The following is a 72089-nucleotide window of genomic DNA, read 5'->3' on the forward strand; positions in this document are numbered from 1 at the left end:
AGTATGACTGATATAAATGTATGACCAGGAAGATCTTGCAGAAATGATGGTGTGTGATTCCAAAGCTAGTTCTTATGAGACACTGTAGTTTCCATGTGGCTTTCTCTCTTGGATCACTTGCTCCTGGTGTATGCCAGGTAATGAGGACACTGGTATAGTCTTGTGGATGTCTATGTGATGAGGATCTGAGGCTTCCTGCCCACTGCTAGTACCAACTTGCAATCCATGTGAGTGAGCCGTTCTTGGAAGTGGACGCCTTTGGATGACTACAGCCCTGGTTAGCATCTCATCCGCAACTTCATGAGAGAACCTATATCAGAACCACCTAGCTAATCCTCTCCTAAATTCTGATCCAAAGAAACTGTCTAAGATACAAAATGTTTATCACTATTTTAAACAGCTAAGTTTTAGAGTGATTATTTAGGCAACAATAGATAACTGACACAGATTTTAGTACTAGAAGTGAAGTGATGTTATAACAAAAACTGAAGTGTGGGAGTGGCTTTGGAACTGAGCAGTGGGTGGAAGCTGAAAAAAAAAAGGTAAGTGAAAATCTAAAGTGCCTTGAAGTGACTTTTGGTGGAACCTGCATGGCCTTAGAGGAGGCTGCTGGTGAGAGGTTAAATAAAACTAAGAAAAATGTAACTGAATACCAGACAAAGGGAATCTTTGTTATGTAGAGAGAGAACATAGCAATACCGCTGCCGGAAGTAACATGGAAAATAAAAAATGTACCTAATGAACTGGGTGATCTAGTGAAGGTCTCCACACAGGCAGGTGGATGGTGCCACCTGGTTTCTTCTTGCAGCTTATATTGAAACACAAGAGGAAAGACATAAGCTGGAGAAAGAATTTTTATACAGTAAGAAGCCAGGACTTGATGAAGCCAGCTGTAAAAATTTTTCCAGTCTCTCCAGGTAGGAAACAACACTAAAATTAAGATATGGCTTTTAGTAGAATATAAAATCCTGGGCACTGTCTGGAAAAAGTGCCAGGAAAAAGGTGAAGTCAAGGGTGTGGCTATAAAATCCTTTGCTAATACCTCAAAAGGATCTAAGAACAATAGAGCTTTCTAAGAAGCTTAAGGGTGCTCTTTCTCAACAGTCTTAGCTGAAGATCAAGATGAAAGGGTTATCATAAAGAAACCCTATGTGTGCATTTCTGTTTAATGGAATAAATCCCCCCAAAGAAAATTATACTGGAAGAAATATTGCTAGCTTGGATTGAAAGGGACAGAAACATATGAAAAGAAAGAAGCACTGGACCCACAAACTTACAGGCAGGAAGCAAGCAAACACAGGCAACTGTTCATTGAAAAGGTAGGGTAACTCAAAGGATGGCAACAGTAGCCCAGAAGGCAGAGCAATGAGAACTATTCCAGGAAAGGAGTAAGACTGAGTCAAGAAACTTTCCAATCAAGAAAATTCCAACTGGATTTCAGAGTTGGTATGGACAAGTGATCACTTTTACTCCACTTTTAAATGGGACTGTCTATAATGGTTTATGCTGTGTCTGTCCCACTACTGTATGTTGAATGTGTGGAGCAGATAACAGGTTAACAGGATCTGTACAATACCTATACTCAAGTAATCACACCTACACTTACATTAGTTTAGATGGCAAGATCCCAGACTTCCAGTAGATGCTATGAAGTATCCTTCATAGCATATCCTTCTCTTGTGACATCTTGAGAAGAGGTAAGTGTATTTTTTGGGGGGAGGGCGTGGTTAGATGTGAATCACGGAAGCCAGAGGGAAGAAGATGACCCCATTTCTGTTATCCTTGACCTTGTGTAGTCCCCTCACGCAAGCTGTATAATCCAGAGGCTATTACAGAAATGGTGGTGTGTGACTTTTGAGGCTAAGCCATAAAGCACATGGAAGCTTTCACCTGGCTCTTTCTCGGAACAGTTGCTCTGGGGGCAGCTAATGTCTGGTAGTGAAGAACTTAAGTTACCCTGTGGAGAAGTGCAGATGGCAAGGAACAAAGTCAACACCAACAGTCAGCACCAACTCAACATCCATGTGAGTGAGCCATTTGGGAAGCAAATTCTTCAACCCCAGTCAAGTCCTCAGATGACTGCAGCTCCAGCTGATGACTTGACTACAATCTCATGAGCCAGGACCATACACACAGTTAATTTGCTTCCAAATTCCTGACCCACAGAAACTGTGAGGTAATAAGCATGTATTGCTGTTGTAAGTCACTAACTTTTAGTGTAATTTGTTGTACAGCAATAAACAACTAAGTCAAGAGATTTAAGTACTTTAATAAGAGTAACAAAAGTAACCAATAGAAAGAATAAATACAGTGGAATAATGGTATTGGAAGTAAAGAGTGGGACTAATGATGTGTGTGTAAATGAACAAAACCCTCACCTGTCACATTATGGACTGATAATGTCTAAAATTAGTAAAGAAATAGTTGAGTAAAATTATTGTTTAGAAATTTGAAAATTTTTAAAAACTAAAGATAGAAATGATTCAGGCCTCTCACCTTCTGAGATGGCCCATACTCTCTGGAGTGTGTTTCTCTCTAAATAAAACCACTTCTTAACCTAAAAAAAAAGAAAAAAAAAGAAATGATTCAAAGTGGTTGCCTCTGGGACAGAGAATTGGGTTTTAAGCCAAATTCATGTTATATTTTGATTTTTCAAAAAAGAATATTGGGGAATTTTAAATACCTCAAAAATTAAATCTATCAATATAAATATATATGCTAACAAATATGTCTATGTCATATATTTTCACAGCTCATTTAAGAGATGCTTTAAACATTTAGCTTTGTTCTAAACATGAGAAAACTGAACAGGGATATGCCTCAGAATTCTTGTATTCAAATACACCAATATTGTTCTTTAATACTCTTGGGTAAAAATTTTAGAACTGATGTGTCATACTTTCCACACTGTAAAAGTTTGAATATTTTTACAGAAACATTTGTTTAACTAACTAGAAGTCTATCTTTGTGTTGTAACTTCAGGAAATGCAAATATTTGATACAAACTCATCTATTAAAAGCAAATGACTCAGGGACTTCCCTGGTGGCACAGTGGTTAAGAATCCACCTGCCAGGCTTCCCTGGTGGCGCAGCGGTTGAGAGTCTGCCTGCCAGTGCAGGGGACACGGGTTCGAACCCTGGTCTAGGAAGATCCCACATGCCGTGGAGCAACTGGGCCCGTGAGCCACAATTGCTGAGCCTGCGCGTCTGGAGCCTGTGCTCCACAGCAAGAGAGGCCGCGATGGTGAGAGGCCCGTGCATCGCGATGAAGAGAGGCCCCCGCTTGCCACAACTAGAGAAAGCCCTCGCACAGAAACGAAGACCCAACACAGCAAAAATAAATAAATAAATAAAATTAAGGATCCACCTGCCAATCCAGGGGGCATGGGTTCAAGCTCTGGTCCGGGAAGATCCCACAGGCCGCGGAGCAACTAAGCCCGTGTGCCACAACTACTGAGCCTGTGCTCTAGAGCCCCTGCTCCACAACAGGAGAAGCCACCGCAGTGAGAAGCCCACACACTGCAACAAAGAGTAGCCCCCCACTCACCACAACTAGAGAAAGCCCACACAGCAACGAAGAGCCAACACAGCCAAAAAATAAATAATAAAAAAAATTTTTTAAAAACCAAACCAAAACAAAACAGAAAAACAAAAAAACAAATGAATCAGTACTTTTCTTTCTCTGTCTGGCTTACTTCAATAAGCATAACACCCTCCAGGTATGTTTTCACTTATATGTGGAATCTAAAAATATAAAACAAATGAATGAATATCACAAAACAGAAACAGACTCATAGAGAACAAGCTAGTGGTTAGCAGTGGGGAGAGGAGCAGGGGGAGGGGCAAAATAAGGGAAGGGGATTAAAAGGTACAAACTAATGTGTATAAAATAAATAAGATACAAGGATGTAATATACAGCACAGAGAATATAGTCAACATTTTATAATAACTTTAAAAAGAGTATAAACTATAAAAATATTGAATCACTATGTTGTACACCTGAAACTAACATAATATTGTAAATAAAAAAAGCAGGACTTCCCTGGTGGCACAGTGGTTAAGAATCCGCCTGCCAATGCAGGGGACATGGGTTCAATCCCTGGTCCAGGAAGGTCCCACATGCTGCAGAGCAACTAAGCCCGTGCGCCACAACTACTGAGCCTGTGCTCTAGAGCCCGCAAGCCACAACTACTGAGCCTATGTGCCACAACTACCAAAGCCTGTGCACCCAGAGCCCATGCTCCGCAACAAGAGAAACCACTACAATGAGAAGCCCGCGCACCGCAACGAAGAGTGGCCTCCGCTCGCCGCAACTAGAGAAAGCCCGCGTGCAGCAACAGAGACCCAACACACCCAAAAATAAATAAATAAATAAATAAATAAATAAATAAATAAAGCAAATGACTCAGCTATGATCACAAAGTAAAATACAACTTTCCACAGTAAGCTCAAGAAATGTTTAAAACAAAGGGACTCAAAAATGTTGAGAATAAAAGAGTTAGCAAAGGCATACCATGCAACTAAAAGCAAAAAGCAGGAGTCATAATCTTAATAGCAAACCAAGTTATTTTCAGAGCCAAAAGCATTAAGTGAGACAAAGATACCATTTTTTTTTTTAAGTTTATGTATTTATTTATTTGGCTGCGTTGGGTCTTTTGTTGCTGTGCAGGGGCTTTCTCTAGTTGCGGTGAGCAGGGGCTACTCTTTTTTGTGGTACGTAGGCTTCTCATTGTGGTGGCTTCTTTTGTTGCAGAGCACTGGCTCTAGGTGCACGGGCTTCAGTAGTTGCAGCACGCGGGCTCAGAGTTGTGGCTCGTGGGCTCTACAGTGCCTGCTCAGTAGTTGTGGTGCACAGGCTTTGTTACTCCATGGCATGTAGGATCTTCCCGGACCAGGGCTCAAACCCATGTCCCCTGCATTGGCAGGTGGATTCGTAACCACGAATCTCATTCAACCAGGGAAGTCCAGACAAAGATACACTTTAATAATAAAATGCACAACCTAAAATAAAAATCCAACAGTTGTTAATGTATCAAATCATATAGCATCAAGATTCACAAAGAAACTTCACAGGAAATAAATAATACACATAATCAAAACTTTAAATCACTTTCTCAGCCTATGAATACTCAAGTGGTCAAACATTAGGTAATAGAATAAAGGCCCAAATAACAATGAGATGAGGTTATTCTTATTGTTATCTCTGTAATTTTCTCCTTGAAATAAGGAAAATATCTTCTTTTCAAGTACCCATGGAACGCCATAAATAATTGACAATAAATGCTGTGCCATTAGTTAAATCTTGATAAATTCCAAAAAGTAGACATGGTACAGACAACCATGATCACAGTACAATAAAACTAATAGTGAATGACAAAACTAGAAAAGAAAGAGAGAAACAAAACCAACAATAAGGAGGTGAAAACAAAAACAAAAACTTTCTTACCGAATTCATCTAAAACATTGTTCATACTTATGTTAATAAATAAGAAATAATGAAAATAAATGAAACATTTATTCAAGAGATTAGAAAAATCATAACAAAATAAATCTAAGGGCACAGAAACAAGGAAACCATAGAGATAAGAACAGAAAATGAGGGACTTTCCTGGTGGTGCAGTGGTTAAGAATCTGCCTGCCAATGCAGGGGACACAGGTTTGAGCCCTGGTCCGGGAAGATCCCACGTGCCATGGAGCAACTAAGCCCGTGCACCACAACTACTGAGCCTGCACTCTAGAGCCCGTGAGCCATAACTACTGAGCCCATGTGCCACAACTACTGAAGCCCATGTGCCTAGAGCCTGTGCTCCACAACAAGAGAAGCCACCAAAATGAGAAGCCCATGCACCACAATGAAGAGTAGCCCCCACTCGCTGCAACTAGAGAAAGCCCGCATGCAGCAATGAAGACCCAACACAGCCAAAAATAAATAAATAAATAAAAAGTTTTTAAAAACCTACTTAAAAAAAAAAAAGAACAGAAAATGAGTAGGAAACAGGAAAAAAATAGAACTAATAAATAAATCTAAACATTTGGTCGTTAAAAGATTAAATGATTATGTGATTAGCTAACTTAATCATGAAAAAATGAAAACTCATAAATTCAGAAGATAAGAAAGGATATTAGAGAAGTAACCATAGATCTAGAGGAAACTTAAATTATCATAAAAATCATGAGACTATTTTGCTGAACTCTATATAAATAAATTTGAGAACCTTGTTAAAAAACAAAGTTATATAAACATTAGAAAGGAAGAGAAAATCATGATTACATGAAGATGAGAAGATTATGTATCTGAAAACCCTAATATAAGCAACTGAAATTTTATTATACTTGATGCAAAAATCAGTGATTGGGGATAAAATTAATATACAAATGTCTGTAGTCTTCATATCTATAAATAACAAATTGAAATATAAAATGAAATAAACCACTCTATTTACAACAGCAACAAGAATAATCAAATATCTAGGAATCTTTTTAACAAAGAATAAGAGTATACCTTATTTATATTGTTATTATTTATTAATATCATTAAATTATTATTTTGGACACAAAAGAAGATGAACAATGTAATGACATACCACTGTCTTGATTAGGATTGTTGATATAAAATCATCATAAAAATATATTTTATCCCTAAATTAACCAATAAATTTTATGTGAAGCCAGTAAATATATAAATAAGATTTTTTTTTTTAACAAGAAAACAATTCATAGGTTTCTAAACATCACATGAAAAATAAATAAGGACTCTGAATAAGAATAGTGTCTGAGGACAAACTGTGCCAGATATTAAGATATAAAGCTACAAGTAATTTTTTTTTAACTTACATCTGCTTAGTTTTTTATTGAGTTAAGTATAAAGGCCCAGTTAATCAACTAATTAAATTCATCAAGGCAGGAAACTTGAACCATGTTACCAGGATTTAAAAAGTGGTTGGTCTTCCGAATAGCCAAAGCAGTCTTGAGGGAAAAAAATGGAGCTGGAGGAATTAGACTCCTTGGCTTCAGATTATACTACAAAGGTACAGTAATCAAGACAATATGGTACTGGCACAAAAACAGAAATATAGATCAAGGGAACAGGATAGAAAGACCAGAGATAAACCCAGGCAACTATGGTCAACTAATCTATGACAAAGGAGACAAGGATATACAATGGAGAAAAGACAGTCTCTTCAATAAGTGGTGCTGGGAAAACTGGACAGCTACATGTAAAAGAATGAAATTAGAACACTCCCTAACACCGTAAACAAATATAAACTCAAAATGGATTATAGACCTAAATGTAAGACTGAACACTATAAAGCTCTTAGAGGAAAACATAGGAAGAACACTTTTTGACATAAATCACAGCAAGATCTTTTTTGATCCACCTCCTAGAGTAATGGAAATAAAAACAAAAATAAACAAATGGGACCTAATGAAACTTAAAGCTTTTGCAAAACAAAGGAAACTACAAACAAGATGAAAAGACAACCCTCAGAATGGGAAAAATATTTGCAAACAAATCAACGGACAAAGGATTAATCTCCAAAATATATAAACAGCTCATTCAGCTCAATATTAAGAAAACAAACAGCCCAATCAAAAACTGGGCAGAAGACCTAAGTAGACATTTCTCCAAAGAAGACATACAGATGGCCAAAAAACACATGAAAATATGCTCAACATCACTAATTATTAAGGAAATGCAAATCAAAACTACAATGAGGTATCACCTCACTCCTGTTAGAATGGGCATCATGAGAACATCTACAAACAACAAATGCTGGAGAGGATATGGAGAAAAGGGAACCCTCTTGCACTGTGGGTGGGAATGTAAATTGATACAGCCAATATGGAGAACAGTATTGAGGTTCCTTAAAAACTAAAAATAGAATGACCATATGACCCAGCAATCCCACTACTGGGCGTATACCCAGAGAAAACCATAATTCAAAAAGACACATGTACCTCAATGTTCATTGCAGCACTATTTACAATAGCCAGGACACGGAAGCAACCTAAGTGTCCATCGACAGACGAATGGATAAAGAAGATGTGGTACTTATATACAATGAAATATTACTCAGCCATAAAAAGGAACGAAATTGGGTCATTTGTAGAGACGTGGATGGATCTAGAGACTGTCATACAGAGTGAAGTAAGTCAGAAAGAGAAAAACAAATATCATATATTAACGCATATATGTGGAACCTAAAAAAATGGTACAGATGAACCAGTTTGCAGAGCAGAAATAGAGACACAGATGTAGAGAACAAATGTATGGACACCAAGGGGGGAAAGTGGCAGGGGTTGAGGTGGTAGTGTGATGGATTGGGAGATTGGGATTGATGTATATACACTAATATGTATAAAATAGATAACTAATAAGAACCTGCTGTATAAAAAAATAAATAAAATAAAATTGAAAAATTCAAAAAAATAATAAAAATAAAAAGTGGTTGGTCTTTTAGTAGTTCTCTGGTAATTACCTGCGCACACACACATATATACAAATTGGCAGAGTACTCTGGATATAGAATTTCCCCCCATAATCTTATTTAATGTGCTGTTCACAATCTACAGTATTTTGAAAACTATATAAATTGGAATGACCAAATTAGAGATGTCTGATAAACTCATATAAAGTATTTGGGAACTTCAGCTCTAGTCCCGAAAAGATCAGTTTTAAATTATAAAAAAGGAAAATTCATATAATATATAAAATCACAACAGACTCAACAGACATCTTTGAAAACAAATCATATTGTAAGTCAATTTTCTACTTTTTCAAATATGGCCAGGAAAAAGAGAAGTACAAGTAGTAATGTCTGCATTTTTTAAAAAAAACTATTAACCGAGTGGACTGGGGAAGAAAAAAAAACTGTGTTGCTCTCCACGAATGTGCAGAATTTCAAAATGTGCCAGCACTGAAAAACTGCCTTGCATTGAGGTTTTCCAAGAGGTACAACGAGCCTGCCAAGAAAACATCTGGTCTGTACTAAGAGCTTGCTGTCTTCAGTGCAGGTCTTCATAATGTCACTCATGCTGCTCTTGCAAAAATCCCTTAATGTAAAAGAGTTTTCAGCACTCATAGGTGGGACTATGATTGATGGTGTGGGATTGAATCCATATGCACACTGAGTTTCATTTCACTGTCAAGAATTTGAACAAGCTGTTGCATGGATGGAAGGTGACCAGAGTCCAGCTTAGACCACACAGATACATCATTCAAAGTTATCTCAAATGCACCTGTTGACATATATTGGTTCTCAATCATGTTGCTCAAGAAGAAGACCATCATACATGCATAGACCTTATTTTCTTGGCCCCACTACCAGATGCTAGGAGCTTGCATGCCAAAGAAAGCAAAAGGATCCTTGCCAACAATTATTAAGCTTAATTAATAGGCTAGCTTGAAGACTGACAGGAAGTCTTGACTGAAGGCTAGGTTGAAGACTGATAGGAAAGATGCTATGTGTCTATATGTTGGTTGAGGGAGGTAATTCTCTCCTTCAATGTGGATGTCTGGGTACCACTGGATAATAACCCGCCTGTACTCCTCCAACACCCGCCTATAACCTCAGGAAACACAAATCTGGAACTTGAGCAGCGGCCCCGTGGCGTACTGCATCTTTAATCTCTTGCCAGGCAGGCCGCCCAGGTTGGCCGAGGCATCACTGCGGACCGGTCCACCACATACGCTGCCACCAGGAGAAGTAGCAGAACCCTCATCTTAAAGGAGCCAACCACTTCGGCTGCCCTCAGATGGAGACTGCAGCCAGCTCAAGGCAAAGCCGGAGCCGAGCTCAAAGCTACAACTAATTAAAATAGTGTTGTCTGGTGCATGAAAAGAGATGTCAGTAAAGAAAAAATAGACCCAATACGTATGTAACTTTAGTGTATATGCATGTATATGTGTGTTTAATACGTATAATACATATCTGATAAATTAACATTAAAATCATTGGAAAATAATTGAATTGTTTAACCTGGCAATGAAAAATTAATCGGTCGATCTAAGAAAGAATTGGAAAATTTTATTTGAGCCAAATTGGTGGATTATAACCTGGGAAGAGCATCTCAGAAAGCTCTGAGAACTGTTCCACCCATTAGAGTCAAGACACAGTTTATATAAGTTTTTTGAGACAGAGGGCTGTACATTAAACAACGTATTATTGACAGTTTACATAATCCAGACCTAAGCACCATCATGGTGGGTCATGTGACCCTTTACACGATCAGGAAGGAATGTTATCTTTTAAGGAGTTGTCTTGTTGATGTTACGAGAATGTTGTTGTTTATGGTTGAGCAGGTATTCCTGCCAATGGGGGAGGTTTGGGCAATGCATAATGCAGATGCCCAATGCACAGTAGGGGGAGAGGGAAAGCCAAAGGGCAGAGAAGAATTTTTATTTCTAAATTTTTCTTGTCTTGCCATAGATATGAATTTTATTTCACAATTCAGTGGTATTGGAACAGCTGAGTATCCATCTGGGAAAATAAATTGATCACTATTTCACACCTTAGAACAAAATACATTCCATATGGTTTAGAAATGTAAACATAAAACAAATTAAACCATAAAAATGCTAAGAGGAAATTTGGGAGTTTTTCTGTATATATTCTTGGAATTGGTAAGACATTTTTGAGTAATGCCTACAGAATCAAGGAGCCATTTTTAAAAAAAGAATTGAAAAATGCAATCATATCAGATTAAAGCATTTCTTTGTGGCAAGAAAACATCAAGACAAAAATCACACAGTTAATTTTCATAGCGTCATAAATCACTAGAGGAGAGTGTAGTGAATTATTAGTAAAGTGGGCAAAGATATGACCAGATAGTCACAGGTTAAGAAATATAAATGGTTTTAAAATTTATATAAAGGTGTTCAACCTTAGACTCAGTCATAAAAATAGAAATGCAACTAAAACTACATGAGGTGATTTAAAAAAAACAGTTTAATAAAAAAGGTGCCAGTGAGAGTGTGGGGGACTGACTCTTAGCTGCAGGTGTGAAGATGTATTGATACAATTGCCCTGGAGGGAAATTAGGCAAAACAATGTATCTTTCAGAATTAAAAACTGATATAAGCTTTAGCCCAGCAATACTTCTAAATTTTTATCCTACATATAAATTCTTACATGTGCAAAGTGATAAATGCACACAAATATTAATTATAACATTGTCTGTAATAACAAAATTTTAAAAACAAATTTAATAAGAGTTAAATTATGCTATATCGCTACATTGTTATACGCTGCTATTTCAAAAAGAAGTAACTTCATATGTTTATGTATTGATTTAGGAGGAACTCCTAAAAATATATTGTGAAATGATTACAGAACTGTGTGTATTTGTTACTACGTGAGGGTGAGGAATATATAGAATCACATGTTTGTAAATGCATTGACAATTTCTAGTAGGATCCTTAGGAACTAGTAACAGTAATTGCTTCTGCGTCGGGGAGCTGGGTTGCTGAAGGATAGAGGTAGTGTTACCCGAAAACTGGGTTCACCTCTTGGTGGGTGTTGAGCCAAAAGACACAACCAAGGCAAAGAGCTAGACAAGGAAGGATTTATTACTTGCAGCAAGTAAGGAGAACACAGGGGATCTTTCCCAAAGCAGTGTCTCCCCAAACAACAAAATAGGGGAAGTTTTATGCTAAGAGTACATGCATATTCATGAAGGGGCTTGAGCAGAGGAGAATTCAGCATAGACTTGGGGCAAAGGTCAACAGAGTCCAAGCTTTAGTTGATTGAAGTCATGAGGGTCAGAAAAGGTCAGCATCATCATTCCATCCTCCACCTGGGTGGGGGCCTTAGTTCCTGCAGAACTCAAAGATACATATCTCACTGTTATGTACATTCTTTGAGGAGGAACTAGGACTCTGTTTTACTGCTGGACTATTGTTTCTTGACTACTTTTCCTTTGTTCCTGCATTCCCTCACTTGCCTTAAGATCATTAATTACTGAGACCTGTTCAAGGGCAAGCATTGTGGCCAGGCTTTGATCACAAAATGGCTTAGACACAAAATGGCCTCTCTTATGTCAAGAAAGCCATGCCTGGTTCTCTTTTTTTGGGGACTACTTACCCTATCTACTTACAGTAAGAGGGAGACTGCCTTTGCACTGTATTTCTTTATGCACGGTTTACATTTTATACGTGTGCATAAATTAAGAATAAATAAAAATAATAATTTGCATGTAAATCAACGAAGTTGGAACTCTAACTCAAAAATAAACTCAAAATGGCTTAAAGACTTGAATATAAGACATGACACCATGAAACTCCTAGAAGAGAACATAGGCAAAAGATTCTCTGACATGTAGCAATGTTTTCTTAGGTCAGTCTCCCAAAGCAATAGAAATAAAAGCAAAAACAAACAAATAGGACCTAATCAAACTTACAAACTTTTGCACAGCAAAGCATAAACAAAATGAAAAGACAACATATGAACTAAGAGAAAATATTTGCAAACAATGCGACCAAAAAGGGATTAATTTCCAGAAAACACAAACAGCTCATACAACTCAATAACAAAAACAAACAAGCAAACAAAAAAACCCAACCCAATCAAAAAGTGGACAGAAGACCTAAATATACATTTCTCCAAAGAAGACATACAGATGGCCAACAGGCACATGAAAAGATGTTCAGCATCGCTAATTATTAGAGAAATGCAAATCAAAACTACAATGAGGTATCATCTCACACCAATCAGAATGGCCAATGGCAAAAGGTCTACAAATAATAAGAGAGGGTGTGGAGAAAATGGAACCCTACTACACTGTTGGTGGGAATGTAAATTGGTGCAGTCATGATGGAAAACAGTATGGGGGTGACTTAAAAAACTAAAAATAGAGTTACCATATGATCCAGCAATCCCACTCCTGGGCACATATCCAGAAAAGATGAAAACTCTAATTCAAAAAGATACATGCACCCAGATGTTTATCTTGGCAGTATTTAAAATAGCCAAGACATGGAAGCAACCTAAGTGTCCATCGACAGATGAATGGATAAAGAAGATGTGGTATATATATGTGTGTGTGTGTGTATATATATATATATATAATGGAATATTACTCAGCCACAAAAAAGAATGAAATAATGCCATTTGAAGCAACATGGATGGACGTAGAGATGATCATACTAAGTGAAGTAAGTCAGACAGCAAAAGATAAATATTATATGATATAACTTATATGTGGAATCTAAAAAATAGTACAAATGAACTTATTTATAAAAAGGACTCACAGACATAGAAAACAAACTATGGTTACCAGAGGGGAAGGAGGAGGGTGGGGGTAGGGATAAATTGGGAGTATGGGATTAACAGATGCACACTACCAAATGTGAAATGAATAAACAACAAGGATTTACTGTATAACACAGGGAAATATATTCAATGTCTTGTAATAAACTATAATGAAAAAGAGTGAAAGAAAAGGATAACAGAATTGCTTTGCTGTACACCTGAAACTAACACAATATTGTAAATCAACTATACTTCAATAAAAAATAAAATAATAATAATTCAACATTATCTAACCTGTATATTTGCCCCTGAAGAAGTAAGTCACGTCCATAAATGAGATGTTTGCATTGAAAATGATTAGGGATGGAAATTGGAACATGGAGATTGGTTCAAGATGGCAGAGTAGAAGGACATGCTCTCATTCTCTCTTTCGAGAACACCGGAATCACAACTAACTGCTGAACAATGATCGACAGGAAAACACTGGAACTCACCAAAAAAGATACGCCACATCCAAAGACAAAGGAGAATCGCAGTGAGATGGTAGGAGGGGCGCTATCACAATAAAATTAAATCCCATAACTGCTGGGTGGGTGACTCACAAACTGGAGAACACTTATACCACAGAAGTCCACCCACTGGAATGAAGGTTCTGAGTCACACATCAGGCTTCCCAACCTGGGGGCCTGGCAACAGGAGGAGGAAATCCTGGAGAATCAGACTTTGAAGGCTAGTGGGATTTGATTGCAGGACTTTGACAGGACTGGGGGAAACAGAGACTCCACTCTTGGAGGGCACACACAAAGTCGTGTGCACATCGGGACCCAGGGGAAGGAGCAGTGACCTCACAGGAGACTGAACCAGACCTACCTGCTAGTGTTGGAGGGACTCCTGCAGAGGCAGCGGGCAGCTGTGGCTCACCAAGGGACAAGGACACTGGCAACAGAAGTTCTGGGAAGTGCTGCTTGGCGTGAGCCCTCCCAGAGTCCACCATTAGCCCCACCAAAGAGCCCTGGTAGGCTCCAGTGTTGGGTCGCCTCAGGCCAAACAACCAACAGGGAGGGAACGCAGCCATGCCCATCAGCAGACAAGCAGATTAAAGTTTTACTGAGCTCTGCCCACCAGACCAACAGCCAGCTCTACCATCAACCAGTCCGTCCCATCAGGAAACTTCCACAAGCCTCTTAGATAGCCTCATCCACCAGAGGGCAGACAGCAGAAGCAAGAAGAACTACAATCCTGCAGCCTGTGGAACAAAAACTACATTCACAGAAAGATAGACAAGATGAAAAAGCAGAGGGCTATGTACCAGATGAAGGAACAAGATAAAACCCCAGAAAAACAAGTAAATGAAATGGAGATAGCCAATCTTCCAGAAAAAGAATTCAGAATAATGATAGTGAAGATGATCCAGGACCTCGGAAAAAGAATGGAGGCAAAGATCGAAAAGATGTAAGAAATGTATAACAAAGATCTGGAAGAATTAAAGAACAAACAAAGAGAGATGAACAATACAATAACTGAAATGAAAAATGCACTAGAAGGAATCAATAGCAGAATGACTGAGGCAGAAGAACGGATAAGTGACCTGGAAGACAGAATGGTGGAATTCACTATCACTGAACAGAATAAAGAAAAAAGAATGAAAAGAAATGAAGACAGCCTCAGAGACCTCTGGGAAAACATTAAACGCAACAACATTCGATTATAGGGGTCCCAGAAGGAGAAAAGAGAGAGAAAGGACCCAAGAAAATATTTGAAGAGATTACAATCAAAAACTTCCTTAACATGGGCAAGGAAAGAGCCACCCAAGTCCAGGAAACACACAGAGTCCCATACAGGGTAAACCCAAGGAGAAACATACCGAGACACATAGTAATCAAATTGGCAAAAGTTAAAGACAAAGAAAAATTATTGAAAGCAGAAAGGGAAAAATGACAAATAACATACAAGGGAACTCCCATAAGGTTAACAACTGATTTTTCAGCAGAAACTCTACAAGCCAGAAGGGAGTGACACGATATACTTAAAGTGATGAAAGGGAAGAACCTACAACCAAGATTACTCTACCCAGCAAGGATCTCACTCAGATTTGATGGAGAAATCAAAAGCTTTACAGACAAGCAAAAGCTATGAGAATTCAGCACCACCAAACCAGCTCTACAACAAATACTAAAGGAACTTCTCTAAGTGGGAAACATGAGAGAAGGAAAGGACCTACAAAAACAAACCCACCAAAATTAAGAAAATGGTAATAGGAACATACATAGCGATAATTACCTTAAACGTGAATGGATTAAATGCTCCAACCAAAAGACACAGGCTTTCTGAATGGATACAAAAACAAGACCCATCTATAGGCTGTCTACAAGAGACCCACTTCAGACCTGGGACACATACAGACTGAAAGTGAAGGTATGGAAAAAGATATTCCATGCAAATGGAAATCAAAAGAAAGCTGGAGTGGCAATACTCATATCAGATAAAATAGACTTTAAAATAAAAATGTTACAAGAGACAAGGAAGGACATTACATAATGATCAAGGGATCAATCCAAGAAGAAGATATAACAATTATAAATATATATGGACCCAACATAGGAGCACCTCAATATAAAAGAAAACTGCTAACAGCTCTAAAAGAGGAAATCGACAGTAACACAATAATAGTGGAGGACTTTAACATCTCACTTACACCAATGGACAGATCATCCAAACAGAAAATTAATAAGGAAACAGAAGCTTTAAATGACACAATAGACCAGATAGATTTAATTGATATTTATAGGACATTCCATCCAAAAACAGCAGATTACACTTTCTTCTCAAGTACGCACGGAACATTCTCCAGGGTAGACAATATCCTGGGTCACAAATCAAGCCTCAGTAAATTTAAGAAAATTGAAATCATACCAAGCATCTTTTCTGACCACAATGCTGTGAGATTAGAAATCAATTACAGCAAAAAAAAAGTAAAAACCACAAACACATGGAGGCTAAACAATACGTTACTAAATAACCAAGAGATCACTGAAGAAATCAAAGAGGAAATAAAAAAATACCTAGAGACAAATGACAATGAAAACACGACAATCCAAAACCTATGGGATGCAGCAAAAGCAGTTCTAAGAGGGAAGTTTATAGCTATACAAGCCTACATCAAGAAACAAGAAAAATCTCAAATAAACAACCTAACCTTACACCTAAAGGAACTAGAGAAAGAAAAACAAACAAAACCAAAAGTTAGCAGAAGGAAAGAAATCATAAAGATCAGAGCAGAAATAAATGAAATAGAAACCAAGAAACCAATAGCATAGATCAATGAAACTAAAAGCTTGTTCTTTGAGAAGATAAACAAAATTGATAAACCATTAGCCAGACTCATCAAGAAAAAGAGGGAGAGGACTCAAATCAATAAAATTAGAAATGAAAAAGGAGATGTTACAACAGACACTGCAGAAATACAAAGCATCCTAAGAGACTACTACAAGTAACTCTATGCCAATAAAATGGACAACCTGGAAGAAATGGACAAATTCTTAGAAAGGTATAACCTTCCAAGACTGAATCAGGAAGAAACAGAAAATATGAACAGACCAATCACAAGTCATGAAACTGAAACTGTGATTAAAAATCTTCCAACAAACAAAAGTCCAGGACCAGATGGCTTAACAGGCAAATTATATCAAACATTTAGAGAAGAGCTAACACCCATCCTTCTCAAATTCTTCCAAAATATTGCAGAGGAAGGAACACTCCCAAACTCATTCTATGAGGCCACCATCACCCTGATACCAAAACTAGACAAAGATACTACAAAAAAAGAAAATTACAGGCCAATATCACTAATGAATAGAGATGCAAAAATCCTCAACAAAATACTAGCAAAGAGAATCTAACAACACATTAAATGGATCATACATCATGATCAAGTGGGATTTATCCCAGATGCAAGGTTTCTTCAACATATGCACATCAATCAATGTGATACACCATATTAACAAATTGAAGAATAAAAACCATATGATCATCTCAATAGATGCAGAGAAAGCTTCTGACAAAATTCAACACCCATTTATGATAAAAATTCTCCAGAAAGTGAGCATAGATGGAACCTACTTCAACGTAATAAAGGCCATATATGAAACCCACAGCAAATATCATTCTCAATGGTGAAAAACTGAAACCATTTCCTCTAAGATCAGGAACAAGACAAGGATGTCCACTCTCACCACTATTATTCAACATAGTTTTGGAAGTACTAGCCACGGCCATCAGAGAGGAAAAAGAAATAAAAGGAATACAAATTGGAAAAGAAGAATTAAAACTGTTACTGTTTGCAGATGACATGATACTATACATAGAGAATCCTAAAGATGCCACCAGAAAACTATTAGAGCTAATGAATGAATCTGGTAAAGTTGCAGGATACAAAATTAATGCACAGAAATCTCTTGCATTCCTATACACTAATGATGAAAAATCTGAAAGAGAAATTAAGGACACAGTCCCATTTACCATTGCAACAAAAAGAATAAAATACCTAGGAATAAACCTACCGAGGGAGACAAAAGACCTGTATGCAGAAAACTATAAGACACTGATGAAAGAAATTAAAGATGATACCAACAGATGGAGAGATATACCATGCTCTTGGATTGGAAGAATCAATATTGTGAAAATGACTATACTACCCAAAGCAATCTACAGAGTCAATGCAATCCCTGTCAAATTACCGATGGAAGTTTTTACAGAACTAGAACAAAAAATCTTAAAATTTGTATAGAGACACAAAAGACCCCGAATAGCCAAAGCAGTCTTGAGGGGAAAAAAACGGAGCTGGAGGAATCAGACTCCTTGACTTCAGACTATACTACAAAGCTACAGTAATCAAGACAATATGGTACTGGCACAAAAACAGAAATATAGATCAATGGAACAGGATAGAAAGCCCAGAGATAAACCCACGCACATATGGTCAACTAATCTGTGACAAAGGAGGCCAGCCTATACAATGGAGAAAAAACAGTCTCTTCAATAAGTGATGCTGGGAAAACTGGACAGCTACATGTAAAAGAATGAAATTAGAACACTCCCTAACATCATACACAAAAATAAACTCAAAATGGATTAGAGACCTAAATGTAAGACCAGGCACTATAAAACTCTTAGAGGAAAATATAGGAAAAACACTCTTTGACATAATTCACAGCAAGATCTTTTTTGATCCACCTCCTAGAGTAATGGAAATAAAAACAAAAATAAACAAATGGGCCCTAATGAAACTTCAAAGCTTTTGCACAACAAAGGAAACCATAAACAAGATGAAAAGGCAACCCTCAGAATGGGAGAAAATGTTTGCAAATGAATCATGGGACAAAGGATTAATCTCCAAAATATATAAACAGCTCATACAGCTCAATATTAAAAAAAAACCCAATCCAAAAATGGGCAGAAGACCTAAATAGACATTTCTCCATAGAAGATATACAGATGGCCAAGAAACACTTGAAAAGCTGCTCAACATCACTAATTATTAGAGAAATGCAAATCAAAATTCCAATGAGGTATCACCTCACACCAGTTAGAAGGGGCATCATCAGAAAATCTACAAACCACAAATGCTGGAGAGGGTGTGGAGAAAAGGGAACCCTCTTGCACTGTTGGTGGGAATGTAAATTGATACAGCCACTATGGAGAACAGTATGGAGGTTCCTTAAAGAACTAAGAATAGAATTACCATATGACCCAGCAATCCCACTACTGGGCATATACCCAGAGAAAACCATGATTCAAAAAGACACATGCACCCCAATGTTCATTGCAACACTATTTACAATAGCCAGGTCATGGAAGCAACCTAAATGCCCATTGACAGACGAAAGGATAAAGAAGATGTGGTACTTATATACAATGGAATATTACTCAGCCATAAAAAGGAACGAAATTGGTTCATTTGTAGAGAGGTGGATGGATCTAGAGACTGTCATACAGAATGAAGTAAGTCAGAAAGAGAAAACCAAATATCGTATATTAACGCATATATGCGGAACCTAGAAAATGGTACAGATGAACCGGTTTGCAGAACAGAAATTGAGACACAGAAGTAGAGAACAAACGTATGGACACCAAGGGGGGAAAGTGGCGTGGGGGTGGTGGTGGTGGTGGGATGAATTGGGAGATTGGGATGACATGTATATACTGATGTGTATAAAATGGATGACTAATGAGAAAATTTAAAAAAAAAAAAAGACTGTACTGTTTAAAGTGCTTCTCTGACTTATCTCTGATTCCATGATAAACATCAAACTACTCAGTCCATCAGTCTTACCAAGCTCACTTAATACAAGTTCACCTTCACATTTCCCAGAGATATATTTCTAATTGATTTGTTCAGAATTTGCTCAGTCTCTCTCTCTCTCTCACACACACACACACATACACACACACACACACACACACAAAGAAAAGGGAACATGGAGGAAATACTTATGGATTTGGCATTATTTCATCTGAGAAAGGGAAGTCTGAAGTAGTTGTTTTCAATTATGTGAGGAGTATTGGTGCAGAAAATAATGACAACCAGCTGTGTTTCTTCTCAGCTAAGTCTGAAGCAAGGAGGAAATACATCAGAAGAGACTAGAGTGACAAACAATCAGATTTTTAAAGAGGTCCACGCTCTTCCATGAGAATTGCTTAACGGTCTCTACATTATCCTATTCGCATATCATCTTCACCAAGCACACAACAAATGACAGTTTCCTGACAGCTCTGGTTTCTATCTGATGCAAGCGTGTTGGATGGGATTATTGCAGGACAGTGAAGGATTGGGAGATTTACAGGTTACTGCGGGGCAAAAGGAATTGGTAGGCCTGCTCTCCTGACTGGGAAGGACTCAGCACTTATGATCCAGTCACAATGGCCTCCAGATGGAAGGCACACTCAAGACAGAGAGTCACACGGTTAAGCTTAGGAAGCCACTCTGGATGCTCTTCCAGTGTACTAGAGAGGATCTCCTGCAGGAATGTGTGTGAGTTGGCTACACGACCTTTACTGGCTGGGTGGGGAAACTAAAGGGACACTCCCAACAGGAAGTAGGGAGTAAAGAGAGCGTAGAACCATCATAGAATTAACATGAAGGCAAAATAAATCAACTTTTTTCTAACTCTTTTCAAATATTTGGGATTATTTCACTTTTCCCTGTCAAAATATTGAAAAGGAGACTTTTTTTACCTTTAAACTCTTTGAAGGGTTATTTTTATTCTGCTGCTTCTTGGCTTGATTTTCTCTATGTTTCCAAGCATATAGACCACATGGGTGTTTTGTCCCTTGCTTAGCGCTCCAGAAAAGACTCTCCATGGGTGAGGGGCTTCTGCAACCTCTTTGGGGGTAGTGAGGGCAAGACGGGCTCCCTTCTGTTAGGGGATAGGCCAGGGCTATATGACTAAATGGTGTGATTTAAGAGGTGAAAGTGCCTTATGGAAAATAAACTTTTCTCAGTTGCTGGGGGCATAATTATTTTTCAACAATAAATTATAATCTTTCTAGCAACAAAGGTTCTGATGTACCTTAAAATAGAAATGTTTTCACAATAAAGCATATGATGGAAAGGAAAATTAAGGCCAAATGTCAACATGAAAGCCGAGGACTGTGAGTAAATAGAAAGACACAACATGAAGTCCTACATGATTAGCAAAAGTGAACTAAAATTCAGTTCTATTTCTTGCAGCCAAAATAAGACAGCTGAAATGCAATGCCTCTTGAGGTCATTTACTGACTTGGATTGTGTAAGTGACCAAGAGCAGATGGTTTTCTTGGAACTGTGTTTGATTGGAAGGGAGAAAAAACACTAGTTTCCCAAAGACAATCAAGTCTGTCTCTAATATTCTGTCCTTCTTGTCTCCTACCCCCAGGATCCAATCACAGAAAACTACTCTGGCTCCTACACTCCAGCCTCTGCCCTGAACCACATCTAAGATGTATGGTAGCAGGAGACCTGGCCCAAGACAACATTATGAAATAGTTTTGGTTTTGGTTTTTTGTTATTATTTGTGCTTCTTTACTCAAACTCTTCCTTTCTCCCTTCTCTGTGTAGCCTTTCTTATTCTTCTTCATTTTTTTCCCAAAGCACAGTCCTAGGAGTGATTCCTTGGTCAACTGGTGTAGAATCATGTCCCAGAAGAATGGGACAATTGCATGGTGTATCTTTCCTGACACCAACAATGGTTTTCAGCGTGTGAGTAAAATGAATGTTACAAGGAGCTTTGAAGGGAAAAAAAGAATGCTGAAGTCAGGAGACATGAGTTCCAGTCTTCGACCCTTTTCTGTTTACTAGCTGTGAACCATTTAGGCAAATCATTTCATTTGCCTTTGACTTATTTCTGAAAATGGCAGTAATACATTAATTGCCTAGGGGCAGGATCATTTACGATCTATTTCTGTAAGAGACATAGTGAAAGAATAGCGTACAGCCAAGGAGAGTTGAGCAGGCTGGAAGGATAGTTACTGTATGTGTAAAATTCACCTGAGTTGTTTTTCACGCAAACTGACCAGTTCCCCAAGACCATGTTATGACCTAGGAGAGACTTCATACTCCTATTTGTGGAATCATGATAATATCACAGTGTACCCTTAATCTGCATTAAATACAATTTTTTATTTAAAATATATTTATATTTTTACTTTTGATTTTTTGTGTATGAGTAATTTATTTTATGATGGACTGACGTTTTGGCCCTCAGGAATTCTTGTAAAGTGAGAAAAGTCTGAGTTAATGAAATTGTGTTTAAATGTAATGAAATTTCTATAAGTACCAAATTTAGCATTTAATGAAGTTAACATGTATTTGTGAACATTTTGTTAAATATTTTTGCATTTTCGCTTTCTCAGCATATTTTGAAGCCAATAATGTATTCTGTAGGTTTCAAACCTTAACAAGCTTAAAGTCTTTAAGCACTTTTGGCTCTAGCACCCTTTGAGCAAAGCAGCCCTCCAGCTGCCTGGTCTCCTGGCAGCAATGAGTGGGATTTTAAACGCTATCTACCTCAGGGAAGTAGTATCTGCCCTGAGCTGCTCACTTAGGGGATTCTATACACTGTCAGAGGCACAGGTCTCCTTTTCACTAGCCTGACCTTAATGCTGTTGCTTGGAGCCTGACAAAGAAAGAGATGCAGAATCCAACCAGATGTCATTTAATTTCTTTGAAAATTTTGTCCGTAATAAGAAAGAGAAAATAAACAAATAAATAAAAAGCAAGGTCCAACCAAGATGTGAAGAAAGTTGCTATAACCTTCAGGCTGGGCACCAATTGACTCAAATCAAATTTGAAAATTTAAGAGATAGTATAAGTCAGGATAATGGAATCCTAGTCGAAAGAGGTAAACCTGGAATCCTATGTTATAAAAACCATAAAAAGGAGCTCAGCATGTGCTAGTGGCCCAGTCATCTTGTTCCAGTTATCTATTGCAGTGTAACAAATTATCCTAAGGTTTAGTGGCTTTAAAAGAAACTTGTTATTTTTATATTCCACAGTTTTGTAGGTCAGGTATTCAGATGGTTTCCCCAGGGATGGTTCGATTCAGAGGCACAGTATCTGGGGCCCCAACTGGAATGACATGAATGGTTGTGGACTGGGACAACTGGAGCTGGCCAGACAGCTCTCTCTATCCACATATGGCATCTGCATGTGGCTAGTTTGGGCTTTCTTGTAGCATGGTAGACTCAAGGTTGTGAAACTTTTTACATAGCAGCTGGCTTCCTTCAGAATGAGCATTCTTTTTTTTTTTTTTTAATTTTTCTTGTGCTGAGAACTTTTTTTTGGGGGGGGTGGTTGCACTGGGTCTTAGCTGTGGCAGGTGGGCTCCTTAGTTGTGGCATGTGAACTCTTTGTTGCAGCATGCATGTGGGATCTAGTTTCCTGACCAGGGATCGAACCCAGGCCCCTTGCATTGGGAGCATGGAATCCTATCTACTGGACCACCAGGGAAGTCCCCAGACTGAACGTTCTGAAGGAGTGTTCAGAGGGGAGGAACAAGACTTCCTTTCCATCACATTCTGTTGGTTACAAGCAAGACACAGATTCTGAGGGGAGGGACTACACAAGGCTGTGGATTCCAACAGGCATGGTTCACTGAGGGAGCCATCTTTAAAGACTGCCCACCACACCAAGTTTCTTATCCTGACTGAAAGTCTATGGTTGGTAAATATCTCAGGTTCTGATGAGGGCAACTCCAATGTACCTGGAATAGGAAAACTCTTGGGAAGGCTTAGAATTAACTATACAGAGATAAAAATATCAAATATTAAGTAATAATTTGAGGCTAAATTTAGAAATCATTTATATATATGGAGAATTTGTTATATGTGTGTATATGACAGAATAGCTCTGTGATTCCAATTTAAAAAGTGTAATTATGGGCTTCCTTGGTGGCGCAGTGGTTGAGAATCTGCCTGCCAATGCAGGGGACACGGGTTCGAGCCCTGGTCTGGGAAGATCCCACATGCCGCGGAGCAACTAGGCCCGTGAGCCACAATTACTGAGCCTGCGCGTCTGGAGCCTGCGAGCCACAACTACTGAGCCTGCGCGTCTGGAGCCTGTGCTCCGCAACAAGAGAGGCCGCGATGGTGAGAGGCCCGCGCACCGCGATGAAGAGTGGCCCCCGCTTGCCGCGACTGGGGAGAGCCCTAGCACAGAAACGAAGACCCAACATAGCAATCAATCAACTAATCAATTAAAAAAAAAAAAAAAGTGTAATTAAATAATTTATTTTGGGCTTGAGTTTTGGGGCAAAAGAGAGATAAGAACAAGTTTGTAAACAATATTGCAATGTTTAAGGGAATTTGGAATTCACTACATTTTTTAAATTAACTTATTTAGATCTAGGAGAGTAGCTAGATAAAAGAGATTTTGCTTTTTAGGTTAGGCATTCCAAGTGCTTTAAATGGAATCAAGTATATTACACTTACAAAAGTAATTTAAAATGTTTGTAAAAATGTAATTAAGTTGTAAATAGGGTTGCTTATTTAGGATATTTTGTTCAGTACAAACTGATTAAATGGTAATCAAAAGCTTCCTTAAAATGATTGTTAAATTCACTGTATTTATAGATAGAATAATGAAAATGAACTTAAAGCTTATGTTCAACTAGGCTTAAAGAGAACTAGGATTTTTACATTAATAAATTAAAACAATTTTTTAAAAATAGACACAGTCTTTGATGTGCAGAAAACCACCCATGCACAGGAGGCACACAAATTGATATTTTTGATTCCATCCTATTCTTTCCCACTCTACTGAATGCAGCCTTCTCTGCCTTACTCTGTCAGAATTATTAACTCTAGTGCTAAATACCTGTTAGTCTATTAAAAGTATCAACCCCTTATTTAACACTCTTTGAGTAAGGAAGCAGCCTTAGAGGTGATCAGAGAACGTATCTGAGGGACTGCACATTCCCCCACAGATCCAGTTTTGGGTGCCTGAGCTTATAAGATTGGGCAAAGGGTGCTCTTTTAAAAAAATAATATAAACTCCAAATATAAAATAAGTGATGGAATTAAACATATTCAGATGAAAAAAGTCATAGTAAATTACAAATTTAAAAACTATGACAAAATCCAAAGAAATAACATAATTTTATCAACCAACTGCCTGATCCATTCTATAATATTGTTTTTCTACCTTTTTAAACTTTTTTGGCTACATACTTTGATTGCCTATTCATACGGTGGTTTTGTAATAGAGAAAAGAAATAGAATAGAAAAGGTTATACATTTTTTTCCTCTAGTATAAATGAACAGTTCTTCATTATTATTACAAAAGTTTCATTCAGCTTTACAATTTTTGTTGATAATGTGATGTGAATTTTTTAAACTTTTGTTAAATTTTAGTCATCCTCTAACAATTTTCTTTTATATGTGGGCTTTAAGATTTGGAGCACCTTTCCATAGGCTAGCATCTGGATCCGTACATTTTAAACTTCTTCTTACTCTATCTATGACCTCCTAAGTTAGATCACAGATGTGTTCATGTCTCAGTACAATCATTAACTTTCACTTTTATGTACAAATGCTGGATGGTTGGCCCAGCAGGTAGTAGGGATTTTCTTAGAAGCCATGTTTATGCCATAATAGGTAGCAGTAGCAAGATTACATTAGAATGAACCATGAAATATAGCCCATTAAACCAAAATTAAATGTATTGCTAAATAAGCTTCCACTCAGGAAGATCTCAATAACTGTGCTGTCTCCCCAACACTACCATGTGACAGAGACGTCCAAGTCATAAAAGAAAGTGGTCCTAACCAGTTGTGGAATAAATATTATTTTATATAGGATATATATTATTTTATAAGGATAAATAAATATCCTACTTTTGAAATTTTACAAAAATGTGTAACCATGTGATCATATAGCATATGTATAGTTGTGTTGAAATTTTAAAAAATAATTTAGGTTTGATTATATATGCAAAATACGCTATTGTAAATCATTTGAAAATTACTTAAAGGTATAAGGAAAAAAATAGAAGCCGCCCATCATTCTCTGACCAAGACGTAATTGCTCTGAATGTTTTTGAATGTTCCTTGTGAAATTTTAAAAAACATAGTTGCAGTCTAAGCTGCAACATTTTGATAAGGCCAAGCTGAAATAATTGCTTTGGCCACTTGGACCATTCCCCTCCCCAACCCCCCACTAGGATTGTATACATTGTTTAAAAATGGCTTCACAAAAATGTAAAAGAACAATGTAAACAGTTCACCAAGTAACATATGCGAAATCCTCTGTTCTGCACCTGTCTGACAACAACCCACTCCTCATCCTACAGTTGAACTTCATTTTAACCACTCAGAGTGATTTTTTTTCTCTTTTAGCTTTTATTTTGATATAATACTTATATTTTTTTGGCTGCATCACATGGAATCCAGGATCTTAGTTCCCCAGCCAGGGATCGAACCCATGCCCCCCTGCAGCAGAAGCGCGGAGTCCTAACCACCGGACTGCCAGGGAAGTCCTTGATATAATTTTAGACTTACAGAAAAGTTGCAAAAATAGTACAGGGAGTTTCCAAATACTCTTCACCCAGTTTTTCCTAATGTTAACGTCTTATCTAACCGTAGTACTATTGTCAAAATCAGGAAATTAACATTGATATGATGCTATTAACTAATCTACAGACTTTATTTGCATTTCACTAGTTTTCCCACCAATGTTCTTTTCCTGTTCTGGGAATCAACCCAGGATTCCACATTATATCTCATTGCCATGTCTCTGTCACCTTCTTTATGACAATTCCTTAGTCTTTCTTTGTCTTTTATGACTTTGGTACTTGCAGGGTACTGGCCAGTTATTTTGTAGAACATACTTCAGTTTGGATTAGTCTGATGTGTTCTCCTGATTTGATTGAGTTTATGCATATTTGGCAAGAATACTACTACAGAAGTGATGGGCTTTTCTCAGTGCATCACATTAGGAGATACATAATGTCTATATGTTTTATTACTGATGATGATAACTGATCCCTCAGTTATGTTGGCCTCTGCCAGGTTTCTGTTCTGTAAAGTTACTATTTTTCCCCTTGTAATTAATATCTATTTTGTGGGTTGATGCTTTGAGGCTTTGTGAACATACTGTTTTTCACCATACTTTCACTAATTTTAGCATTCATTGATGATTCTTGCCTGCACTAAAGGACTTTTAAAAACTAGAGTACAGAATTTGGGACCCAAGACAATAAGGCAAGATTACAACCTATCCATCCTTGAATTTAAAATTTTTATTAATCTTTCAGTTCATGGAATGTCTTTTAAATACTTTTTTCAAGAAAGGTAATATGAAAATGTTTCTTAAGCCCTATTACAACGAACATTTATTTTTGTTGCCCTCACTCATGTGGTCTAACCAAATTGAGCTACAGTCTTCACATTAAAAGCTTGATGGGTGTTGCTCCATTATCTGTTACTGTCAAACTTTCATTTTTTAATAGAAGTAGCTGCCCTTTTTATTTTCCTGAATTCCTGGAGAGTAGTTTTTTCCTTATAATTTGAAAGTCCAGTCAAGAATAGATATAGTGATGTCTTTTATTGATTTTTGTTTGGAAGATGGCACTTTTAGTCTGCATATTCACTTATATATACATACATTCAGATATTTCTGATTTAGAAAAGGTTTACTTTGCTAAGTCTCTCATCAGTGCTTTCATTCTTGGTGTCCTGATTTCTCCCTGAGGATCATGCATATGCATGAGGTAGGATCTTGCTTCTTTAATTGTCTATACTTATTGTCACCTTCACTGTTTTATCTATTTGACCTTTCCTTTACATTGTAAAAAGACTTCTCAAATTTCTCATCTATATCAGTCATTCAGTTTTCTGTAATATTATTTTATTCCTTATTCCCTTCAAGTGGTATTTATTCTGTCAAATTTCTAATTTGAGGGGAAATCTTCACTTGATATAGCTCCCTTTTTATCTCATCTTCTTGCCTTTTCATATCAGCCTGTTCTTTATTATTTTGTCTTCCTAGTTAATACAGATTATAGCTTCTCACATATTACTGAGAGTAGTAAATGATTTTCTAAAAGTTTCATCTTTTAGAAGTTTCTGTAACTTCAGGATGATGTTTGCATTCCTCAATCTTGAAGTTTGGTTTTGGTTTATTTTTTTTTTTAATTTTAAACAAAGTCCATATATTTTTGTTTCCTCTGTATTCACCCTCAGATGAGGAAAACCCCATCAGACCTATATTTTTACAGCAGGCAGAGTGTGTGGTTTTCCCTGGCCCCCCTCTCTAGCTTAGTGCAGTTGTAGGTCCTGCTTCTTACAGAGGGGTGGCAATTAGAGGCTTTAAGCCTAAAACCTAACAAATGTTCCTCTACTGTGGCTGCTTTGGACTAAAGTGGAATATTTTCCTGTGACTTCCTGGCTCTCTGATAATTCAAACAGACGGCATATATTCAAAAATCTACTGCTTTCAGATTGCACTGTTTCCAGGGCTGTTTCTGTCTTGTTCACTGGTTATATTGATTTAATTGTGGGGACTGCAGATGGTCCTTATCCTTCATACGATAAAACTTTTTACAACCTGTGTTTTTGAACATTATTCCCTAATTCCTTCGAGTACACAAAATTTTTGATTATGTGATGGTTGGTATATACCATACTACTCAGGATGCACTAGCTTATGTTATAATAACAGATGATTCTCAACAGGGCTGGGATTCATAATTCTATTATAGAGATGTGCTAATTTTGGTGAGCACTAATACAAACTACACATGGGATACACATATAAATACAAACTACACATATGATATACTGTTGACCCTTGAACAACATGGGGGTTAGGGGTGTCAACCCTCCCCACAGCCAAAAATCCACATGTAATTTACAGTTGGTCCTCTGTATCCACATGTTCTCCACAACTGCGTATTCCGCCAACCATGGATCATATAGCATTGTAGTAATTATTATTGAAAAAAATCCTCCTATTAGTGAACCCACACAGTTCAAACTCATGTTGTACAAGGGTCTACTGTGTGTGTTTATATATACACACATATATATATATATACACACATATAAATATTTTATATATATACAAAATGTACCTATGAAACAGATGTACATTATGAAGTATAATTAGAAACTACCTCCCAAAATAAGATCTACATATTACCAATAACCTTAAATTTACCTGTGTATTTATCCCTAATCCTTCTCTCCCAGACAAAACTTTATAGAATTTTGTATTTATAATTTCCTCTCTTCTAAAAAACATGGTTAACATCACATATAAATATGTTTTTAGTTGTTTAGTTTTGCCTTTTATCCACCATATTCAGACTTTTATATATACATCAACATACACAATTTTTGAGTTGTTGCTTACTGGTCCTATCTTCCAGCCAACAAGTTATATTTTAGTACTGTCATCATCTTTGTATGTTTAACAGTGTTTGTGGAATTATTTGAATATCTTAGTTCATCCTTAGTTCATAAATGAAGTAGAAAATGGGAAAAATAAAAGTGTTGATGCTAGTAATAAGAAATAAACTTATAAACTTCATATAAGAATAGAAATAATTAGGAATGTCAAAATTTGTTATTTTAGCCTTGATGAGATGTTTATTGGGTTTAATCCATATCACTATAGGTTCACTTGTAAAGAAAATGAAAAAAGAGAATAAATGAATTCTAGAAGTACATTTGAAAGATGGAGTGTAATTAAATAATATAATATATTAATTGACTTTTCTATCTATTTATAAACATGAATTATGCTCAAAGTTAAAGGACTATGTATTCATTCTTTCCAAGACCCAGTTAACCAGGGCTCTTTCACTTCCCTCACTTCCCTAGTTGGATTCTCAGAACTACAAGCTTCATATGGGTATAGGAAGGGGGACACCAATGTGGAGGCAGAGTAGCCGAGTAAACTGAGTGGGACTCAAACTTAGCTGCCTAGTCTTCTGGATGGTAGAGACTTTGTTTTCCTGACCCAGGGAAAGTGTAATGGAGGGATGGGGCATGAGGTGGTCTTTTTTTCCTATTTTTGTATAAGCAATCTCAAAGTCTTAATGGTGGCAGAGCAATGAGTTTTATCTCCATATTCAGTTTTCAATTATTCAAACAGCTTTACCATTTGTGGAAATTCATTAAAGAATTTAGCATTGTTTTGATTATCAGTTTTTATGTATCAGGATTTCTTATTTTTGTTTTTTTTGTTTTATTTTTTTTAATTCTTTTCAGTTATTTTAGTTGAGAAAGAAGAGAGGTTGAAGGGATGGCTAGCCAGATGCTATTTTTAACCAAAAGTCAACAATTAATATTTGTAAGGAGAACAAATATAGGATCAAATACAGCAGTTCAAATCACTTCAAAAACTCTTGTTTCAATTCAGCTTCCCATCAGTGCTCTGAAAGGGAAAGGTCAGTATGGGAGAGAAGTCTTGAGTTTTGTGTTATGGCCTTCACAATCACTGGTCATGAAGCTTTCTGGAGAAGGGTTAGTACTGAGTATTATATTACAAACTGTAACAGGGAAGAGCAAAATCTGACTCCATGTTGGATCTGTTTCTTTTACTTTAACCTTTGCTTTTCATTGCTTTTGTTATTACAATCACTAAAAGGATGCTGTCTATAGCTGTAAGCATACATAAAGGCCTGCCACAGGGAACCCTGCCCACCTGTGAATGGCTGCAGAAAAGAAGAAGTTAACATATCCCCTCCCTGATGCAGGCCAAGCAAAGAGATATCTTACAAAACTAATGGGCTTTTTACTTTACTTAAATAAGAATTCTATTATAGAGATGTGCTCACCTCCTCCCCCTCTCTGTTCTATAAGAGAAACTGGCATCCAGACCCTGATAAGAGGTTTTTGGGGACACTAGTCCGCCATCTTCTTGGTCTGCTGGCTTTCCAAATAAACTTGTTATTCCTTGCCTCAGTACCTCATCTCCCAATTTATTGGCCTGTCATGCAGCAAGCAGAGAGAGCTTGGAGTCAGTAACAAAACCAGTGAGTAAAATAGGAAATCATGTGTTTTAACTGATATAAATGAGTAGATAAATAGATGTGTGTGTGGGGGGGGGGGGAGTAAGAGCTATTCCTTATAGTAGACTATTATTTAATAAATGTGGAAGTGATGATAGAAATAGAAAATCCCTCTTTGTAAAACATCATAGTTGTAGTTGGTATAGGCAGGAGTCATCCATGGATGTTGAAGTTTCTGCATAGAGGAGAAAAAATAATTTTTCTTCTACCCTTCTAGGTTCTCAGCTGAGACTCCCCTATAATAAGACAAATTAATAAGAGGAAAACAAACATAAGTTTAATAACATGTATACCTCCTGTATACATGGGAAATACACAGAAAAACTGAGAAACTCCCTGAAATGGCCCAAGACACAACCTTAAATAACATCTTTGATTAAAGACAAAAGAAATGTTAGGCAGTGGGGAGGGAGGAGAGGCAGTTATAGGAGGTTATTAGGAAAAGCACAGTAAATAAGGGTAAGATTGTTATGCAGATTTAAGTAAGTGACTTTTCCATTGATAAGAGTTTCTTCTGATTTATAGCCTTCTTTCATCTTTCTGGTACAGAGACAGATACACTCTTACAAATGGAGATTTCCTGTATAGATGCAAATGTTCTTTACAAAATGGTAATTTCTACTCTGTTTTCACAGCTTCTCTTGTGTCTACTGTTTCTTAAAAATAACCAACAAGATAACCCTTTTGCCAAAGAGGTATATTTTGGTATTCTACTCCCCCTCAGTGGGTAGAGGTTTAGTGAGGAAAAGAATATGAGTGTAATATTGGTCTATCTCCTTACAAAGTTCTGATCAAGCACATAGTGTCCCTCCTGATGTGCAAACTGAGAAGGGAGCAGCAGCCATTCTGTGGGATTCCTGCCAAGCATGCATAGCCTGAGTCTGGTAAGGGGAAATGTTGGATGGACCCAAATTGAGGGGCAGCTTACAGAAGGAAAAGCCTGAACTTCTTAATACTGTCAAGGACTATGAGTGCAGGACTGAGAACTGTTCCAGACTGAAGGAAACTTATGCAACATGATGCCATGGTGTAAATGATTGTGCCCTCTCAAATTTGTATGTTGAAATCCTAGCTCCCAGTGTTATGGTATTAGGAAGCAGGGCCTTTGGGAGGTGATTAGGTCATGAAATTACTGCCCTTATAAAAGAAGCCAGAGAGAGCTCCCTTGCCCTTCCACCACATGAGTGAAAGATAGAACATGACACCCCAAAATAAGCCTTTTTGGCATAAAGATTATTTTGAGCTGATTATTTTGAGAAACTGCAGACACAAGAGGAGTTCTGAAAATAGAGTAGAAGTTACCCTTTGTCAAAAGAAGTCTAAATTTATAAAGGAAATTTGCATTAGAAAGAAGTCTTCTTTCAGGAACAGAGCTATTACCAGAGATAACTTTTTCACCTGAGAGACTTATCTGCATGGCAGGGCAGCCTTTTTTTTTTTTTTAACAAACATCTCCTCTTCTTGTCTTCCTATGAATTGCCTTCCCCGCTTTGCAGTCCCAGACTCCTACCCCTTTCCTTAGCTCAGGATGCTACATAAGCCTCAAAGGTCTGGCTGCCTTTTGAGTCTCTTATCATTGTGGACCTCCCATAGGTATGTACATAATTAAACATTTTTCACCTGTTAATCTGTCTTATATTACACAGGGGTCTCAGCCAAGTACTCAGAAGGGTGGAGGGAAAATTATTTTTCCTCCCCTACAGGAGGATACAATGAATAACTTGTGACCAAAAAGAGGGCCCTCACCCAACCATGCTAGCATTCTGATCTTGGACTGCCAGCTTCTAGAACTATGAGGAATAAATGTTTGTTGTTTATAAACTACCCAGTCTGCCGTATTTTGTTATAGCAGCATAAACAGACTAAGACCCATAACAACTAAATACAGCACCGGTTTCTGTGTGGGATTCTGAACCAGAAAGGAAAAAGAAAGGTTGTTAGGACAACTAGAAAATTTGAATGGAGCCTACAGATTGGATGCTTATGTTGTTGCAATGTTGATTTTCCTGTTTGGAAGGGTTATAGAGTGGTAATGTAAAAAGTAACCTTGTTTTTAGGAGATACACACTCTAGTATTTAGGGGTGATGGAGAACCATGTCAGAGAGAGAGAGAGAGAGAGAGGGAGGATACACACATACCTATACATAAAAGGAAAAGGGGGAGGAGGAGAATACATATGATGTAGTGTTAAAAAACAAAATTCAACTGAATATATTTAAAGATAAAATTGGCTTTATTCAACAATTCATGAATTGGGCAGTATCCCATCTAACAAATAGAGAGGCACTCCTCTGAGCTGCAGAAAAAAGAAAGTTTTTAAAGACAGAAAGGGTACAAGAAAGGAAACTTTCTAGCAAAGAGTGGGTAGTTTCAGGCTTATGTCACCCTCCTCTGGGGGACAGAAGGAGTCTTTGAGAATTATCTCACTACTGCTGATCAGGAGATTCCACACTGACCTGTTAATATTACATTCCTGGGGGAAGTTGAGACTGCAATTAGGTTAGGTGTTAAGTCTCAGTTTGCTCATGTGAGGCTTAGCACAAGTGACTCCATTTGGGACCTGTTGCTTCTTTTTTTTTTTTTTTTTTTAACAATTTCCCCCTTTTCATCAGACTCTTAGCTTAACTGGGAGGTGAGATTGAAATTTAAGCCATTAGTGCCCCTCCCAATTACTGCTCTGAAGTTATCATACATCTTGTTAATCCTCTGTGTAGTATTCACAGGTTATGTATTTTGTTGAATCTCTGGCATTCACAGGTCATGACTTCAGGTTCACATTTTTTTAGTTGGTCATTCTCTTCATTTCTTTTCTGGCATTCTAGTGTTATGGAAATCATTTTCTTGGTGGTCAGTGGCTGTAAACATACATTTAAAGCTTTTGAGAGGATACAGCATGCCAGGGAGACTACTATGATTATTATAAACAGAATAACTCCCAATGTCTGAAGTTCACTTCAAAGCCATGGTCCCCAAGACCCTGATTGGTTAATCAGAAGCAAATAATTCAAGGAAAGACCCTTTTGAAAGAGTTACATTTTTAAGCCAAGTGTCTTGCTCAGTGATCTTATATAAATGAGTTTCAACTTCCCCAAAAGTATTAATGCAGGTACAATAGGTGATGTTGGCCACAGCACAGACAACTCTTCGCTCCATTAAAAGATAATCAAGGGCTTCCCTGGTGGCGCAGTGGTTGAGAATCTGCCTGCTAATGCAGGGGACACGGGTTCGAGCCCTGGTCTGGGAAGATCCCACATGCCGCGGAGCAGCTGGGCCCGTGAGCCACAATTGCTGAGCCTGCGCGTCTGGAGCCTGTGCCCCGTGACGGGAGGGGCCGCGATAGAGAAAGGCCCGCGCACCGCGATGAAGAGCGGTCCCCGCACCGCGATGAAGAGTGGCCCCCGCTTGCCGCAACTGGAGAAAGCCCTCGCACGAACCGAAGACCCAACACAGCCAAAAATAAATAAATAAATAAATAAATAAAAATAAGAAAATCCTTTAAAAAAAAAAAAAAAAAAAAAAAGATAATCAAGGACCATCTTAAGAATAACCTGGGCCAGAGAGTCTAAAGATTTTTGTAGGGCTGCTATTGTCTTAACAGTGGATTCTGCAATATTTTCAAGCATTAAAGAGAGATTCCTGATCATATTTTCATTCACTCCTAACTTGGGAAGTAGGGCCCTGCTAAAGGAAGAAAATCCTGAGTCATGAATTCCTCCTGGTAGGGTCTTTCTAACTAGGTGATATAAATTCAGGGGAGTCAGCTAGTGAGTGGTCTTAGTTCATTTGTGAGAAGTTAGGGGCACAGTCAGATAACCTAAGAGGCATTGCCCAGTTATGTACCAGCTATCAGGGCATTCATGGGCCCAAGGAGAATGACAGCCACCACAGACAAAAACAAACTATGTTGAGACAAAACTATAATTCAAAAAGATACATGCACCTCTATGTTCATAGCAGCACTATTCACAGTAGCCAAGATATGGAAACAACCTAAATGTTCATTGACAGATGAATGGATAAAAATGTGGTACATATGTACAATGTAATACTACTTTGCCATAAAAAAAAGAATGAAATGATGCCATTTTCAGCAACATGAATGGACCTAGAGATTATCATATTAAACGAAGTAAGTCAGAAAGAGAAAGACAAATACCATATGATATCATTTATGTGTGGAATCTAAAATATAACACAAATGAACTTATCTATGAAACAGACACAAACTCACAGACATAGAGAACAGAAATGTGGTTGCTGTTGGGGAGGAATGTATTGTGAGTTTGGGATTAGCAGATGCAAACATATATAGAGTGGATAAGCAGCAAGGTTCTACTGTATAGCACAGGGAACTACATTTATTATCCTGTAAAAAACCATAATGGAAAAGAATATGAAAAAGAAGGTACATATATGTATAATTGAATCACTTTGCTGTATGGCAGAAATTAATACAACATTGTAAATCAACTATACTTCAATAAAATAAATTAAAAATAAAAACCTTGTCGGGGCATAAATAATTCTCATTAAGGTGGCACTGTTATTGGATTCATTTGCAGGGATTGTTGCATTTGCCAGGGGTCAGTAAGGTTTTCAATGCACTTGGAAAGTAAATCTCTTAGCCTGAAATAAAAAGTTATTTTAAATACCTTGCAAAGAAGGGTGCTGCTGGTGAGATCATTTTGTGATTGGGGGAAGATCCGATTTAGATAATTATGAGAATGTGGGTGTGCATGTGTACTAAGATTTATGTACATATTTATGTCTAATTAGGCAAGTACAGTTATAATCAGAGAAAAGTAAAAACAAGGCTTTGGATGTTCTGGTCGTAAAAGTTGATCTCAGGGGACTTCCCTAGCGGTTCCACTGCAGGGGGCATGGGTTCGATCCCTGGTTGGGGAACTAAACTAAGATCCCACATACTGTGTGGCGCAGCCAAAGGGAAAAAAAAAGTTGAACTCGATAAAAGATTTCCAAGAGGGGTCAGTCATATTTGTGATGACATTGGAAGTAAAAGATAAATTGATCAAGGGAGGACCAGTGGGTTCCTAGCATCATAGATAAATTTGAATCTTTGATGACAGATCTAGCAGCCTGAAAGTTTACCCCACTTAGCAATGGCCTGTGAGATGTAGATGATGGTATTATCTTTCCAGGCCAATGCCAGAGTAAAGGAAAGAAAGAGAAGAAGAAAAGTTTCCATGTTTCAATAGAGTATGAGTCTTGATCTGGCATCTTGGGCAGAAGTAGTCCACCTCAGTGTCAGCTACATCTTTTCCTTATCAATTTGATCCAGTGTCTGCACAGGACCAGATGTCAGATGGACCCTTTTTCAGCTGTGAGATGTGTACTCAAGGCTCAATACCTTTTAGTTTTCCATCAGTGTCAGTGGTCAGGGGCACTGGATAAGGTCCCTTCCAAAAGGGTTTGAGGGCTGTCCTCCTCTGCTAACATTTCCAGAATACCAGACACCAGACTCTAGACTGTGACCAACAGGATCTTTTGAATTTGGATCCAGGAAAGTTTTTTTAACCTGTTGATAATAGGCTTTAACATAAGACATTAAAGACATATACTAGCTAGTCATACTAGCATGAGATAACAAAGGATCAGCAGAAAAGTGTATACCAATGGACATTGGTCTGCCAGTGACTATCTCCTGTAGAGTGAGTTTACGTTTCCCAAAGAATGTACAGCAAATAGCAAAACCAAAGGCAATGCATCAGGCCAAGGGATTCCAGTAGTTTCAGTTGAGATTTTAAGTTTGAGAATCCTGTTAGTCCTTTCAACCTTGCCTGATGATCGAGGGTGATAGGGACAGTGATAATTCTGAGCAGTTTACAACATTTTTGTTAAGGCTTGTGTGATTTGCCCAGTGCAGTGGGTGCTTCAATTACTGGAGATTGTGGAAGGTATACCCCGAGCAGGAAACATTTTCTAAAATTTTCTGTGCCACTGTGAGGGCACTGGCTTAGCAGCAAAGGAAGGCTTCAACCCATTCAGAAAACATAAATACAATGACAAGAATATATTGATAAGCCATACTAAGTGACAGCTGAATGAAATCCAGCTGCAGATGTTCAAAGGGTTCAGAAGGAGGAGGTCTCAGGCCTCTGGGAACAAAAACAATTTTTCCAGGAACGTGGACCTGTCAGGTCAAACACTGGTGGCTAACTGTTTTTGTAACTTTATAGAAGTCTCCCGACCAATGTTATTCAAAATTTGAGCCATTTTGAATGCACCATGGTGGAAAAAGGAATGCAAAAAACATAAAATGAGGTTTGCCAGGGATCTGAGAAGAACCAAGCAGCTGTCTTGGGCTTCCCATTGCCCAGACTGTTCATTGAATTTACAACCAGTGTTTGCCCATCTTAATTTCTCTGATTCAGAAGTAGGCTGCTGCCATGTTGCAAGGACATCAGGATGGCAAAAGTCTGGGAAATAGGGGTCATGGACTTCATTCACATGTGCCACAACTTTAAAGATTCTGCTATTGCCTTTGCATGAAAGACAGCTAGGGTATCTCCCTGATAACTCAGGTGCAGTCTTCTTAGTGTGAGCCTCAATTTTTATAACAGCAAATTCAGAAAACAAAAGAATAGCACTAATAAGATTGTTTGCTTGCTGTTCATTTTTGACTGGCATCCCAGTGAACATAAGAAAACTCCTTTGTTTCCATAGCACTCTCAAATCATGGATGACCCCAAAGGCATGCTGATTATCAGTATAAATTTTAGCAGTTTGTCCTTCTGATAACTGGCATTCTCTGGTAAGAACATGGAGCTCTGCTTGTTGGGCTGATTTAGCTTGTGAGAGATTTTTCCACTCAAGTAATTCCTATTGGGTAGTAACAGCATAACAAGCTTAGACATTTCCTTTTTAATTTTTGCAGTATGACCCATCAACAAAGATTAGATCAGGATTAATCAAAGGGGTGTCTCATAAATCAGGATGCAGTGTCCCTAAATGGGACATTATTACCTTGCAGTCCTGGGGCTCACCTTTGTCAGGCAGGCGTAGTAGAGTAGCAGGATTAAGAACGTTGCAATGTTTAAGATGAAGATTAGGTGGTGAAAACAGAAGGATCTCATAGGAGCTTAGTCTGTTTGTGGAGAAATGTTGAGTCAATTCAGAACTAAGGAGGTTTTGGACAGCATGTGGAGTTTATTAATAAATGTCATTCCTAGATTAAATCTGCTGAGGCTTCTACTAACCTTGTGAATGCAGCTATACCCTTAAGGCACTTGGGATAAGCACGAGGAACAGAATCAACTGCATGCTATAATAAGCAGCAAGCCTATGTTTATTGCCATGTGCTGCATAAGCATCCCCAGGGCTTGGTTCTTTCTCTCATGCACAAATAAAAAGTTTAGAATAGTCAGGTAGCCCTAAGGCAGGTTTTTTTTTGCAGTACCTGTTTTAGCTTTATAGAGTCTGCTCATGTTTATCTTCCCAAGGAAGGGGTTCAGGGAGCAAAATTTTAGGAAGTTCATAAAGTAGGAAAGCCCATAGAAACGAACTAGGAATCCATAGCCTATAATAACAGCCAGGCCCAGAAATCCACAAAGATGTCACTTAGTTGTGGGCCTAGGAAATTCTTGGATTTGCTTAATGCTTTTTGGAAATAACTGGATTCCTCCAGTGCTTAGATTATGACCTAGATAATAAAGTGTCTAGAGATCATTGTAATTGTTTTTTAGAGACTTTATGTCCCTTTTCAGCTAACTGTAGTAGCAAATAAGTAGAATCTTTATGGATGTCTCTTTTGTAACATGCACAGCAAGAGGCTTGTCTACATATTGTAAAAGAGTCAATTTCCTGGGGAACTAGAGGGTACTTAAATCTCAGTGGAGCAATTGGGAAAATTACAAAGGGCCTCAGTGAACCCTTGAGGCTTGACTGTCCAGGTATATTGCTGATTGTTCCAAGCAAAGGCAAATAGGTATCTACAGGGATGCTGAAAAAGGCCAAACAAAGGTACACAACAGTGAACCATTTTGAGTCTGGTGGAACCTGTGAGAAAAAGGTGTTTGGGTTTGGAACAACTAGGAAACAGGGAGAGAGCTATCTTGTTAATAACTCTCAAGTCCTGGACAAATCACCATCCCCACCCATTAGGTTTCCAGACAGGAAAAATTGGCATGTTACAGGGGGACAGGTACAGGAAATGATTAGCCCTTGGGCGATTAGGTCTTCTACTGTTGGTATGTGGCCTTGCATGGCCTCAGGCTTTAATGGATGTTGAGGCAATTTAGGAAGAGGTATATCTATTTGAATTTTTATAGACTCTGCACTTTTTATTCTCCCAAAATCAGTATTAGAAGTAGCCCAGAGATTTTCAGGCACCTCCATTAAATTAGGGGATTTTTGTTGGAGTTCTTCCTCTTCTATGTCAAAGACAGATTGTAAAGAACATAAAAGATAAGATTCAGGTTGGTCAGGAAATTCTAAGATGAGGTCTCCATTGGCTGCTAAATGTATTAGCCCTTTTAGTTTAGAAAGGAGAGCTCTGCATAATAGATTGGGCTGTGTCACGTAGTAAAAGGAATGCTTTTCAGTAAACGGTCCCAGAGCCATTTGTACTGGTTGAGATAGAAGTCCTCTCTGAATTTTATTAGATACCCCCAATATGGAAAGTTCTTTTTCACTCTTGAAGGGTTTGTTGTCCTATGAGAGTGGGGTTTAAAGTAGAAAGTGTGGCTCTGGTATCTACCAGAATTTGGCAAAATTTCCCATTAATTTTAGTTTTAGCTTCCCCTTGGCTGTTTAAGGGAATTACTAGAGGCAGTTTACTGGAGAACTTCTCAGAGTCTTTTCAATTCTGGGAGGGGCCCATATAGGGATCCTCCTTTGGGGATAGATATGAGAGCATCTGAGTTGATTCTGTAGAATTTGCATAGGGCCTTTGAGGACAATCTCTTTTCTTTTCGTTCTTTTTAAAAAATATTTATTTATTTACTTAGGCTGTGCCAGGTCTTTGTTGCAGCATGCGGCCTCTTAGCTGCGGCATGCATGAGGGATCTAGTTCCCTGACCAGGGATCAAACCTGGGCCCCCTGCTTTGGGAGTGTGGAGACTTGCCCACCAGGGAAGTCCCAAGGACAATCTCTTTTCCAGTGTCCCAGTTGATGACAATTGAGACATCAATCCTTGGACCAGTGTTTTAATGATGAACCCCTAGAAGCGTGCAATTCAAGGAACCCAGATGTTATATAGGTCTCTGGCCTTGGAGCTGTTGTAGCTGTAAGGCAAATAGTTCGGTTATTTTCTGTTTACGATCTTGTTCCAAACTGCTTTCAAATTTCTCAGCTATGGTCGCAAGTTCAGTCAGACTCATGGCCTCCCATCCTGTTTTCTATCTTTTTATCAATACACTAATCTCAGGACATAATCCATTTACAGATAGTGCAGCTAGAGCAGGTTGAATGACCTCATTTACTGTATGGAACTCAGAATGCCACAGGAAGAGGACTTTCAGATGGGCTTAAAATCTGCCACATCTTTCTTTTGTTTGCAAGTCTGAATAAGAGGCCAATCAGTGTGGGCAAGGAAGACTCTAGGAATGGCTTTTCAAAGATTAGTCTCTATTTTGTGAGCTTTTTCTGGTCCATTCAGAGACCATGTTGAAGATTGAGAAGACATTTTGCTTCCTGCATTCATTTTTGGGCTTTACCACCTGCTACCAGCATGTGCACAAGCTGATAAAGATCTGGCAGCCCAGGGTCATAGGCCCTGACAGTGACTCTAAATTCTTCAGAAAGCTTTTGGGGATCCTCCTTGGTTTAGGAAAGTCTTTACCTATGGTCCTTAGTTCAGTCTTTGACCAAGGAGTGAAAGTTATCTGAGGATGATCACCTGCAATTTGAGGTGGTTTTATTTTTAAAAGTAACTGTGTAACGGTCTCTTCAGAGTGGAAAGGCAATTCAGATAGAGAATCAGTAGAATGTAAGCACTCAGACAAAGGAGGATAGGGGAGGTAGTAGAAGTCATATCGGTCTTAACTGTCTTCGGTTGCAGGAACCTCTTGTGTCTTAAATTTTTCATTAGCCTTCTACAACAAATTTTTTTTAACGAAGCTATTTTGGACTCTTGAAGCCTTTTAGAAGCTTCTGCATACCAATTAAATTAGGTATCCCATTCTGTTTATTTGATTCAGAAACACCTATTTTCAAGTACACTCCTTAAATAAATAATCTTATCTAATTGGAATATTTCCCATAATGGCCATTGTAATTCTAGGTGGTTTTTAGGAAGATTTTGACATTTTTGTAGATATCTACAGCTTCCAGGACTATAATTCTTAGATGTAAAATAAGCAGGTGTGCTGAAATGTAGCAAAGTTAATTCTATAAATTTTAGGGAACCTCTTTCTTTCCAGCTGAGCCTTTGGGTCCTTCAGAGACAAACTAGTACCTAAAAGGGATGTACTGATGTTGGGGGTAGCACAGTGTTTTATAGTGTACCTCAATGCACATAAATTTTTGAGGTTTGTGGGTGACTTTGAATCAATCTGACCCATTCCATGACCAACTTATCTCAACATGAGAGTCTTTGACTTAGGTGGCAAGTGCTCTAACAGCTCTTAAATGCTTGTCTAATACCCATTAGTTTTGCTGGTTTTGTCTTTTGTTTGTTCGTTTTTTGGTTTTTGGGCTTTCGGGGTTTTGTTGTTGTTTTTCTTTCTTTTTTTTTTTTGGCTTCTGAGATTCCCATTAGCAACAGCTTTCACTTATTGGAATCAGAACAGCTCAAGTTAGACCCAGTCTGATCTCAGACCAAGTCCATGTTTTTTTCAGGTTTTAAAACTTTTTATTTGCATATTAAAAATTATGCATTCTGATAATTAAAATCATTTGAAGAAAACAATGGCATTCTGATTAAACTGCATTTTATAGCCTGCAAGACACCTTGGACCAGCTTGCTTTTTACTCTAGGTTTCACTGTTGTCCCACTCAGCTTTTTCTTTCACCAACATGCAAGTTCCTTTCCTTCCCTGCTAACCAGACAGGCAGATGGGAGAGGCTGGTGTGGATTTTGTTGCCAGTAATTCTCCATTCTTTAGTGTGAAAAGGGGCAGCGCTGTCACTTGAACTTGATCCAACCTCTTTGCATCTTACGTAGTTAAACAGCTACAAGAAGTCAAATGAGAAGGCAAAGCTTGTGGAACGTACAGTGCATATTGGAGGCTCCTGCCTCATTATGACTCACCTGCTTGCTTCTCCTGTTCAATCATTTCTTTTGAAGGCTGTGGGTTTTTCTCTTATGTTTCTGTCTTCTTCAATTTTGATTTATTGGATTTCTCAGTGTCAGCCATATCAAATCTGTCAGACATGGTTTCAGAGGAAACAGAGCAAGGTGTACAAGTGAGTGGAGTCTGGTCTGAGCAGTGGCTTCTGTGGAGTCCTAGTTTGGCTCAATTGGACCCAATCCAACTCTGGCTAGCAGTTCCCAATGTGGAATCTGGGGAGAGTCTGGGTGGAGAGATTCCAAACAAATGGGGAACTGTGGCAATCCAATTAGATGAGGAGTTTGATGTAAAGAGAGTGGAGCTCAGAACTGAAAGGAACTTATCTATGACCCTCAGAAATGGTGAGAAAGACAGACAACTCAAAAGGGTTCAAGATGTACCATGCCTGTGTTTCTCATTGTTACTGAAGCTGCCAGAAGAATCCTTCAATCCCACCATTGCCACCAAAACTATTAATAAACAAAATTCAACTGAGTAAATTTAAAGATCAAATTGGCTTTATTCAGCAATACTTGAATCAGGCAGCATCCTATCTAGCAAACAGAAAAGAGCTCTGCAAGCAACAGAAAAGAAAAGGTGTTTATAGACGGAAAAGGGACAAGAAAGGGAAATTTCTAGCAAAGAGTGGATAGTTTGAGGTTTAGGTCACCCTCCTTTGGGGGAGGGAAAGGGTCTTGAGGGATTACCTCACTAGTGCTGACCAGGAAATTCGAGACTAACCTGCTAAAATTACATTCTTGGAGGAGGTTGAAACTGTAATTAGGCTAGGTGTTGGGTCTCTATTTGCTGCCATGGGGCTTAGCACAAATGACTCCATTTGGGGCCTGTTACTTCTTTTTTAACATTAGTAAATGGGACTCTAAGTGAAGGAGAAGCTGAAATTCTTTATACTGATTTTGCATTTTTTTTCTATAGTTGCAATGTTAAAATATAAAACCATTTCAAAATGAAAAAAAATACTTGCCTAAAAAAAGCAACAAGTATTTGCTAATTATCTTACCTAAGATATGCTGGGCCTGAGGTATCAAGTGTTCTTCTCTTGGTTTAAAAGAGATGCTAAGGCATGACTCAAACAAATACTTCCAGTGATTATTTTGTTTATTTGTTTGTTTGTTCTGCTTTTTTAAATGCACTTCTCTTTCAGATAACTTTGAAGAGATAGAGATATTACCTGGACTCTAGTAACTAAGTCAGATATGTCAGGAAGGAGAAACTGACTCCAAATCAATGAGAGGCTGTATGACATGAAGGGGGCCTCTGAAACAGAGTCAGGGAATCTGGTTCCAAGTCTTGGTCTACAGTTAACTAGCTGTGAGGCATCTACAATTTTCATCACATATAAAATGAGGAGATAAATTAAAGCAACCTCTAAGGTCATTGTGGACATTAACATGCTATAGCTACTGCTCAGTGTTTTTGTGCTTTTTATACTTTAAATAAGCCCACCAAATAAATATCTTTCCCTCACCCGCAAGATTCCCCAGTAATGAATGAAAAGACAAACACCTCGATTCTGGGATGGAAGCAATTTGTTTCTGCTTTTTGAATTAATTTTGTTATCATTATCAGGTTTGTCTTTGAGAAACTATGCAAAAACCTTTTGCGATGACAACACTCCATTCTTGGAAATTAGGTCTGATGATTTTTTTTTTTTTTAGTGAGTATTTTTTATATTTTAAAACTGCATTAAGAGAATTCTGAAGACCTCTCCCCAGAGAAGAAAACATCTGAATACGTATCATGAAAAAGAACCCAAGGAAATGTTTAGGTTAATCCACTTGTTCATGTATTGAGTCTTCACCAAAGGAAATAAAACCTAGTGGATGGCTGTGGCAGAAACCACTAATGGTCCCTGAGTGTCCACTCTCTCCTTCCCTTTACTAATATAACCACTAGAGTTTTAGCTGAGCAGTTGGCTTCCCAGCTACCAATTGCCTTTCCCAGCCTCCTTTGTGCCTAGATGCAGAGTCTTGCCAATGAGTACAAGTGGAAGTAACGAGCAACTTTTTGGTCTCATCCTTTAAAAAAGGAAATTGCATGCACTTTACTCTCTTTCCTCTTCCTGCGGCTGAAATGCAGACGTGGTGCTAGTGAGGAAGCTTTGACTTTGTGAAAAACAGATACTCGAGGATGACAATGAAGGAACAACAAGATAAAAGGACCCTGAGTCCCTGGATGACTTTATGGAGCAGAGCCACTCTACCAGGACTGCAGACTGCTCACCTGTGGACTTTACGTGAGAGAGAAATGAAAACCTATCTTGTTTCAGCTCCGAAGTTGAGGGTATCTTTGTTATAGTAGCTTAATCTGTGCCCAAATTAATGCAATGACTGGAAAGGGACTCGAGTTTTTAACAGAAGTCCTAGAGGAGATGGAAACTTTCCTCAAGGATCTTTGACTGCCACTAAGACCAGGAATAAATACTAGCTTGAATCGAAAGAAGGAGAAACAATAAGATAAACCCATATAAAGAGACATTCTGCAAAACAACTGGCTTGGATTATTAAAAATTGTCAGGGTCATAGAAGACAAAAAGAGGCTGGGGTATTAGGTTAAAGAAGCCTAAAAGAATATGACAAGTAAATGCAATATATGAACCTTGATTGGACCCTAAATCCAAATATGACATTATTGATACAACTGGAGAAATTAGAATATAAAATGCATACTGAAAAATAAAACACTATCAGTGTTAAATTTCTTGAGTATTGCCATTATATAGTGATTATGTAGGAGAACATAGGAAATACTTGCTGAACTATTTAAGGGTGAGGTGTTTAATATCTGCAACGTATATCCAAATGGTTCAGTAAACTAATAATAACAGTAGTAGTAATAATTTGTAAAATTATTAACAGTAATGTAAAACATTAACAATTTATGAATCTAGCTGAATCTAGGTATAGAGTATATGGAGGTTCTTTGTACTGTTCTCACAATATTTCTGTAGATTTGAAATTTTTTAAAATAAAATGTTAGGAAATAACTGTAGTAGAAAATATACTTTAATGTCTTTTAGACTTTAAGGTAGGGAAAATATTCTTAGATTGATTATATAAGAAAAGATTGATATATTTTACTATATTAAAATTAAAGAGTTCTGCTCATTGAAAAAGAAACCCTAATCCCATTTATTATATTTTTGTTAATTTTTGTTAACTGCCTGACTCTTCTCTTTATAGCTGTAAATTCTGTGAAGGCATGTTCTGTTCACTGGTTTATTCCTAGTTCCTACAGCAGTGCTAGCACATAGTAGGTACTCAAATATATGGTGACTTGATTACTGAGGGAATAATGAATGAATTATACAATTAAATTCCAATATTAGTAATACTTTTCACCAAATTATAAAGCATTGTGGCTCAGTGGGCTTGGTTAAGATTTGTTTTGACCAACAGCTCTAGAACTCCAACTTAATTATGTCATTTAATCTTATCACTTAATCTTGAGGATTGCTCTGGTGACAGATTGCCTGGGTTCAAATTCTGATGCTCTCATTAATTAACCACAGAACAATGATCACAGACAGGTCATATGAATTCACTAAGCCACAGTTTTCTTACCTTTAAAACTGGGGAAAATAATAGTAACCACTTCCTAGGGTTGTTCTCAATAGTAAATAAAATCATACACATAAAACAAAGTGTTAGGTTCATACAGGTACTCAGCTGATGTAAGTTGCTGGGCTAATGTGGCTTAAAGAACCAGATCTGGCCCTTCCCACCTCTCCATCATCACCCATCCTGCTCCCACTTTATGTTTGGTGCTCCAGTCACTGTGAACCTCTTTCCCCTGAATATCCACACTCTCACTCCCCTATAGGTCATTGTATATGCTACTCCCAGGACTTAGAACACCTTTCCTCTAATTTTTTATCTAATTGCTATCATTGTGCATGTCTTATCTCAGAAATCTTTCCCTTGGGGGATAATGTCTCTACATTCACTCTTAGTTTAGTGTAGGTAACTTCCTACACGCTCACATAGTGTCCTCGTGGCCAGGCACTATTGAATAAGAGCCCAATATGTGTTAAAAGAATGAATTGCAACACATCTTCAACATGCCTCTATGGCTTCCTAAAGTGCTCTATGGAGAAGCTGAAAATCTAGCGGAAACTAAGAGTTGCTAAAGAGTGTCTTCCTTCCTTCTCCTCCATTCTCTATGCTGCTACTGATCCTTCTTTATCATGCCCTTGGGCTAGAGGGAACTGTTAAATCTCTCCTTGACAAATCCCCAGGCATAGCCCGCATTACTTGGCTTGGAAAAAACTATACTGTTAGTTTTTTTGTGGCTTTAAGGAGGCCTCCTTGACAAAGAATGCTCAGCAAAACTTTCTTACTCACACTCAGAGCAGGAACTCACAGCTCCGGGATTTGGACTGTTGGAAAGCTAAAAACGACCCAGCATGTGCCACTGTTTTGTTCCCTGGTGAATCACAAATCCTGGCACCTGGGCTGATAATGTCCTATTAATACAAATTATGAGTATCCATGGCATGCAGGGGTAAGGCAGGATTTGCCTTCTATCATTGTAACCTTGACAGGAAGTGTCTTTGAAGATGACCACTTGCATAGAGGTAGAAAAATGTTGGCAAGAAACAGTGTTTCCCTCTGGCCACTTGATTCCCTCCACTGCCCTCTGGCTTGATTCCTATTCCTTGTATTATAAACAGGCTGTCCTCTCTCCCGTCTGCGTAGAGCTGGTGTCATCTCTGTCCAGATTGCCTTCCAGGGCAGATACCCAAGCTTCAAGGGCTCACAGTCAGTACTCAGGCCATCCTATGGGCATCCGAGGTGCAGCACGCAGATTCCCTTGGAGCTGAGCTCTGCTTACTTTGAACAGTCTACACATCTAAGGGGTATGAATCTTGTCCTCTCACAGTGAGTTTGTGAGGGTAAACCATAATAAGTTATAGTCACCTAAACTGAACACAATATCAAAGACGAATGTGCCACAGAAGAGAATGTGGATATTAGAGGAGAACAAAACCATTCTTACCCTAAAATTGACCAAAATGCCACACTATATCATCTATCACATTATTCTAATTGTTTCATCAGGGTTTATGGAGGCAGAAAATTCTTACATTTGATTCAGTTGAAGAAACAATTAATAAGCAACAACTGTACACCAGTAATATGTAGCATCTGTAGGAGATAAAAGAAGACAATTCTTGGTCCTGTAGGTGAGAAACATACACCAGTTACTCTAGTCATAATCCCGCCTTAATCATTCCACTGATAAAAGCTCTTTTTTTTTTTTTTTTCTCCCTTCAACTAGAGGTTATCTACTTCTTTAATGAATTTAGTTCTTTCTGTCTGGAATCTTTTGATCCAGTTCTTTTAAGACTTTCTTGAGGTATATTCTAGAATTTTGTACACAGGCTTCCTGCTTTAGACAAAACATGAATTTCTATAAGACGGATGTCTCATTACTAACAGGTGACATCCAATGGCAGGTTGGTGCTTGTTGACTTCAGGAGCACATTGGAATTATATCTTCAAGGATGTGTACATCCATTTCTTGGACCGAACAGGCGGGTCTAATAGTTTCCAAATCTGGTTTGCCTCACTTAAGCCTAACAGTGATAGAGTATATTTACACATAGCCATACTGAAGTTCCTATGCCATTTTTCTGTCAACTTAAATAAAGCTTCACCTTGGTAGTTTGACAGACTATTCAAATTCTCAATAGCTCAATGATAATTCTGTTCTTTGGTGAATGTCCCTTTGAAAGACTTTTTGAAAAAGAATGTTCCATGCTGAAAAAATGTATTCAAGAAACATGGTACATTGCCTCCTCGGAGCAGTTTTCTCAGGGTTACTTGAGATACTGCCTCCCAGGCTTGAAGTCCTCAGCATATCCACTGAATAAAACATAACTCTCAAATTTAGGTTGTGAGTATACTTTTTCAGTTGACAACCGTATAAGATTACAGTAGAGTTCATTTATTCTCTATAGTTCCCTATATTTGGAATATTCATTAAAAAACAAAACCAAAAAGAAGGAAAGAAAGGAACAAAGGAAAAAAGAAAGGAAGGGAAGGGAAGGAAGGAAGGAAGAAAGAGAGGAATAAGGGCTTAGGAATCAGACCAACTTAAAATTGTGTCCTAACTCTGCCACTTACTCTGTACACAAACTTGCTCAAATCACTGAACCCCTCTGAGATTTGATTTCCTCACAGCAAAAATGAGGTAATAATACTGTAGAGAGGGTGAGGATTAGGAATAATGCCCATAAGATAGGAACTGAATTTTTAATTTTTAAATTTTATTTGATTTAAATTTAAGTAGTACCATGTAACTACTATATTAGACATCACAGGTCTTAGAAAATGATGGGTCCTCAATAGATGATAGTCATTGATATGATTAATAATGGGAAGTTTGAATTTCCTGAAAGATGGTCTAAAACAAAGAACAAAAAACAAAAACAACTTTAACAAACCAAGAATTCTCATTAAAATTTTCTGAGATTTTTCTGAGACCTTTAGCCATATTAACCTAAGAACACCTAAGTATGGACTTTTAGATTCTTCTGGCCTCACTCTTCTATGTCCCTTCCCTTGTCCTGAAACCATCAATTGCACCAGGACTTCCCTCCCTCCTCACTATTGGCATGGCCACCTCTGTTGTCATTATGCCCATTAAGGAAGAGTTCTCTTGGAATCCTAGACTGAGAACCCTATATCCCTAATGCTACAACCCTCAAATCACCAAAGATACTATAAAAGCCCCCAAGACAGAGTGAACATTCTTTTATTAGTGCTTGAGATCAGCTTCATCCAAAAGTTTATGAAAATAAAATCCCTGAATGTGTCAGATCCCATGCTCCTATATACTTTGTTCACCTTGTCATCCCAACACAAAACAGGCTTCAAGATTCAGTTCAGCCAACAAATACTGCTGGAAGTAATTTTATCACACTCACATTTCTCAATAGTAACTCTACACCAGTTTCTAAAAATACCAACAATTCTGGGCTAGGTGACCTTGGAGACCTCAAGGTCTCAGTAACTTGGGCTTCAGCGGTTCCAACCTCTCTGAACTCTACTGAGTCCAGTCATGAAGAAATGGTTCTAATCATGATAATTCCTTTGTTTATGGTTTAGAGCCTTGGCTTTATAGCCTGGATAATTAAGGTCAATTTTGAAATATAGCAGTTGAAACAAAATAAATTAGAGATTAGTTGCATGCTTTATAAACTAGACACACAAAGACTGATGTTAGAATTTGCCAGAAATCCCAGAAAGACCAGAAAATAATGAGAAATTAGCCAGAAACTTGAGTAATCAGGAAAAGTATTATCCAGGTGGACATAGTACATTGAGGCAAACGTATTATTTGATGGCTAGAAATGGATACCAAATAGGCATAAGAGCAGTGAAATCAGAAATAATAGAATGTCTAAGCTAGAAGGAGCTAGAATTAAACTAGATGATCTGTTTGTTCTGCAGAGAAAACTGAAACCTACAAATGTGAATTGCCCAGAGTCATGCAGTTAGCTAATGACAGAGCTCAGAACTGGTATCTCCTGGTTCTCCTTCTAGTGTCCTTCCCAGTATACTAGAAAGCTGTCCACTTGTGGGGTAAATTATTTCTCTCCAGTGGAGCAACAGACCCTTGGGTAAAGGAAGTCCCCTTCTCCATTCAAAAACAGGTACTTTATCCAGCCTGGGGTTTCTCAGCAGCCCCAGAGCTCAAATAAAGGCAGCTATGTTAGCAGCCTTGTGAGTCATGTTAGCAGAGGCATCAGGATCTCCATCTACCAGGTTCCACCATATCAAATTCAGGACCGCCACTGGGAACTGGAGTGTTCAGCACCCCAAGCATGCAGAGTTTTCTGAGCAGATGACTGAGGACCATCAGACGATGCAGAAATATTATTTGCTCTCCAAGGGAAACATGATATAGTCACCATAAGAGAATCCCAACTCTCTGAGCAGGAACAACCTTCTGATCCACTTTCTGCAAAAGCAAATTCCTACTACAGATTTAGCCCAGTGCATAGACTAGAAACAAGAGGGCTCACCACATATTAGGGTATGCTCCTGGCCGTGAGGCTGGGTGAGCGCTTGAATCTCAGGTCTAATGTTTAACCTGAGTTGATTCATTCATTCCACAAATATTTCTTGAGTAGTATTGTGTTCTGTTCTATTTACTACAAAAACAACAAAATCTGGACCTTATTTAGTCCATCAGAAATATTTACTGAGTGCCAACAGTGCTCTGGATGCTGAAGATACAGTTTGTTTGGATGGTATTTTATTGCTCCCACCTCTGTAATCTTGTAGCACACTGTTTGCACCTCTACAAGGACCCAGTTTGATTTTTATATTTATTTGTGTATACTTGTTTTTCCTTTCCTAGAATATAATTCCTCCAAGGCACAGAATGGAGATTTCTTCATGATAGCTGAATAAAGACAGGCAAATCTTTTATTGGTCTCTGGCAATCTTAGCAATTGCCAGAGACCAATAAAATTGATGGTGATCTGTTGATCAGTTTAATTTAACAAGGACAGGTGACTTATCTACTATGTGTTTAGCATTGTGCTAGGTGCTTTGGGGTATTGTTATCGACTAAATGTTTGTGTCCTTCCCCACAGAATTCATATGTTGAAATCTAATCCCCAATATCATCAAATTAGGAAGTGGGAACTTTGGGAGGTAATTAGGTCATGAAAGTGGAGCCCTCATGATGGGATTAGTGCCCTTATAAGAAAAGCCCAGAGAGCTAGCTAGCTCTTTCCACCATGTGAGGATACAACCAGAAGTCAGCCATCTGCAACCTAGAAGAGAGTCTTCACCAGAACCTGAACATCCTGGCACCATAATCTTAGGCTTCTAGCCTCCAGATCTATGAGAAATAAATTTCTGTTGTTGATAAGCCACCCACTTCATGGTGTCTTGTTTACCAGAGTGAGCTGACCAAAGTTGTATACCTAAAGTGGTATACCCCTCCCTTCAGAGGTTTGCAATCTTTTGTGGGGTCTGGGAAGGGGAGAAAAAATAAATAGCAATGCAATCCAATGCTGACTTAAAGTAATTGAGAAAATGCGATAATCCTACCAGATATTTGGTAAAGGGAGAGAACAGTGTAGCTGAAATGACATCACAAGAAAGATGAGACTTCAGCTGGGTCTTGAGTGGTTGGTTAATCAATGAATCAGAGAGAGGATTGGTAATTTAGGTGATGGGGTAAAAAGCCTGAGGGAAGGCACAAAAACAGGAAGGAACAGGAATTGAGTCTAACTAAAGTGGAGGGTAAGATTTGAGCAGTGATAGAAATTTGCTTATTTTTACTACTTTTGCTAATTTCTGAGGTACAACAAAAGTCAGGTTGGGACTGTTTTCTAAATCTATCTGCATTTCTGGTTGTACAAAATTATTACTTTTCCAGTAGCCAATCTAGAAGGATTCTATTCAGGGCCCTACCAATCAAAAGAGGTATTTGGGGAAATAACTTTACCTTCTGTAACTGGGGAAATGTTTTGGCATTTTATAGTAAAAGCAGTGGTTCTCAAACTTTAGTTTGCATCAAAACCACCTTGGGAGCTTGTTAAAAGACAGATTACTGGGCCACTCCTCGAGAGTTTCTGATTCAGTATGTCTTGGTCGGGCCTCCTCACATTCATTTCTAACAAGTGCCTGGTAATGCTCATGTTGCTTTTCGGAGACCACACTTTGAGAATCACTGAAAGCTGAAGTGGGCTCTCCTATCCCTGCTTATAAAACTTGATAGTGATGCCAACTCCAGGCACGAGGAAACTTTGTATCAAAAACCTAAATATAAAAATAAAGTATATATGTGGTTAAATGAGCTGAGCTTGTTGTTTGAGACTGTGGGATATAAAAAACACACATTACAATCTGACTTCTAGGAGTACAAAGTCTTTTAATTCAATAATGAGCAGAGCCATATCAACTTTAACTGGGTTAAAAAAAATCAGTATTATTACCACTGGTTTTGTGTTTGGCCTTTGGCATAGTGTGGGTGAATTAGTCAGTGCTCTTCAGAGAAATAGAACCAATAAGATGTATAGATACAGGGAGAGAGAGATCTATTTTAAGGAATTGACTCATGCAACTGTGAAGGTTCCACAAGTCCAAAATCTGGGGGAGGCCAGCAGGCTGGAGACTCAGAAAAGAGTGGCAGTTTTAGTGCAAAGGCAGTCTGCTGGTGAATCAGGAAGGTCCAATATTGCAGATGATATCCTAAGGCAGTCTGCGGGCCAAACTCCCCCTTGTTTGAGGGAGGTCAGCCTTTCTTTCTATTCCCAAGTCAGTGGTTTGGAGACCCACTCATATTATGGAGAGCAATCTGCTTTACTCAAAGTCCACTGATTTGCGTGCAGATTTCACCCAACACACCCTAACAGAAACATCTAGAATAATGTTTGACCAAATATCTGAGCACCATGACCCAGCCAAGTTGACACATAAAATTAACTATCACAATGGGTTTACTTCATTTCATTTTATGTGTCTATTTCATTTTTGTTTTCAGGTTTGGTTCAATTCAATTCACCAAATGTTTCACTTGCACAATAGTTTCAGTAGGCTGCAGTTCAATAAAGGGAATTATAAAGATTTAATTGTGAAACAAACAGTTTATGGTTTATTCATTTCTTCATTCAACAAATATTTATCGAGTACTAATTTTGTGAAAGCCTCTTGGTGTGGTTTAATTTTGGAGAGAAACAGTCACCAAGCTTTTTTTTTTTTTATTGAAGTATAGTTGATTCACAGAATTATATTGTTTTCGGATGTACAGCATAGTAAATCAGTACTTTTGCAAATTATACTCCATTGTAAGTTATTACAAGATAATGGCTAGCATTCCCTGTGCTATACAATATATCCTTGTTGCTTATGGTTGGGGGAGGGGGTGGAGAGAGGTCCTGGCTTTGACTGGTAAGATATCAATCTTAGGAACTTATCTTTCACTCCAGCTTGGGACTAATCTGGTCCCTGGGAAATAAAAATCTTTGGACTAAAACTAAGGGTGCTTGGGGGAGAGGGGTTGTTTGTTTGATTGGTTTCCATCTAATTCTAAGGCCAAGAGACCACCTTAGTGCCCAGGTTAAAAAAATATATATGATAAGAATGGGTAAAACAATGTTCATTGCAGCTCTATTTACAATAGCCAGGACATGGAAGCAACCTAAGTGTCCATCGACAGATGAATGGATAAAGAAAATGTGCACATATATACAATGGACTATTACTCAACCATAAAAAGAAACAAAATTGAGTTATTTGTAGTGAGGTGGATGGACCTAGAGACTGATACAGAGTGAAGTAAGTCAGAAAGAGAAAAATAAATATGGTATGCTAACACATATATATGGAATCTAAAAAAATAAAATAAAGGAGCAGGACAGGAATAAAGATGCAGATGTAGAGAATGGACTTGAGGACATGGGGAGGGGGAAGGGTAAACTGGGACGAAGTGAGAGAGTGGCATGGACATAGATACACTACCAAATGTAAAATAGATAGCTAGTGGGAAGCAACCGCAGAGCACAGGGAGATCAGCTCTGTGCTATGTGACCACCTAGAGGGGTGGGATAGGGAGGGTGGGAGGGAGACGCAAGAGGGAGGAGATATGGGGATATATGTGTATGTATAGCTGATTCACTTTGTTATAAAACAGAAACTAACACACCATTGTAAAGCAATTATACTACAATAAAGATGTTAAAAAAAAAAAAAAGGAATGGGTAAAAGAATGCCCCCCCTAAAGCTATATCCATGTCAATTCTTGAAACATATGAACGTGACTTTATTGGAGAAAGAGTCCTTGCAGTTGTAATTAAGTTAGGGATCTCAAGAGGAGTTCATCCTGGATTATCTGGGTGGGCTTTAAATCCAATAGCAAGTGTCCCTATAAGAGACACACGAGAATAGGCACACAGAGGAGAAGGTGATAGGGCCACAAGCCCAGGAAAGCTTGTAGCCACCAGAAGCTGGAAGAGGCAAGGAAGATTCTCCCCTAGGTCCACTGGAAGAAGCACAGCCCTGTAGGATTTCAGACTTCTAGCCTCCAGAACTGTGAGAGAGTAAATTTTTGTTGTTTTATGCTACCAAGTGTGTGGTAATTGGTTATGGCAACCTCAGGAAACTAATACAGAGAGTTTTACTACCAACTGGCTTTGACTTCTCAGGGACCTGGGAAGGGCAGCACTGAAACACAACAGAGGAGCTCTGGGTGTAACCAGTGGGAGGCTGCAGTCCTTGGCCACAGCAGCTGGATGGTGGGAAGCAAAGGCATTGATGAGGCCCTCCATACTGCTTCCCAGACAGCAGGTGATGCAGCAGCTCACATTGCCTCAGCACTGGAAGATTCTTTAAGGGGGCCTTTCAAGTAATACTAAAAAGTGAGCTCAAACAATTCCAACTCCTGGATACAACCCTTTTCTCCTGGGGGTATACCCATCCACATGGTGATAAGTTTGCCATATGTCTGACTGCATAGACTAACATCTCTTTGGAAAAACTGGAGACAATAGTTCCTAGGGAGAAATAAGAAAATAGAAAGCATGCATGGAGAGCAAGAAAATCTGACCTGCCCCATTGTGGGGGTCCTCTCCTGGCTGGTACTTTTGCTGCAATATATTGGTACTGCATGTGATTACCTTATATTTTTAATCATATGTTAAAAGATAAACAAAGGATGCCTCTTTTTCCTCCAAAGGAAGCTTACTGGTTCTAGGTGAAGAGAACAATATGATCCAAAGGGATCCAGGATTGGAGGGTTAGAGGAAGAAAAGGAGGTTTAATTGAGAAAGGACAAGTCACCCTCACTTCCTCTATTTCTAGAGAAATAGAACACAATGTCAGAAACCAGTTCTCACAGTGACTGAGAACACAGAAGCAATCTGTTGCTAGAGGTCTCAGTTCTGCAACTTCAAGGAGTCTCACAATTCACTCGCCAACCCAGAAGTCCGGAGGTGGGGCATGGGAAAGTATGCAGCTATGGTCACCCCTCTATAAATTGCAGTAGTGACTGGGGACACAAAGACCCTTGAGAAAGCAGCTGCTTTCCTCCCCAGCACAGCCCACTCTCATGAGAGAAGATTGCATAAGAGGAAATTTGTTCATTCTATAACAAATTGTATTAGCTTAGCAGATCTGTTTGTTTAATGAGTGTCCATTTCTGAAGACTCCATTCATCAAATTGGCTCGGGCTTACTGATCTGTGAAAAAGACCATCACAGACTCTGCAAAAACAGCATACGAAACAACAAAAACAACAACAACAACTTACAGCCTAGGGCTTGAGAAATTTGAAATAAACACAAGAATCAAAGATAAATACCAACTGTCTGAGGGGATGAGCTGATTTTCTCAAGGCTGGGTAGATGGATGTAGAAGGGTACTGCCCCATTTTTATTGGACATGGGAGTGAGGGACAGGATGGAATAGGAACAGCTGACATGCCTACTAGGAAAATAATGCCAGATGAGGTCTCAAGGTTGGGCTGGTTGTAGGCCAATTATTTGCCAAAGCATCAGTGCAAACCATAATCTATTTAGGGGATGCAAAGAGTCAAAATTAGGAATATGGAATTCTGCCATTGAGTTCAGAGGGCAAGAATATACTCTGGGAACTCAATTCTTCCATTGAGTTCACAGGGCTAGAAAGAAGAGACAAAGTCAAGATGAAGAAAGCTGGTAGATAATAGAAGGACCAGCACTTGGCTCAGCTCCAGGGGGAACCATTCACACAGCAGTCTATACAAATGGTGCCCCATAGGGCTGGGTTGTGTGTAACCTGAAGTCCTTTGCATCTGTGGATAGTGAAATGGACCAGGGAACAAAAAAGTGAGACTACATCAAAGCTAAGAATGAACTGGAGTTTCTGCATTGTTATCCACTCTCTATTTTAAAAGTATAGATATCCTGGGATAGAATCAAGATATGGTAGAAAGGAAGAAGATCTAGAAATGAGGAGACATAAGGTCAAATCACTCTCTGAGAAGTTGGTAATTCATTCAATATTTTCTGATTCTGGTTCCTCATCTCTGGTTCTGGGTTCAGTAATACCGGCTGTGTTTCTCAATCTCACAAGGTAGACTCAAATTTGATCAAGGACATAAACAAGCATGGTATGCTTTGCCAATGATGAGGTTACAAATGCTGCTATAGTCATGGTTAAGCAGGATGCCAAGAACTTTTAATGACCTACAAGGCCCAACAGTACCTGTCTCCTTCCACCTCTCTGACCTCACCTCCTCCCACCCTCACCTCCTTCTCTCTGCTCTAGCCACTCTGACCCCTTCACCATTCTTCTACTGTCTGCTCCCCACATCACCCCAGCCAGGGCTTTACCGGTTACTCTTCCCTCTGCTTGGAAGGCTCACCTCCCGGATATCAGCTTGCTTTTCTCCCTCATCTCTTTTAGTTTTGATCCAAATGTCAACTTTCCAGTGAAGTTTTCCCTGAGGACACACTGTTTAAAATTGTCCACCTCCTAGCACTCCTTAACACCATCCGCTATTTCATTTTTTCTCCAAAACACACCACTCTCCAATATACAATTTAATTTACTTGCTATTATGTATATATTCTATCTTTCCCCACCAGAATGTAAAAATCCCTGAAAAGCAGGGATTTTTATCTGTTTTGTATCCTAAGCCAAAAATAAAGTCTAGAAAGTTTGTAGGCACTCAAAAAATACCACATGCATGAAAGGGGAAAAGCCATTCAAAGACACAAATTCTCCCCCTTAACAGGATGCCTTTTGCACTTTAGTTGAAATGGCTCCACCTGAAACAAATGTCTGTATCAGCACTTTGCTATCTATCCACTTGACTTTTGCCCTGGTTCCTTTTGATGCTACAGAACATTTCATTAAAGCTTTAATTTATCCCCACTTGTTGCTGCCCAGAAAAGAGCATTAGGAAATGTACGGTCATTCACCACATTTGCTGACTAATAAAATGAGACATATGAGAAGTCTATGAGGTTAATAAGAATGGGTGGCAAGAGTCTTACGAGGGAGGGAAAACAGGTAGCATCACACCATAGAACAGAATGTTTACTAGGCATTCAAGAAACACATATTGGTTATTGTAAAATCAAAAAATGAAATCCATGGATTTATTGCTCATGCTTTGGGTTTTTCTTATAAAACACATTGTCTTAACTCAGTAACTTAGAGAAATCTGCTATTGTTGTAGAACTATAAAGCATATATAGAGTTCTACCAACAAGAAATCTATTTCCCCTTGGGGGTTGTGTTCTCATTTGGAGTTATTATCTCTTGGCCTAGAACGTGGTGCTAAATATACTCTGGGGAAGCAAAACATTGTCATATTAAAGACTAGGCTTTGGCGGGTGGGGTGGTGGGGGGATGGATTGGGAGATTGGGATTGACATATATACACTAATATGTATAAAATAGATAACTAATAAGAACCTGCTGTATAAAAAAATAAATAAAGTTAAAAAAATAAAGTACATGACACATTTCAAAAAAATTTTTTAAAAGACTAGGTTTTAGAATCTGCCATAGACTGCTTTTGTGTCCTCCTAAAATTTATATGCTAAATGCTAATGTCTAATGTGATGGTATTTGTAATTGGGACTTTGGGAGATGACGAGATCACAAGCATGGAGCCCTCAGGAATGGAATTAGTGCCCTTATGAAAGAGACCCCAGAGAGCTCCCTTGCCCTCTTCTCCCATGTGAGGACATTGAGAGGATGGCCATCAGTGAACCAGAAAGCATGTTCTCACCAGACACCAAATCTGTTGGTACCTTGATCTTGGACTTCCCAGCCTCCAGACTATGAGAAATAAATTTATGTTGTTTATAAGTCACCCAGTCTGTTTATAAGCTACCCAGTTTTGTTATAGCAGCCTGAACAGATTAAGAAAGAATCAAACAGTCTTGGCTCTAAATCCCAGTCCATCTACCTACTGGCTATATGATTTTGAACAAATTATTTAACCTACCTGACACTCAATTTTCTCATCTCTAAAATAGGAATAATAAGATAATGTATTTAAAGAGTCAGCAAATTGTGTCTGAGAATAGTTATTATTCTTCAAAAACAAAAAAACAAAACTCAGAAGCATAGTTTTTGTTGACCAGGGCAATTTCCCCTTAATTGATGACAGAGAAGACCAAAGGCAGAAAAAGCATGTAGTTAGGGTAATATAGTCAACTGGTGAAACTTTGGTCAAAATGACAAAATAGCATCACTCTTCTGAGCCCCTTTAGAGCACCCTACAGGAGACTATCAGAGCTTTTGGTCTGCAGATAGACAGAGGGAAGTCAGTCGGCAGCTGGACTATATACCTTGGGGATGAGGAAAATAGTATGACTTCCTTTCTTCCTCCCTCCCTCTCTCCCCTCCTTCTTTCTCTTTCTTCCTTTTTTCCCTTCCTCCCTCCCTGTCTCCCTCCCTCCTTTCCTTCCTTCCTTCCTTCTTCCTTCCTTTCTTTCTTTCTTTCTTTCTTTCTTTCTCTCTCTCTCTTCCTCTCTCCCTCTCTCCCTCTCTCCCTTCTTTCTTTTTCTTTCTTTCTATCTTTTTTTTCTTTCTTTCTTTCTTTCTTTCTTTCCTTCTTTCTTCCTTCCTTCTTTCCTTTCTTTCTTTCTGTTTTCCTTCTTTCCTTTTTTCTTATACATCTTTTTAACTCTATCACAGTTATCCTCTGCACACAGTGCCTATTGTGGGTCTACACTGGATGTTCTCTGGACGTCAGTGCAGAAAACCTGGGCTCTAGTTCAAGTTTGTTTCACTCAGTAGTTGAATTGGACAAATCACTTTCCCTCAGAGTTTAATGGTTAAGAACATGGACTCAGAACCAGTCTATCTATATTCTAATAGCCATCTCTACCACTTACTAGCTGTATGACCTTATATAAGTTGCTTAAACTCTCGGTGCCTCAGTTTATCTATAAGTAAAAAAAAGAGGTGCACAATAGTATCTACTTCATAAGGTTGATATGGGAATTCAGTGAGTTATTGTAGGCTCACCTTGTTCTATTTAGCTACTGTTTATTGCACTTCTCAGATATTGTGTTTTTTACAAATTGAAGGTTTGTGGCAACTCTGCATCAAGCAAATCTATTGATGACCTTTTTCCAACAGTAATTGATAACTGTGTCTCTGTGTCGCAAAAATTTGGTAATTCCTGCAATATTTCAAACTTTTCCATTATTTGTTATGGTGATCTGTGATCAGTGATCTTTGATGTTACTATTGCAAAAAGATTATGACTTGCTGAAGTCTTAGATGATGACTAGCATTTTTTAGCAATAAAATATTTTTAAGTAAGGTATGTACATTGTTTTTTAAGACATAATGCTATTATACACTAAATAGACTACAGTATAGTGTAAAAGTAACTTTTATAGGCACTAGGAAACCAAAAAATTCACGTGACTTGCTTTATTGTGATATTTGTTTTATTGTAGTGGTCTTGACCTGAACCCACGGTATCTCTGAGGTATGCCTGTGAAATGAAGCACTTAAAACAGTGTCTAATATATAGGCTTATGAAAGTTCCTTATTATTATCTGTAAAATAGGGCTCTTGTACTGTCTCCAAATTCCTACCAGAACTAACACCTTGTGAGTCTTTTGGATTCTCTCTGCAGTGACTGAGTTTCCTACTACCTTCTCCTTCCTCATTCCCTATCCATCCCACCTTATTCATCTTTCAAGTTTCACAACTTTCTTTCCTGGAAGGAATTACAAAGCTGTCCGAATGTGCCACAGTTAGTTAAGACACACAGCTGTTCTTTGTTAGGAATCTGGGTCTTGAAATCAAGTGTTTATCATGTCACAGTATGATTATGTCCATAATACATATTCCTGCACAGGAAGGAGACTGCAGGAGCCTTGATTCAGGACAGGGTCAGCACAAGCATCTATTTGTATTGTCACTCCAGAGAATAAGTATGGCTGTACGTTCCACAGGACAATGGGAACATGTAGAGTGTAGCCACCCAGGCCAACAGCCAAGGCTAAGTGCCCCACGGCAGCATGGCATGGTACAAAGAAGTCAGTCTGGAGAGAGGAAACTCAGGTTATGTTCCAGCTTTGTGTTAACGCTGGAGATCTGGGGATTTGTGAATGGCAGAAGCTCAATTTTCTCAGCTACTATTAAATGGGAATAACAAAACCAACTTCGTAGCCTGTCTTAAGAATTAAGGGAGCAATAGTACAGTGTAGAGAGATCAAAGGGTAAAGTACTTTGTAAAGTGTACAGGCTCTACAAATGTTTGTCACCTAATTATTCTCATTAGAACTGTAGCACATGGAACACCTCGAATTCCTTAGTCTTCCTTAAAAGACAGGAACTTCTTTTTATTTTTTTCTTCTGTCTTTGATGTTATTTCTTTTAGTTATTACTATTTTTTTGGCTAAGCAATACATTTGAGTAGTTCAAAAAGCAAAAAACATAAGAAGGTATGACAGTGAAAGATCTTCCTTCCCCATTCCCACATTCCAATCCCATACTGTTACTAGGTTTTTTTGTTTATTTTATGTGTGTGTGAGCTCTCAGAGCTTTTGGATACATATTCAGGCAAAGATATTTATACATTTCGAAATACATTCTCCTCTGCCTTCCCCCTTTTTAACCATGAATTATGACACACTACATCTATTGTTCTATATTTTGCTTTTTTTCCTTAATAAATCTTAGAGAAACTTCCATGTCAGTACATAAGAAGCTTTCTCATTTCCTTCTTTTCTTCCTCTTTTTAACCATTGAGTGAGTTTTATTGTATGAATGTACCATAATTTAAGTTGGCTATTGATGGAAATTTAATTTGCTTTTAATCTTTACTATTACAAACTATTTCATATGTATGTGAATATTTCTGTAAGACAAAAATTCCTAAAACTTTAATTTCTGGGTGCAAAAGTATAAGCATTTATAATTTAACATTTATTGACAAAGTGGTCTCCATAAGGATTGTACTAACTTAACTCTCCTAGCAGAAATGTCTGAGCACCCATTTCTCTACCGCATCCTCGCCAACAAAGGATGTCATCAAATCTTGAAGGTTTTGTCAGTTTGACAGGTGAAAACGCTTTCTCAGTATACTTTCAAGTTGTGTACGTGTGTTTAACAAGTTAGTTCCTAAATGGACTAATAGGAGTCATTTATTATTTCTTTTTCTCTAAATTGTCTCATTTTTCTGTTAGGTTATTAGTTTATTTTTTCTTATTAATTTTTAGAGGCTTTTTATGTATTAGGGAGATTAACCTTATATCTGTGATATGAGTTGAAAAATATTTTTTCTCAATTTGTCACTTGTCTTTTGAATTTGTCTATGGCATGTGTGTGTGTGTTGTCATCCACAGTTTTCTAAATTTTCACGATGTCAAATTTATCAGCCTTTGATGTCTTATTGATTTGAGTCATGGTTAAAAAAGCTTTTCCATTCCAAAGGTGTAAAAATAATTTTCTGCTGCTTTCCTCTAGTCCTTTAATGAATTTGTTTCTTACAGTTTAATATTGGATTTATGTGGAATGTATGTGAGGGTGTGTTTGAGGCATAGATCCAACTTTTTTGCCCCAAATAACCACTCAATTGTCATTTATAAAGTAGTACAGTACTTTTCCCCCCTACTGATTTTTGAGATGTTAGCTTCATCATATATGGAATTCCCATGTGCCTTGAGTCTGTATCAGGTGTTTAAGGACCAGAACTTTCAGTAAGTGATTCCATCAGAAAGTGAAATATAATTGGTGGGGAGACAAAAAGAGCATGATACCTTGTCAGGATCACTGTCACCAATATGAGCCTCTTCCCATGTTCCTGATATTTATTTCAGTTTCTGTTTTAATACTCTGGAGGAACTGTGCTACAAGGGGTGGCAGTCTCTGGGCAGGTACTGCTTCTCCCTTTTTAGAGAGTAAATTCATTGTGAAATCACATAAACATAACTTTAAAGTCTACCAATGACTGGCCTCAGACTCTTTGTGCCTATTTATAGAAGTTATAAAAAGAGGCCTGACCCACACATGATGCCCAATTCAGCCCAGTTTCAAAGCTCTTAATATCCCTGAGAACAGAAGCAAGAATCTTTAGTCACCCTTTTCTCTCTAGTCAGCCCTCTAAAGTTCTAATCACTGTAGTCATAATACCTAAATGTATTGAAAGTTTTCTATGGGCCTAGAGGCTGCTAAGTGCTTCATTTACATTATCTCATTTGATCCTCACAGCAGCTCTACAAAGGAGCTATTCATACCAGGGTTCTTTAAATGCAGGCAATAGAAACCAACTCTATCCAAGTCAAGCACAAGGAGGATTTATAAGAAAGGTATGAGGGTGATCACAGAATCCAAGGAATAGCTGAAGAAACAGGTTTGAAAAGGCAGGAAAAAGCATGTAGGATCTGGGTAACAGAAACTAATTAATATACTGTCTTGTTGAAATTTCTCTAAGGGATGAACTAACTCTAGGTTTTCCCATCAGTTTGTACATCACTCTGCCCCAGATTTCAAGTCCCAAGAGAGAAGTGCTGGGTGTGGTAGATTATATGTGGTCACAGATTCTTTTTTTTGTTTGGCCGCACCAAGCAACATGTGGGATATTAGTTCCCTGACCAGGGATCGAACACGTGCCCCCTGAAGTGGAAGCACAGAGTCCTAAACACTGGACCACCAGGGAAGTCCCAGGTCACAGATTCTTTGTAGCTCCTCCCATCAAAAGTTGGAGTCTATTTCCTCACCCTTTGAAAATGGACTCTGACTTGTTTTAACCGAGAGAATGTGGTGGAGGTGATATTGGGCAAGTGCCAGGGCAAGGCTTCAGGAGGCTTGCAGCTTCTGCATTCACCCTTTTGGAACCTGATCCCACCATGCCGTGAAGAGGCCCAGGACAGCCTCCTAGAGTGTAACAAATTCCATGGAAGGAGCACAAGCTTAGAGAGGGAGGCTCAACTACCAGCTGGGGTCCAGACATTTAAGCCAAGCAGTCCAGCATAAGCCCAATTCTTTTCCAACCCACCAGCTAAATTCATCCACATGAGTGAACTCAGGTGAAACCAGCAGCAAAACTGCCCCTCCAACCCAGAACTGTGAGAAATAACAAAATGTTGTTTAATTACTAAATTTAGGAATGGTCTGTAATACACTAATGGGTAACTGATACTGATAGATTGGCCTAATTTGAGTCATCTCTTTCTCTAACTCTATGCCCTTGTCTAGGAGAGAGCAGAGAATATTAATTGATAGTTCAATCAAGACTAAATACAAGTGGATGATTCTCTGAAGAAAGGGTAATGAACACTCAGAAAAAAAAACCAAAACAACAAATGTATACTAGACTGTGGTCTAGTATAGGATGTATGGTATATGCAATCATGGTATATAGAGTTATACTACTGGAATTACTATAACTACTATGGTTTATACTACTATATTCACTTTACAGATGAGAAAATTAAGACTCAGAAAGCAAAGTTTTCTTAGGCTCTAAAGCAATTAAATATCAGGTACTTTTTACATATACTTTTCATTTTGAAATAGCTTAAGACTCACAGGAAGCTTCAAAAACAGTGAAGAGTGTCCCTGTGTACCATTCCCTCAACTTCCCCCAGTAATAGCATCTTCTATACTCATAGTACATTATCAAGTCATATAGAATTGGATTAGTAATCAAATGCTAAGTCCCAGAGTTGTGCTCATGGCACACACTAGTGCAGAAAAGCATCAATTTATTCCAAACCTATTTCTTTCCTGCGCCTTCACTACCTGCCTGCTTCTAGCAAGAAGAATGCTACCACAGTGGCGTGTGACCTCTGGACTCAGGATTGAAACCCTCTTAGAGGGGCCCAAATGCTGCCTCTGCCATCACCTGTCCAACTGGAGGATACATTCTACGCAGCCGAAAGTCAGCCCCAGTGTGAGACCTTCCTGAGCAGAACTGGTAGGTTCTTTCCATTCTTGAAACAGCTGGTGCCCACGTTGTCTCCTAATTATTTATTTGAATTTCAATCAGATGGTGAGGTTTTCAAGCCTGGCAGGGATTTTATTCATTCTTATAGACTCAGAACATAACAAATTCTCAATAGCTCCTTGCTGACTCAATAGAAAAGGAGAGGATCGTCTCTATGATTTACTGTGGCAAAGAGCTTTTAAGTTTGGGGGATACTGGGATCCTTGTTCATTTCGATTTTACATTTGCTTGTTCCAAACCACTAGTACTGGCTGAAATATAGATCCAACCCTTTTTATTTCTTTCAACAATTGTACAGCAAACTGCACACCAGAAAGCCACTATTGACTTAGCTAATGCTGTTGGGGTCAACAACTCAAATGCCTAAAAGTTCCATTGCTTTTCTCAGTGTTATAACTGAACTATTCTACCTTTTCCAAAATTTGGTGAGAAGAAAAAAAATCCTCCCAAACAAAAACTACACAGGGTGAAAATGGAGTCTTTTTATTCTAGTTCTCCTAGATATGTGCTTCTCAAACTTGATGTACGTCTACTTCACCTTGGGATCGTCTTAAAATGCAGATTCTGCCTCTGTGGTCTGGGGTTAAGGAGTCTGATATTCTGCATTTCCAAAACCCTCCTGAAGGAGGTAAAGGCTACTGGTCTATAGAGCACACTTTAAGCAGCTTGAACCTAGAGAGACCAACTGGTAAGGGTGTTGGTAAAACATATGAGCAAAAAAGATCAGAAAACTTGGGACACACTTATGTCAGGGTTAATGGATTTGCTTTGGGGTCATCTATGGCTGGTTTTCCAATTTGATTGCCTAACAATTGCTTGCATCAGTTGTGGATTGGGAAATGGGGAGAGCCTGTCTCTTTTGCCCATTTGTCTCATAGGCCGTTCTGAGCAGAGGCATTGGGAGATCAGTCGTAACACACTGATAACTTTAATAAATTCACAGGTGTGGAAAGAACAATGGATGGCTGCCTGTGTGTTGTTTGTTCCATTAACATCCTGTGTTAAAGCCCACAGTTTTGGCAATTAAACCAATTTCTTAACTGAATTGTGAAACCCTTGATGCAATGATGTTATTCTATGTAATTTTAACCAGAAGATACATCAGCTATTATAACCAGTTCTGTCTATGTGACTTGATAAGTGATTTCATCACTGACAGTCTTTGGGTCATAGGGCTTGTATCAGCCAACCTCGATGGCTTATTGGTCTTAGCATTTACCATGTCTGATTAAAACAATGGCTTCCAGGAATTCCCTGGTGGTCCAGTAATTAGGACTCTGCGCTTCCACTGCAGGGGGCACGGGTCTGATCTCCGGTCGGGGAACTAAGATCCCGCATGCTTTGCAGACAGAAAACAAAACAAAAGAAACAAACAAAAAAGTAAACTTTAAAAAACAAACAAACAAACAAAAAACAGTGGCTTCCTTGGGGGGTTTGAGCCTCCAGACTGCAAGCCAATGAAAGCACCCAGACCAATAGTAATGAGAGCAATAGTCAACAAAATGGTGTGCAACTGCACTTGACAGAATTCGTTTTTCTTTGCTTTCACGTGGTAGAAGCTTATGCTCAGATGGGTCCCATAACTCCTGAGCAGCTTCCTGACTCATGGGCTAATCTATGGTTAATCACTCCCAAGAGAGTATGCATGCATCTTAGACCTGGCCTCCAGCCCTTATGGGATGGGGTCAAGATCAAACATGCATAAAGATGGGGGAGATGTTATTAAAGGACCTCATATACACTGAGTTTTTATATACATGTATGTGAGACAAATTCCTCTTTCAATATAGGGAAAAGTGATGTGAAAGTTCTTAAAGTTGGTATCCAATGTGAATCAGCCAAGGGGTACTGGATTAAGAGAGATTAAGGCTTACGGCAAGACAGAGAACTTTTTTTTTTTTTAATCACTCATCAGTTTTATACACATCAGTGTATACATGTCAATACCAATCGCCCAATTAAGCACACCACCACCCCCACCCCACTGCGGTTTTCCCCCCTTGGTGTCCATACGTTTGTTCTCTACATCTGTGTCTCAACTTCTGCCCTGCAAACTGGCTCATCTGTACCATTTTTCTAGGTTCCACATACATGCGTTAATATACGATATTCGTTTTTCTCTTTCTGACTTACTTCACTCTGTATGACAGTCTCTAGATCCATCCACCTCTCTACAAATGACTCAATTTCGTTCCTTTTTATGGCTGAGTAATATTCCATTGTATATAAGTACCACATCTTCTTATCCATTCGTCTGTCGATGGGCATTTAGGTTGCTTCCATGACCTGGCTATTGTAAATAGTGCTGCAATGAACATTGGGGTGCATGTGTCTTTTTGAATTATGGTTTTCTCTGGGTATATGACCAGTAGTGGGATTGCTGGATCATATGGTAATTCTATTTTTAGTTTTTTAAGGAACTTCCATATTGTTCTCCATAGTGGCTGTATCAATCAATTTACATTCCCACCAACAGTGCAAGAGGGTTCCCTTTTCTCCACACCCTCTCCAGCATTTGTGGTTTGTCGATTTTCTGATGATGCCCATTCTAACTGGTGTGAGGTGATACCTCATTGTAGTTTTGATTTGCATTTCTCTAATAATTAGTGATGTTAAGCAGCTTTTCATGTGCTTCTTGGCCATCTGTATGTCTTCTTTGGAGAAATGTCTATTTAGGTCTTCTGCCCATTTTTCGATTGGGTTGTTTGTTTCTTTAATATTGAGCTGAATGAGCTGTTTATATATTTTGGAGATTAGTCCTTTGTCCGTTGATTCGTTTGCAAATATTTTCTCCCATTCTGAGGGTTGTCTTTTCATCTTGTTTATGGTTTCCTTTGCTGTGCAAAAGCTTTGAAGTTTCATTAGGTCCCATTTGTTTATTTTTGTTTTTATTTCCATTACTCTAGGAGGTGGATCAAAAAAGATCTTGCTGTGATTTATGTCAAAGAGTGTTCTTCCTATGTTTTCCTCTAAGAGTTTTATAGTGTCTGGTCTTACATTTAGGTCTCAAATCCATTTTGAGTTTATTTTTGTGTATGGTGTTAGGGAGTGTTCTAATTTCATTCTTTTACAAGTAGCTGTCCAGTTTTCCCAGCACCACTTATTAAAGAGACTGTCTTTTCTCCATTGTATATCTTTGCCTCCTTTGTCATAGATTAGTTGACCATAGGTGCATGGGTTTATCTCTGGGCTTTCTATCTTGTTCCATTTATCTATGTTTCTGTTTTTGTGCCAGTACCATATTGTCTTGATTACTGTAGCTTTGTAGTATAGTCTGAAGTCAGGGAGTCTGATTCCTCCAGCTCCGTTTTTTTCCCTCAAGACTGCTTTGGCTATTCGGGGTCTTTTGTGTCTCCATACAAATTTTAAGATGATTTGTTCTAGTTCCATAAAGAATGCCATTGGTAATTTGATAGGGATTGCATTGAATCTGTAGATTGCTTTGGGTAGTATAGTCATTTTCACAATATTGATTCTTCCAATTCAAGAACATGGTATATCTCTCCATCTGTTGGTATCATCTTTAATTTCTTTCATCAGTGTCTTAAGGTTTTCTGCATACAGGTCTTTTGTCTCCCTAGGTAGGTTTATTCCTAGGTATTTTATTCTTTGTGTTGCAATGGTAAATGGGAGTGTTTCCATAATTTCTCTTTCAGATTTTTCATCATTAGTGTATAGGAATGGAAGAGATTTCTGTGAATTAATTTTGTATCCTGAAACTTTACCAAATTCATTGATTAGCTCTAGTAGTTTTCTGGTGGCATTTTTAGGATTCAAGGTAGAGAACTTTTTAAAGGGTATCCGGTGCTACGATAACTGACTGCCTAAAGTTTGGCCAATAGTATTGACCCTTGGATCCTATCCTTTATCAGGACATACTGGCTAAGGGATTAAAAAGCAGCAACATTCCACTGAGCTCCATCATTTCTGATAGTTGGCAGAGCCATTTGTACAATTTATGAACTCCCATTGCTGTTCACTCAGTTAATCCAAGGGGCTCCCATAGCCAAGGGGTATAGGGCATGGATGACCTCCTCCAGCACCATGGCATTTGGCAAGGGACTGAGGACAGAGGAGGCTACCCCTTCCTGCAGGTAGAATATGCCAGAGGGTCCAGATTTGGCTCCAGTATGTATTAAAAAGGCCTTGATAGCTGAACTTGTGGGTGATGTTTCCATGATGCAAAGCATAATGGGCAACTGGGTATGGAAAGATCAGAAGCTCAGGGTCTATGAGAACCTCTATTTCCAGGAGAACCCAGTAAGTGACCAGTCATTTGTTCTTTTAGAGGTGCATAACATAAGTCTGAGGAGGGCAGTTTCTTACATCAGAAGCCCTTGGGAAAGTTAAGGCCATCTTATGTAGTCCAAAGATTCCTGCAATAAAAGGTTGTCAAAGCCTCTACAGTGAAGGAATCTCTGAGGTGGATGCTCTCACACTGACCCTGTGGGTGGCTCGAAAGTCAGAAGACCTGTCCATTGGTGAAAGTGGGTGTTAAAGTCCCCTACTATGATTGTGTTACTGTCGATTTCCCCGTTTATGGCTGTTAGCATTTGCCTTATGTATTGAGGTGCTCTTATGTTGGGTGCATAAATATTTACAATTGTTATATCTTCTTCTTTGATTGATCCCTTGATCATTATGTAGTGTCCTTCTTTTTTTTTTAAAATATTTTTTATTTATTTATTTATTTATTTATTTACTTATGGCTGTGTTGGGTCTTCGTTTCTGTGCGAGGGCTTCCTCCCATTGTGGCAAGTGGGGGCCATTCTTCATCGCGGTGCGCGGGCCTCTCACTATCGCGGCCTCCCTTGTTGCGGAGCACAGGCTCCAGACGCGCAGGCTCAGTAATTGTGGCTCACGGGCCCAGTTGCTCCATGGCATGTGGGATCTTCCCGGACCAGGGCTCGAACCCGTGTCCCCTGCATTGGCAGGCAGATTCTCAACCGCTGCGCCACCAGGGAAGCCCTGTAGTGTCCTTCTTTGTCTGTGGTAATAGTCTTCATTTAAAGTCTATTTTGTCTGATATGAGAATTGCTACTCCAGCTTTCTTTTGATTTCCATTTGCATGAAATATCTTTTTCCATCCCCTCACTTTCAGTCTGTATGTGTCCCTAGGTCTGAATTGGGTCTCTTGTAGACAGCCTATATACAGGTCTTGTTTTTGTATCCATTCAGCCAGTCTATGTCTTTTGATTGGAGCATTTAATCCATTTACATTTAAGGTAATTATCGATATGTATGTTCCGATTACCATTTTCTTAATTGTTTTGGGCTTGTTATTGTAGGTTTTTTCCTTCTCTTGTGTTTCCTACCTAGAGAAGTTCCTTTAGCATTTGTTGTAGAGCTGGTTTGGTGGTGCTGAATTCTTTTAGCTTTTGCTTGTCTGTAAAGGTTTTAATTTCTCCATCGAATCTGAATGAGATCTTTGCTGGGTAGACTAATCTTGGTTGTAGGTTTTTCCCTTTCATCACGTTAAATATGTCCTGCCACTCCCTTCTGGCTTGCAGAGCTTCTGCTGAAATATCAGCTGTTAACCTTATGGAGATTCCCTTGTATGTTATTTGTTGTTTTTCCCTTGCTGCTTTTAATATTTTTTCTTTGTATTTAATTTTTAATAGTTTGATTAATATGTGTCTTGGCGTGTGGGAAAACTGGACAGCTACATGTAAAAGAATGAAATTAGAGCACTCCCTAACACCATACACAAAAATAAACTCAAAATGGATTAAAGACCTAAATGTAAGTCCAGATACTATAAAACTGATAGAGGAAAACATAGGCAGAACACTCTATGACATAAATCACAGCAAGATCCTTTTTGACCCACCTCCTAGAGAAACGGAAATAAAAACCAAAATAAACAAATGGGAAACAAATGGGGTCTAATGAAACTTAAAACCTTTTGCACAGCAAAGGAAACAAGACGAAAAGACAGCCCTCAGAATGAGAGAAAATATTTGCAAATGAAACAAGTGACAAAGGATTAATCTCCAAAATATACAAACAGCTCATGCAGCTCAATATCAAGAAAACAAACAACCCAAACCAAAAATGGGCAGAAGACCTAAACAGACATTTCTCCAAAGAAGATATACAGATTGCCAACAAACACATGAAAGGATGCTCAACATCACTAATCATTAGAGAAATGCAAATCAAAACTACAATGAGGTATCACCTCACACTGGTCAGAATGACCATCATCAAAAAATCTACAAACATTAAATGCTGGAGAGCATGTGGAGAAAAGGGAACCCTCTTGCACTGTTGGTAGGAATGTAAATTGCTACAGCCACTATGGAGAACAGTATGGAGGTTCCTTAAAAAACTAAAAATAGAACTACCATATGACCCAGCAATGCCATTACTGAGCATATACCCTGAGAAAACCATAATTCAAAAAGAGACATGTACCACAATGTTCATTGCAGCTCTATTTACAATAGCCAGGACATGGAAGCAATCTAAGTGTCCATGGACAGATGAATGGATAAAGAAGATGTGGTACATATATACAATGGAATATTACTCAGCCATAAAAAGAAACAAAATTGAGTTATTTGTAGTGAGGTGGATGGACCTAGAGTCTGCCATACAGAGTGAAGTAAGTCAGAAAGAGAAAAACAAATACCGTATGCTAACACATGTATATGGAATCTAAAAAAAAATTGGTTCTGAAGAACCTAGGGGCAGGACAGGAATAAAGACACAGACGTAGAGAATGGACTTGAGGACACAGGGGAGGGGGAAGGGTAAGCTGGGACAAAGTGAGAGAATGGCATGGACATATATACACTACCAAATATAAAATAGATAGCTAGTGGGAAGCAGCCACATAGCACAGGGAGATCAGCTCGGTGTTTTGTGACCACCTAGAGGGGTGGGATAGGGAGGGTGGGAGGGAGATGCAAGAGGGAAGAGATATGGGGATATATGTATATGTATAGCTGATTCACTTTGTTGTAAAGCAGAAACTAATACACCATTGTAAAGCAATTATACTCCAATAAATATGTTTAGAAAAAAAAAGGTAAAGGTAGAGCTCAAATGTGCAACAAAATGGGAACACAGGGTTATGTAATATTTTTAAATGTGTATGTGTGGATAAACATATAATACAAGCTACATTTATGTCCTGATTGCAAAGTAAATGATTATGTAAAGAAAAATAAAAACTAAAAGTAAATAAAGTCAAGGAAATATTAACTGTGATTATAGTAGTATGTTAGGTAGTTTTTGTCCCTTTTCCAAATTGTCTCAAATGAACATACTAAATATTAATAGTAGTTGTCAAAAAAAAACAAAAACAAAAACAAAACTCAGCAGAGCCTCAGAAGAGCACCCTCTTTCTACTTGACTGGCAGGATGAAATGCACCGGAAAATAGCAACTCACTGCCCTACCCCCATTCCTCAACACACACACACACATATCAGTGCCGACTGGTCCCTTGGCACTTGGAGGGAAGTCACACCTTGCTCTTTTCAGAGGCTCCTTTGGTAGAGCTAGCTGATTCATGTAAAAAATGGTGCCCCAAGGGTATCATCCCAGATTCTAGACAAGTAGCTCAGCTCAGATTGGAATCTGGGGCAGACTTTGCTTCTGAGTTCTGAATTTAGCATGGGCGTTAAGAGCAACATCCAGCAAATGCAGCAAACAGCGTTTGCGGCCACAGCCCGAGAGCACACCAGTAGGCAGGGGCACGCACCCAGGCTGCTGCTACCCTCTAGTGGAGCCAGTTAGTAAGTCAAGAAGAGCCGGTTGGTACATCACTGAAGTCTGATGTCAGACCGCCCTGCTCACTGCACCAACGGCTTTAAATATAGGTTTTAGTATTATTTAGGTATGACAAGGCCAACAGAACAAGAGATGACTGGCATTGAAAAGAGAGTTTGTTACACCCACAGATCCCAAGAGAAGGGGTACATCACACCATTGGAGGGCCACAGGGGTGAGTACCGGAAGGAGTAGGGAAATTGTGTGCAAGAGCCTCGATTGTGTGTCAATTTTCTCTATATCTCTTGTAAGGACATTTGTCATTGGATTTAGGGCCACCCAGATAACCCAGGGTGATCTCCTCATCTTAAGATCCTTAAAATAACTA

General features: G+C 38.5%; 2 pseudogenes; both read right to left on the reverse strand.

The window, feature by feature from the left end:
- Positions 1-9092: 9092 nt before the first annotated feature.
- Positions 9093-9724, reverse strand: LOC103004525 (thioredoxin reductase-like selenoprotein T; annotated as a pseudogene).
- A 32275-nt stretch (positions 9725-41999) lies between these two features.
- LOC103004241 (thymosin beta-4-like) lies at positions 42000-42134 on the reverse strand (annotated as a pseudogene).
- Between the last annotated feature and the right edge of the window lie 29955 nt (positions 42135-72089).

Source organism: Balaenoptera acutorostrata, chromosome 6 (assembly GCF_949987535.1).
Source record: "Balaenoptera acutorostrata chromosome 6, mBalAcu1.1, whole genome shotgun sequence".
Taxonomy (NCBI): domain Eukaryota; kingdom Metazoa; phylum Chordata; class Mammalia; order Artiodactyla; family Balaenopteridae; genus Balaenoptera; species Balaenoptera acutorostrata.